At 35.9% G+C, this 72,089-nt stretch overlaps 1 protein-coding gene and 1 long non-coding RNA gene across 2 annotated transcripts; one reads left to right on the forward strand and one right to left on the reverse strand.

The window, feature by feature from the left end:
- The first annotated feature begins 1,166 nt into the window (after positions 1-1,166).
- On the forward strand, positions 1,167-38,465 carry LOC120075172 (uncharacterized). Its single transcript, XR_005481207.2, has 2 exons — positions 1,167-1,336; positions 38,217-38,465. It is a non-coding gene; the product is annotated as an uncharacterized LOC120075172 (long non-coding RNA).
- A 14,163-nt stretch (positions 38,466-52,628) lies between these two features.
- On the reverse strand, positions 52,629-54,118 carry LOC120075863 (uncharacterized). Its single transcript, XM_039029573.2, has 2 exons — positions 53,655-54,118; positions 52,629-53,319 (listed from the first exon to the last, which is right to left on the reverse strand). Exons 1-2 carry the CDS (start codon positions 53,931-53,933, stop codon positions 52,909-52,911), a joined length of 690 nt encoding a protein of 229 aa, XP_038885501.1. The 5' UTR covers positions 53,934-54,118; the 3' UTR covers positions 52,629-52,908.
- Between the last annotated feature and the right edge of the window lie 17,971 nt (positions 54,119-72,089).

The raw sequence follows: 72,089 nt of genomic DNA on the forward strand, positions 1-72,089 counted from the left end.
GAGACATGAGAGTGGGGGCATCCTATGCAATGAGTTTGCATATATACTGGACCACGAAAATAGTCACTTTTCTTTATAATGACCGTTTACTGTTAAAACTGACTATTTCATTTATTATATACCTAGGTTAACTCGATCTTAATCTTGAGCTAGCTATGAACTCCTGTTTGTTCGGAATTATCCTTTGATCTGCAAACGGTGAGAGTAGTCCAACACCATTGCTCAATAAGCTTAACATTTTGGAGATAAGACCGGATGAATAACTGGGGACATAGCTTACAAGATGGAATTCACTCCTACCCTATTTAGGGTTAGCAGATAGGTTGTTCTCTTAAGTACTGACTCCAGGTCTTGAACAATCGAGGCTCCACCTTCTTATGATAGAGAAAGGATTGCATTCATAGAGATTATGAATCATAATTGTTCATTAGAGGATTAGTAGAAACTTAAGGAACAAGATGTAGTCACAGGGGTAAAACGATATTTTTGACCTAGCTGTAATTACGAACAACCTGTGAAGGATCGACTTACTGATTATGGTTATTAAGTGGACATAATATATCTACAGTGAGGGGAGTTCAACTATGGGCTATAGTGGAGTGTCCCATTAGTTAACGAATAGGGGTTAGATTGGACTAATGAGTTTAGCCGATTAATCTCGAATCATTGGAGCCCATGATCTATAGGTCGCAAGGTCCCCATACTAGCTCGTAAATAGATAAGCTTTAGGGTAGCTTGAGAAATTAATTTCAAACGTTCAAATTAAAAAGAACAAGAGAATAAATATTTAAATATATAAAGATGATTATTGTGCAAAAATTAATTTAATATTTGATATTAAATTAATTATTTTTTAAAATTAGTTTATGAAATTAATTTAAGAAAATAAAATTTTGAATTAAAATCATTTTTTTAAAAAAAGGAAAATGAAAATTCGTTTACATATTGCACAAAAATGGAAAATGGGTTTTTTCCATTATCATTATATTTATGTTCACACAAAAAGCATTATCTTCTCTACTTTGATTCTCCAAGCATGAGCTGCAAGCCATGCACTTCATCTCTTTGCATGTTTATCAAATATATAAAAAGAAGATTGGAGTTGTTGGAGAAAGATAATACAGAATTTCAAGAGATTTTTCTGAAGAAGAAGTTGTCTTTTTCAGCCAGGCTGCTGTGAGTTTCTCTGGTTTATTCACATCTTCAAGTTGTTCTTGAGTCCTACAACTCTACCTAAAGCTCTAAGAGCATAGTAGGGAAGACTTTGAGGTGGTTCACGTTGATAACAAGTGAAGATAGGAGCTAAACATACGTTTTCTTAGAGAGTTCATCAAAGGTACGTTCAAAACACCCATTTTTTTTAAAAGAGCATGCTTTAGTTTTTGCTAAAATTAGTGAATTAGAAAGCCTATGGATCCTTGATACTTCCGCTACATGTTGTTTAACTCTTTCAATTGGTATCAGAGTATCTTTTAAGCTTTCAATTCGATCTAATTTCGGTAAGGTGGGTGTTTTTTCATGAGATATATGAAACTGATGCACTGTTATGGTTTTCTCTGTTTTGGCATTTTAATTCTCTTTAGTTTCTCAATTAAATTTGTATTTGGCTCTTGTTTGATGAGAATTTATGTGTTACAAGTGTATGTAATTTATTTAGAGTTATTAGAGTTGAAATAATATATAATTGAAGAAACAAGCGAAAGAGGTCGAGCTACTATTCGAGCTTTTTCAGCTTCTGCTTAAATCTGTTGCTGAGGTCCAGTTGCTAAACAATCGTTTAGCTCCAGACGTTACACAATGAGAAGAAAAGCTAGATGATTGTTTAGTAATATGTGCTGGTCCTTGTGATGTTGAATGCTAAACTATCGTGTACCTGGGGGAGCTAAGCGATGTGTTCATTCGTTATACGATAGCATTACGCGATCGTTTAGTTTTTGTTGTGGAAACTAGACGATATGTTGATTTTGCTAAACGATGGCGCTATATGATCGTTCAACAATGATGTGCACTAAACGTGATGAAGTGCTATGCGATAGCAATGAGCGTTCGTTTGGTCGTGGAGCTACGCGATTGCGTAGATAAATGCTATGCAACGCGATGATGTTCTATACGATGGAGCTATGCGATCGTTTAGCTGCGAGCGGATATTAAACGACGACTTGAATGCACTAGGCGATGGTGTTATGCGATCGCTTAGTACTATGCGATGGAGCTAAGCGATTGCACTACGATGGAACTAAACGATTGTCTAGTCCTATGCGATAGAGCTAAACGATCGTTCAGGTTTCAAGGAACACTATACGATCATGTACTTCCTCTCAACCCCAGGCGATGACACTAGATGATTACATCTAGGCATTACATGATCGGTTTTAGCAGCATATTGAGGTTGGACCGAAAGCAACCGATTCGATCGATTTTCTCAAGGTTCAATCCGGTTCAGCCTCAAATGGTTGTGATTGGTCCGGTTTAGGCTTTGTTGGTCCGGTTCAGACTCGTCTAGCCCGGTTTAAGTTGTTTTGGGTTCGATTTGGAGCAGTTCGAGCGGTTAAAAGATAGTTTTGAAGCTGTTTGTAATAGTTAGCTGTCTGTTTGCTTGTTTATGCCAAAACGAAAACCATAACAGTTAGTATTTAATTGTTTATGCATGAGATGTATGTGATAATTAAATAAATTCATGTATATGCATACAATATTGAAGGAAATCGGAAATGAGATTTCCATTAGCAGCAGAACAAGACTATTCCAAATTACAATCATGAATTAACATATGTTTACAGTCGACTTCAATACACACGGTTATACAATTACAATGCAGAAATTACAGCATGAACAACAAATAAACAGAGATCAAACTTTACGCACATATGAGGAAACGTCTCCACGCTCTGTTGCGCGACTCTGATCGAACAACAGTAACCATGAGCACTCGATCTACACGACCGCAACACAGCACGAACACCACACGAACACTTCATGCTTATCCTCAACGATCTCCTTGGTCACGAATTCCTCTGCAACATGAACGACCTCCACATCACCACGAACGGCCTGCAGAAAACCTCGACGGTGTCGAGTTGAGTCTGACACCACCAATAAGGTGACCTTAGTGTTCTTGGTGTGAGAATCCAGAGGGTGGGCTCTGTTCGGACTTGGTATGAGGCAGATGAACAGAGGAAACAACGATCGCATACACGACTGGGCAAGTGGGAGATGGCAGAGACTGATCGTATAGGTCGATGCCCAATCGTTTAGATAAAGCTATGCAATCATCTAGCAAAAGCTATGTGATCGTTTAGCTCTATCGTTTAGCTCGGTCTGTCGCCTATAGACTCTACACTATCGTTTACCTTGGGCCAGCGATCGTCTAGCAAAGCTATGCGATCATTTAGTAAATATTGCACGATTCTTTAGATCGCCACTGCACGATCGTTTAGCTCGCCCAGCCGTCCTTTAGTAAATCCGAATTTACTTGATGACGCGTGAGTTTCTTTTTCGCGAGAGAAAACTCAAAAACCTTTTCAAATGTTTGTAAAAACTTCTTTTCAAAATAGGAAACCACTTTCCTTTTAAACTCACGGTTACCATGATCCAATAACCACCCACTACTTTGGTTATTTAAAAGAAAAAGAATTAATTATCTAATAATTAGTATTTTTATAAACATAAATGATAACCAACTTATCATACTATATTTATAACCTATAGTTTTAATATTTTATCTCATCAAACATATAAACCATAGTTCTTTTTCTATTCCATGGTACTTAATGTAAATCTTATTTACATCAATCCTCCACTAGATGTATCTCATACATCATACCCATTATTATATATGATTAAAATACCTCTTGTCAATTTGAACATTTCAAATCAACACTAAGAACTGATCCTCAAATGATTCCAAGCTAGCAAGGGGACTTCATGGACCTGTAGCTCCGCAGCTCCAATGGTACGTGAATAACTGACTAAACTCTTTCGTCATGGGATCCACCATCCGTTAACTACCAGACACTCCAATAAAGACCAACAGTTAAACTCTCCTTACTACAGATAAATTATGTGTCCATCTTAACCAATCAGCAGTGCAATAACCCTTCACAGATCGCTTGTAAGTATAGCTGAGCCAGTAACCGTTATGCCCCTGTAGTTACATCTGTCTTCTTAAGTACCACTAATCCATCTAGTGAACATAAGTCATAGTCTTACTATGACGGAGTCTTCTCTTCCAAAGCAAAGTTGTGGCCACTATGTTCAAGCCCCGGAATCAGCCCTTAAGGGAGCAATCTCTCTACTTATCCCTGCTTCGGGAAAGGAGTGAATTTCATATTGTGGATGGAGTTCCCAGCTCCTAGATCAGACAAGTTCCCAAAAAGGTAGGCATGTTGAGTTGGCAATCTGGCCACTCTCACCTATACTAATCAAAGGAATGCCTCCAAAGGCAGGAGTTCCCAAAACACTCAGGATTGAGGTCGTGTCACCTATGGTTGTTTAGGTGAGATGCAAGTCTCTAGTATCAACAGCGTTATATACATAGTCTAGTCATCTCGTGGTTCAAGTCTTATATAAACTCTTTGTATAGGATACCCCCACTCCACGTCTCTACATGAGTGGTCAAGATCTACCATCTGTAGTAGTTTATAACACTTGCAAATCTCTACAAAGTAGGCCGTATCCGTAGTGTCACCAATATCAGGTATCCCACCTTAATCCTTATACTACCGACCGATTTAGGTTATCACTTAAGGCATGATCCACTTGTATATCACATATACATACTTAAGTTCACATAAGATAACCAAGGAGCTATGTTTATTGGATATGAGTAAATGCCAGAATTAAATAACACTTATTTTATTCATTGAACAATGTTTATCTTTACAAAATAACGAGACTCCGGGAGAATTAGGACACCAATCCCAACAATCTCCCATTTTTCCTAATGACTCGGGAGAATAATGTACAATACGATATAAAACTGTACAATATACAATAAACTAGGGCATACCCCAGTATCATCTCCCACTTGCCCTAGACAAGATGTCGTATGTCCCGCAGACCCAGACTATCCAGGTGACCCTCGAACACTTTAGTCGTGAGGGCCTTTGTAAAAGGATCAGCAACGTTGTATCCTATAAGGATCAGATCCTTAGCTCCATACACAAGTATGTAGACCCTCGTTCTTCGAAGACACTTGAGGATCGTCTTGACCCATTCATCTTTGTCAACATCCACCATTGCTTCCTTAAAAGACAACGGATCCTCGACCCCATCATTCATAATGATGTTATGGCCTTCAGTCAAACCCATACAGCGATTCGGTGGGTTCATAACCCTTCCACTATGTCGAGGCAGTCTCATCTCTGGAGTTGGTTGACTAGACATCCCGACCTCAAAAACTCTTATTGATCTGTCGGCCTGTTCAAAAACTCTTGTTGAACCCTCAACAGTCTCTGTCTCACTTGAGATCTCACGTAAAACGAGTTTACTTCGTGGCTTATGATCCCTCATGTGATCTTCTTCCAAGAAGATAGCATTAGTGGAAACAAACACTTTGTTCTCACTTGGATCATAAAAGTATCCTCTTTCATTTCCTTGGAGTAGCCCACAAAGAGGTAAACCTTCGAACGCGGTTCCAACTTCTTTAGGTTAGTCGCTAGCACATATGCCGGATAACCCCAAATCCTGAAGTGGAGTAAACTACCTTTATGGCCTCTCTATAACTCAAAAGGTGTTTTAGAAACACTTTTCGAGGGAACTTGTTCAAGATATAACATGCAGTCTGCACTGCATAACTCCAAAATAAGTTTGGAAGATGAGCATAACTCATCATAGACCGAACCATGTACAACAAGGTCCTGTTTCTCCTTTCTGATATGCCATTCTGCTGAGGTGTACCAGTGGCCAAGAGTTGGGACGCAATCCCATGTTCAATCATATAGTTCTGGAATTGGAGGTCCATATACTCTCCACCACGATTAGATTGTAGTGTTTTTATCGTCTTACCTAATAAGTTTTCAACTTCAGCCTTATACTCCTTGAACTTGTCAAGGGCTTCAGACTTACGTTGCATTAGGAAGAGATACCCAAACCTTGAATAATCATCTATGAAAGAGATGAAATATTTATACCCACCTTGAGCTCTAACATTCATCGGACCACAAAGGCTTAAATGTACAAGCTCTAAGGATCCCTTGACTCTGCATCTTGCCTTCAAGGCATGATTCACATACCGGCATGGAGTTTTCTTCTAAACTCTTTAGAAGTCCACTTTTCACCAACTTCTCAATTCTATTGAGATTGATGTGACCTAACCTTAGAATTCAAAGATGGGCATTTTCCTTTGGAGAAACTTTTGGTCTTTTAGCTGTTGTTGCCGTACTGAACATTTCAGTGTTAAACAAGGCTTTTATGACTAATGACCTTAGTACATATAAGTTATTTTCCATTGAACCATAACCAATCTCCATTCCATTCTTGAAAATAAACACTTTATTCTCAGAAAAGGAGACGGTATAGCCTTGTTCAATGAGACAAGAAACCGAGATTAAGTTCCTCTTAATATGAGGAACTATAAAAACATTATCTAGTAACAGATAATGTTTCCTGTCAACAAATAACTTTAGCCTGCCTACAGCAACAGTTGAAACAACCTCACCAGTACCGACTCGAAGAGTCATCTCTCTCTGTGGCAACGTTTTCCAGGAACTGAATCCTTGGCAAGAGGAACTGACATGATTGGTAGCACCTGAATCAAGGATCCAGGTAGAATCATCATTCTCTACCAGACATGTCTCCAAGACCAATAAATCATATTTACTATCTTATCTCCTCTTTTGGAGAGTGGTGGGATGGAGTTCGTTTGCCACGAAATTTTTTTCACACGATTCTTTCCACTATAAGTAATCGGTCATTTTTAAAAGATTTAAACGAAAATACTAACGAGTTGCTGAAAAGAAAAACACATTGACCTACGTTAGGTTTTAAGCAAATACCCGTTGTAAAACAAAACAACATCCAATAAGATTTTAGCAAAACTAACATGAACCTCGTGTGACATCTAGTTTCGCAATGACGCTTCAGAGGTTTAGGACAAAGCCACTTAAGGGAGGTCAGTTACCCCTCCTCTGAATTGAGAAGATCTCAACCAGTCATTAATACTAGAATAACTCTTGCTCCTATAATGACTAGCCATCATTGATTTGGCCAAGGGATTATCAACTTACTTAAAAATCTCCCGTAATTGTGACCCGCCATTTTAAGCCCTAGAGGTCTGTCCCAAAAGGCCAATCCGAAGGGAAAAAATCTTATTAGGGAAAAACCTAAAGTGACCCTATCCATTTTTGGAGTTCACCTTGATATTGACCAACTGCACAAAACCCATCCTAAGGGGGCCGCTTCCAAGGTGACACGAGGGCATACAGAATGATCTCACGGTGTGAACCAATGACAGAGACCATAGGACGTGTTGACATACACCCTTCACCCACTTACTATAAATACTCTCTCCGTCTACCTTGATATTGACTCATGCAAATACCATCATAAGAGGGATGCATCCTGGGCATCTCGAGGCCAAGCATGAATCTTATGGTGTGAACATACAGGGAGAAACGTGAATGGAATCATAGACATATCTGATACGCCTCCTCCTCCCACTGAGTATTTTATAACCTAGGGTTTAGCTTACTTAGAAAAAACATGGCTAAGGATTTTAACTAAGTGACTTTTAGGTTTTCTCAAAGAGTAACTTTTACCTTGGATAGTTGAACAACTTTTGATCATCATCCATTAAACTCTTTAACGGAGTCTTTCACCAAAACGTCGCATGTTTGTTGAAAATCTATCTAATTCACTTTTCAGGTAGGTTCCCAGGTTGGGGTGTTACATTTCTGTCAACTTAAGAATCCCACCCTAGCCAGAACCCGCCTTAGACAAAAGGTCCCTTATAGATAGGTTTATAATAAATTTAATCTTTTATTCCAACCAATTTAATCCTATTAAACCGATTTTAAAAGATTAATCTAGGTTACTAAACTCTTTAGAACCACTTGAACTTAGGTCTATCTCAATCCAATTTTAAAACCCTTTAAAAAAAATTTGAGTTCACCCTAAATCTGCATGCAACTTTGAATTATTGATTTTTAGGTCTAATTTCCTTTATAACATTTATAGACGGAAACCAACCACAATGCGAAGCTAACACATGCAAGGCATTCATAACGATTATAAACAACCTAAGTGTCATGCTCAATGCATTGTCCATTCATTGCTACTTCTTTTATATAACACTTATACAAAACAGCAACGAAACAAGCAAAACATGTTTCCATTCACCCTTAGACTATAACAATATAATAAAAGGATGATGCATGATAATGCTCAATGCATGCAAAATATAACTCTTATATTTCATGATGCATGCTCATGCTTTCAAGTAATTTCTTCATGCAAGATTATAATATTTAAAATACATGATGCATGAATAACTGCACAACCTAAGGTGGGTTTTTAACTATATGACAAACACTTTGGCATATAAGTACCGTACATCGCATGTATAAGCAATCAAAGTTAATGAACCGGGTAAAATTGCCTTAAAACACAAAAAATAAAGCTAACTATTACAAAGACAAGGAGTCTTCAGTTCAAACAGGCGAACCGCGTCTTGAACCGCTCAGCAAAGTATCGCTTCTCCAACCATCGTGTAAAAAGCACCCTGCGATCGTCTACACGATAAAACAAACACTTTGCTCTATTGCTTACCTGCACTCCCAGAGTTAAACGATCATTTAGCATTTACTATACGATCGTCTAGAAAAATCCAAACGATCGTTTAGTTATTACTACACGATCGTGTACCTTTACTGAGTGATGAAGCCTGAAGCACACGATCACTTAGCGCGCTCTGCACAGCGCCCACCTTCCGTGATCGTCTAAGCGACTACGATGCTGCGAAGCACCATCGCCTAAGCGATTGCTTAGCTAGCATCTCCGTATCGCATATGCGCGATTGCATAGGTAGTAACTAAGCTATAAAGCTTGCTAACTACACGATCGTCTAGCACGTACCTTCTACAAACGATGAGCATCGCATGCTCCTACTACAATCGCCTACCTCCAACGCCTACGCGATCATGCAACCAACACTACACGATTTGGTAAACGATTTACCCTATCGCTTAGCATTAGCTAAACAATCGATTAGAAAATACTACACGATCGTCTAGAATAAAATATCTAAAAGATCACTTAGTTAAATCTCAATGATCGTTTACCTGAGGCTACACGATCCGACCAACGCTTGGTCTTCTTCTTCGTTGAGAACTGCATTGCCATGCACCAAAGCTTCATCACGAACGACTCGACGAACTTAAACATTTCGAATTACAGACTCGATTGCAAAGTTAATTTTGCACAAAACACAGAGGCCCTTACAATTAACACTTTGTAATATCAAAAGTTTAACAAAAAGGCAATCAAACCCGTAAGGCTCATTAAAATCATCCACAAATGCATAACAGTTAACCACAAATGCAGAAACCCACCGCAACTGAAAAAACAATTAATTCAGATCTGTAATTTGGAATATCAGAGAACCTGGGTCTGATACCAATTGAAGGAAATTGGAAACGAGATTTCCATGAGTAGCGGAACAAGACTATTCCAAATTACAATCATGAATTAACATATGTTTACAATCAACTTCAAAACAAACGGTTATACAATTACAATCCAGAAATTACAGCATGAACAACAAATAAACAGAGATCAAACTTTATGCACATATGAGGAAATGTCTCCACGCTCCGTTGCGCGACTCTGATTGAACAACAGCAACCAGGAGTGCTCGATCTACACGATCACAACACAGCATGCACACCACACGAACACTTCGCGCTCGTCCTCAACGATCTCCTCGGTCACGAACTCCTCCGCAACATGAACGGCCTCCACAACACCATGAACGACCTCCAGAAAACCTCAACAGTGTCGAGTTGAGTCTGACACCACCAACAAGGCGACCTTGGTATTCTCGATGTGAGAATCCAGAGGGTGGGCTCTGTTTAGACTTGGTATGAGGCAAACGACAGGAGGAAACAACGATCGCGTACATGACTGGGCAAGTGGGAGATGGTGGAGACCTATCGTATAGGTCGATGCCCAATCGTTTAGATAAAGCTATGTGATCATCTAGCAAAAGCTATGCGATCGTTTAGCTCTATCGTTTAGCTTAGTCTGTCGCCTATAGACTCTACACGATTGTTTACCTTGGGCCAGCGATCGTCTAGCAAAGCTATGCGATCATTTAGTAAATACTGCACGATCCTTTAGATCGCCACTAAACGATCATTTAGCTCGCCCAGCCATACTTTAGTAAATCCGAATTTACTTGACGACGCGTGAGTTTCTTTTTCGCGAGAGAAAACTCAAAAACCTTTTCAAATGTTTGTAAAAACTTCTTTTCAAAATAGGAAACCACTTTCCTTTTAAACTCACGGTTACCATGATCCAATAACCGCCCACTACTTTGGTTATTTAAAAGAAAAAGAATTAATTATCTAATAATTAATATTTTTATAAACATAAATGATAACCTACTTATCATACTATATTTATAACATATAGTTTTAATATTTCATCTCATCAAACATATAAACCATAGTTCTTTTTCTATTCCATGGTACTTAATGTAAATCTGATTTACATCAATCCTCCAATAGATGTATCTCATACATCATATCGATTATATCATATATGATCAAAATACCTCTTGTCAATTTGAACATTTCAAATCAACACCAAGAACTGATCCTCAAATGAATCCAAGCTACCAAGGGGACCTCATGGACCTGTAGCTTCGAAGCTCCAACGGTACGTGAATAACTGACTAAACTCTTTAGTCACGCCGTTAACTGCCAGGCACTTCACTAAAGATCGACAACTGAACTCTCATTACTACAGATATATTATGTGTCCATCGTAACCAATCAACAGTTTGACAACCCTTCACAGATCACTCGTAAGTACAGCTGGGCCAATAACTGTTATGCCCCTGTAGTTACATTTGTCTCCTTAAGTACCACTGATCCATCTAGTGAACATAAGTCATAGTCCTACTATGACTCAGTTTTCTCTTCCAAAGAGAAGTTGTGGCCACTATGTTCAAGCCCCGGAATCAGCCCTCACGGAGCAATCTCTCTACTTATCCCTACTTCGGGAAAGGAGTGAATTCCATATTGTGGATTGAGTTCTCAACTCCCAGATCAGACAAGTCTCCAAAAAGGTAGGCATGTTGAGTTGGCAATTTGGCCAATCTCACCCATACTAATCAAAGGACCGCCCTTAAAGGCAAGAGTTCCCAAAACACCCAGGATTGAGGTCGTGTCACCTATGGTTGTTTAGGTGAGATGCAAGTCTCTAGTATGAACGACGTTATATACAGAATCTAGTCATCTCGTGGTCCAGATCTTATACAAACTCTTTGTATAGGACACCTCTACTCCACATCTCCACATGAATGGTCAGGATCTACCATCTATAGTTGTTTACAACACTTGCAAATCTCTACAAAGCAGGCCGTATCCATAGTATCACCAAGATCGAGTATCCCACCTTAATCTTTATACTACAGACCGATTTCGGTAATCACTTAAGGCATGATCCACTTATATATCACATATACATGCTTAAGTTCACATAAGATAACTAAGGAGCTTTGTTTATTGGATATGAGTAAATGTCAAAATTAAATAACACTTATTTTATTCATTGAACAATGTGTATCTTTACAAAACAACGAGACTTCGGGAGAATTAGGACACCAATCCCATCAAGTATGCCATGTAGATTTACAACCGCACTGTAGGAAGCATGTTACATGCATTGACAGTATGCTATAATTGTTATAATATATAGTATGCATGTTAGGGTTATGTTTAATATAATAGTTATATTAGATACCTTTGTTGAATGTTGTGGATGTTTAAGCATGTCTAAATTTTGTAAGTTGTTATAAAATTGGTTAGATGTTTAAAATCTATAACAAAGAATAGTTGCATGCTCACGTAGGTTAACAACCAAATTTTAATCGTTAAAATAGATTGTTGCCTTATAAAATACGGTTACAAACTCATATCGGTCCATAAACCTGTCTAAGGCTGGGGGTACTTAAGTTGACAGTTTACGGAACACCTCCTACCTGGGGATTATGACCGAACAATTGAGAGTTGTTAACTAATTTTATTAGTTTGCATGAGCGATGTGAGGCAATAAAAGTGTTTATCACCTAGACATTGTAGGTTAAATCCAATTATAAGAGTTATATTTGGAAAAACTACTTAGACTTAGGTTGTATGAAATTAGCCATCATGCCTAAGTAAATTACCCAAACATTTAGAACACTTTAGTGGGAGATTAACAATATATAGTTATTAGCTCTCACGTTCTCAAGAGTTCACACCGTGAGATCCATGCTCTGCTTCTTGTCGATTTTACCTCGACTACTCCATACGGAAAGTGTTTGCATGGGTCAATAACAAGGTGAATGAGGGAAGTGGTTCATAGTAAGTGGTGAAGGAAATGTGTCAACATTGTCCTACGGTCTCCTCCATTAGTTTGAACCTAGCTCTGATACTAATTGAATGATCTCATACCAAGAGTTCCATGAGCCAGCTTAGATTGCTCCGATTTCACAGTGACCGAAACATAAACAATATACATTCCATACAAACAGTTATGTATATTAAACTCATAATCGGCATACTCAGAATACAAACATTAACAAGGAAAAAGGCTCATACCAAATGAAGACTGTCTTCGTATGTGTGAACCCAAAGTAGTTGAAAACCTCCCACCGATCTACCAACATCCAGCGAGTCTGTCGACTGTAATAGCACGATCTGAACGTACACGAACAATGCCGCGGGGACGAAACCACCACAAGATAAACCCAGGTATCCTCGACGTCAAAAACCCAAAGAGTGGGCTCTAGTGAGTTTGGTAGAGGACAGAAGAGAAGACGTCCTGTAGACAATAAGCAAGTGGGAGATGAACTCTACTATCATATAGCGGAAATGCTTATCATATAGTAGAGCTACACGATCGTTTAGCAAAAATTGAACGATCGTTTAAGAAAGATGTAGATGATCATTTAGAGAACGCGTGAACTAGACGATCGTTTAGACTACCGAGCTTCTATCGTATAGGCTCTCGCGATAGTCTTTCACGGATTCTTTTTAGGCGCAGGCGATACGAATGCACGACTAAATAATTAATCAAATGAAAATGATTTTTAAAGCTTTAGCCTACCGGTTACCATAACCTTCGTAGCCCCAACTTCCCACGTCCGAACGTGGATTAATCGGTTAATTATCAAATAAATAATCAATTAATTTAATTAATAAATATAATCATATTATATTTATATCCTATAGTTTGATAACATATATCTACTATAGTATTTTCTCCTCTACTTGATATAAATCATATTTATATCTAATTTCCTTCAAAATAATGTATCTCATATATTTAGCCAATTATATCTTATATAATTAACCAGTCATATTATATCATATATAATTGAACCTTCTCTAGTCAATTTGAACATTTCAAATTAACCCAAACACTGGTTCTCGACTTTATCCAAGCTACCCAGGTGACCTAATAAACCTGTGGAGCTCCAACGATACGTGAATAGCTGTCTAAACTCTTTAGCCACGAGATTCACCATCCATTAATTGTCAGTGACTCCACTAAAGACCAATAGCTGAACTCTTCTTATCATAGATATATTTCTGTGTCCATCGGATATAACCAATCATGAGTACGATGACCCTTCATAGATGCTCGTAAGTATACTTGGGCCAATTTACCATTTTACCCCTGTAGTTACATCTCACTTCTTAAGTACCACTAATTCCTCTAATGAACAATACAATATAGTCCAACTATGTGTGAACACCTCTCGGGCCAAGAGAAGGTGTGTGGTGCCATATCGTTCAACCCCCAGAATCAGCCCATAAGATAGCCATCTATCTACTTACCCCTGCCTCGGGGAAGGAGTGAATTCATCTTGTGTAGCTGAGTTGCTAGCTCCCAAATTTGACAAATCCCGAAAATGATAGGTTTGAATCGACGACTTGTCCACTCGTACCCATAAAAATCAAAGAACCACCCTCAATGACAGGAGTTCCCAACTCACTCAGCATCTATGTTATATAACGAGATATTAACACTTCGTGGTCAGGTCTCATACAAACTCTTTGTATAGGACGCCCCCGCTCGCATGTCCCCAACACGAATGATTAGGATCAAACCATCTGTGGCAAGTCACAACACTTGTGACTATTCCACAAAGCGGGCCGCATCCGTAACATTACCAGGATAAGGTTTCCTTCCTATATCCATATACTACAGACGATTTTGGTTATCACTCAAGACATGATCCACTTGTATGTCACCACATACATGCTTGAGTCACATACAGATAACCAGGGATTTTATGTTTATTGGTTTGTGGTAAAGAAAATTAAAACAAATAACCGAGCAAGAAAACAAGATGTGAAGTAAATATCATATATAAACAATCACTGGTGTTCGAATATATTATTTACAAACTACAGAACACGAGATTTTAGAGCATTAACCCCAACAATCCCCATGGCGTTCGTGTTTGTGCGATTGTTCGTGCTACTATTGTTGACGCTGCAACTGGGCATTGGTAGATCACATGGAGGGTTCTGCTGCATTGAGTTCCGAAGTTTAAAGACTGTCTTCAACTGGTATGGCAACTAATTCCCTTGTTATTTTGTTGTTCATAGCATCTCATTAATTAAGATTTGTTTGCATAACTATACGTATGAATGTATATTGTTGTATTTCGGTCATTGTGAGATCGAAATGATCCGAACGTGCTCATGGAACTTTTCGGTAGGAGATCCTTCAAACCCTACATAGGTTATTCGTCATAACGACTAGGTCAAAAGGTTGTTTTACCCCCGAAATTACCTCTTATTTCTTAAGTCCCATTGATCCTCTAATGAACAATTAGTTTGTGATTCGATCATCAAACCGAGTCCCTCTTGGACCAATAAAAGGGTGGGGCCCTTTGTTCAAGACCCAGAGTCAGTACTTAAGGGAACAACCTCTCTACTATACCTAAAACGGGTAGGAGTGAATTCCATCTTGCACCCTATGTACCCGGTCTTACCCCTAAAATAGGAGGCTTATTGAGTCGGCGCTGTTGAGTAAACTCTCACCTATGCAAATCTAAAGATAATCTCAAATAAACAGAAGTTCATAGTTAGCTCAGAATTAAGGTCAAATTACTTAGGTCATCGTTGTGAAATAGTCAATCTTAAACGGTAAACAACATTGTAAAGTAAGAATGACTTATCTCGTGGTTTGATGTTGTGCAAACTCATCGCACAGGACACCCCCACTCGTCATGTCATCATATGTATGAATTAGGATCACTTTGTCTGTAGTACTTTACAACTTCTTGTAATAACTATAGAGCGGGCTGCATCTGATAGTGTTATCAGAATAAGGCACTCTACCTTATTCATGTACTATAGACCATTTTGACTATTTACTCGAATCTGATTCACTTTTATGTCTCAACATAAAGTTCAAGTACTCATATAATAGTCATGAATCTTTTAGTTTATTAGATTTATTTCTAAAACGAAATAAGCAATTCATTTATTCAATAACAACTTGTTGAATTTTCAGAATAAGTTTATTGTTTACAAACCATGAGTTTTAGGACATAAAACCCAAAAAACTTGCACTTGGACTAAAACTTCCATAAGTTCTTCTCCCACTTGCCCAAGGTTATATACCTTTAGCCAAGAGAATCGTTGTAAACACGTTATTATACAATGGACTTCATATTAAAATATATAGGGAATGCATCTTATTTTCACAACTCTTGATTCTCAATACTGTCACTAAGACTTGATGACTTGAGTTTCCACTAAACCCAAATAATGGTTAGGTTGTCATACATTCCTCCCACTACATCGAGGTACTCTCGTCTCTTTGAGTAAGATGTATATGACCTGTCCAAACAACTTTTGTTTATAATGTCAATTTTAATCAATAACTCTTATTGATATACACTTGCTTTTATGGAAATTAAATTATACATGGTGATCTCGTATATTTTGTTTCAAAAAATTTGGTATTTGTCAACATAAACACTTGATTTTCAATTTCTTGGAAAAATATACTACTTTTGGATTGCCTACAAATAGGCATACTATTTGAATAGTATTCCAATACTTTAGGTCTTGACACTAACATATGTGTCGATCTATTCTCTAGATTATGTAAACATCTTTTACATCTCATAGAAAAATTTTATGAGTCCTCCACATCTCATATGGAGTTTTAGAAAATACCTTTAAAAATGAACGATGTTTAAAACAATTAAGGAAACTAGGTGTAGAGAGTTTTCACTGAATTTCTTGTTCTATCAAAATAGCTCTAGAAATCTCAAACCCTCTATTTTCTTTACTTTGATCCAATCGAAGTATTCCAAATTTATTTTACCTAACAAGTTTTATACACCTTGAACTCTTCAAGTGTTTTAAACTTATCATTTTGGTTAAATAACTATTTGCCTTTATTGATTTCTAGCCATTTTAAATATCTAAATGGCTTTTAACTTGGTTGGTTCTAACAAAAGTTGCTATAGAGTAGAACAAATATAACTTTTGCTAATGAACATTTCATTTATAACAAAGGTTTATACGCAATATGTTTCTTACAAAAGATAAAAGATCTTTCATTATAGTAATAAAAGTAAACAATTTTATCTTCTAACAACAACTGCATCTCCCACTAGTTGTTTTGAGAAATACTCCCCTGTTCAAAACTTAGAGTTTACAAAGAGCTAGTTTCCTTGTATTGCTTTCTTTGCTCTTTTCTCCCCAAGGTATTGTTGGCAGTTTCTATTCCAGTGCCCTTCTTCACTGTAGTGGAAACATTTTCCTTTATCTACGACATTTGCCTTGCCCTTTCTGCCAGTAGGTTTCTTCTTCCCTTTCCCCTTATTCTTCTTTACCAGAATACTCTTATTCCTTGAAGAATAGGCAATATCAGGCTTCTTAGAGGTTGATCTTCTTTTGTCAGTAGTAGTAACATTACTTCTGATTCCAATCCTTTAGCACTCATCATGGTCTGGTAAGCTTGTAGCTCATTAAGAAGCATAATCAAGTTATACTCTATTTTATTCATCAACACATTCATACAGATTTGCAAGAAACTCTTCGGAAGAGATTCAAGAATAAAACCAACTTGACTTTTCTCATCAATGGCAATACCGTTTACTTCTTCTACATTGAAATGGACCATCATGTCTAGGATATGTTCTCTAACAGAGGCTCCTTCTTTCATACGACAATTGTAAACGTATTTGATAGCATCATGCCTCAAGGAGAATAACGGTTGTCCAAACATCCCACATAGAAATTGCATAATCTCCCTGGTAGTACTCATGCTCTCATGTTTCTTGATCAATACATCAAATATGTTGGCAAGAATATAGACACAGGCTTTCTCGTTAGCCCTTATCCATCTATCGTATGCATCCCGAACTAGGAATGGGAGGACACTCCTCTGTTAAAACAAACCGTAGGTCATCTATCACCAGTATTGTATTTGGGTTTGATTTCCATGTAGCATAATTATCTCTAGTAATTTTATCAGAAGCTAATAGTTGTACTAAATTACTCGTCATTATGAAAATATAATCAAATTTCATTGCTTTTAAACCTAATCATGTTTTGGAAAAGTAATATTGTACCAAAAATTTCATTATTTCTGCAACGATACTATAGTGAGTCAGAATAGGTGCTACCAAGGGATAGTCAAATACTCCTTCACTAAAGGAAGACATTCTTGACTAAATACTATCTTCATAATATAACTCATATTCCAATAGTCATTTAGTTACCATTTTTTGTCAGAACTTACTAGCACTTTAGTAATTCCGTAAGTGTAACCCTCCATTTCCAACAATACTACCAAAGTGGAAAGTCAAAGTTGGAAAACAACCTAAGAAATCCTATCAATTTCTGAAGTTTGGGTTATTCTGAATCCCATGTTACAACCCTCCAAAGAGATAGCCATCGCTAAACGACTAGCAAGGCAAACTTAAAGACAACAAGCAGGCGCAACGTTGGAATCTCACAATCCAAACAAACGAAAGAGACCATAGGACACATTGACACATATCTTTCACCCACTTACTATGAACTACTTCCCTCATTCACCTTGATATTGACCCATACAAACAGTTTCCGAATGGAGGTCACTCCTGAGGTGACATGAAGTGTCATATGAATCTCACGGTGTGAACTTTCCAGGGACGTGAGAGTAGAAATCAATATATCATATATTTGATTTTACATTGAACAACTTCCCCTCATTCACCTTGATATTGATTCACGCAAACACTTTTTGAATGGAGGTCACTCTAGGGTGACACCTAGTGTTACGTGAACCTCACAATCTGAACATCTTGGGACGTGGGAATTAAAATAAAAACATTACATTTGATTTTACAATGAACAACCTCCCCTATTCACCAAAATCTTGATTCATGTACTCACTTTCCGAATGGATGTCACTCCCAGGGTGATACAAAGCAAAACATGAATCTTGATTATGAATTCTTAAGGACACGAGAGCTAAAAATGACATATCGTATATGTTATTAATCTCTCATTGAAGCATTCTTAAATTCCCACTGAAGTGTTCTAATAACATATCATATATGCTATTAAACTCTCATTGAACTGCCCTAACATTTATTTGGGTATATCTTTACTTAGGTTTGTTCTGGCTAATTAAAAAACTAAGTCTAGGTTCTTATCCAAGTAAACGTTTATATTTGGGTTTAATCTATGATGTTTAGGTGATAAACCAGTTTTAAAACCTCATACCGCTCATGTATTGCTCATAAAACTGGTTAACAACACTTAATTATTTAGCCATAATCCCCAGGTAGAAGGAGGTGTTCCGTAGACCGTCAACTTAAGAACCCCTAGCCTTAGACAGGATTATATACCAGTTGAGTTTGTAACTATATTTTACAAGATGTAGGCCTATTTTAACTATTAAAATAGGTGATCAATCTATGTGAGCATGCAACTTATATTTGTTATGGATTTTAAATGTCTAACCCAATCTTATAACAACTTACAAAATTTTAGACATGCTAAGCATCCATAACAAACATAAAAGGCATTCAACATTTAATATAATTTTTGTATTAAAAAATTTGAAACCCTATACATGCATACTATATATTAAAACACTTTATAACATACTTTCAATGCATGTAACATGCTTCCTATGAAGAGATTTTAAATCTACATGGCATACTTTATGCACATAGAAGATTTATTTAATTATAACATACATCACATGCATAAATAATTAAAAAAAACTGATATGGTTTTAGTTTTGGCATTTCCAAGCAAGCAAATGCCTAATTATTACAAAATTTAAAAAAAAATCGGCTCCAAAACACTTATGGATTGCTCGAATCGCCTTGAACCGGGACTGAACCTCTCGAACCGAACCTCCAATGCTCAAAACTGTGTTGAACCGGGAAAAAATCATTGAATACCATCAAGCATCGAGTATGCCATTGATCATCAAGTATGCCCTCGAGTACCATCGTGCATCGAGTATTTCATTAAATGCTATCAAGTATGCCATCGAGTACCATCGAGTATCACATCATGCATCAATTATTTCAAAAAATACCATTGAGTATGAGCATCGAGTACCATCAAGTATGGTCATCATGCATCAAGTATTTCACCAAATACCATTGAGTTGCTCATCGAATATGGCATCGTGCATCGAGTTTTGGAGCATTGAGCATCGAGTATTGGACAGTGGTTGAAAATCCAGTTTCTGCTGCTCGACCTTCTTCACATCTTTCTTCAATTACAACCTATTTTCAACTCCAATCGAGTTACAGACACTTAAACACACATTAAGGCTCACCAAACAAGAACCAATTACAAGAATTACAATATAATTGAAGAGAAAACAATACCAAAACTCAGAAAAACCATACCAGTTCGTCATTTTCATTCAACTTATGAAAAAACCCACCAAGCCAAAGTTAAACCGAATTGAATGCCTAAATTATGCTTTCATACCAATTGTTGGATCTAGAAACCAAGCAACAGAAGCAAAACAGGATCATAAGCATTTTAATTCATTTATTTTGGCTTCAAACTCAACATGCTCATAAACTAAAAACAGGGTTTCAACTTTAACCTTTGAAGTACCTTTGAATCACGAACTCCACCTGCAATCCTCCCTTCCTTTGGATGTGAACCACCACAAGGTCTTTTCTACTATTCTCTTGGAGCCTTAGATTGAGTTGTGGGACTCAAAACAAGCTTGAATTATGGAATAAAGGAGAAGAGGTCACTGGTTTGCTTTGGTTGAAGACCTTCTTCAACCTCTGAAAATTCTCAGCAATTTTTAGTGATTTGCATGTCGTTTCCACTCAGACCTTCTAAGCTTTATTGCATGAAGATCATGAAAACTGAATCACTACATGAATCATAGCTAATGGTTGACTAATTAAGTTGAAGAAAAGTGGAATTATGTGTGAGCTACTACAATTTGAAAGTGGAAAAGTCCCACTTTTTTCATTTCTAATTTTCTTCTTTTATCTTGATTTCTAAAATAAAAAATTCATTTCAATTAAAAATTTGAAATTTTATTAATTTTACAAAATTAGTTCAATAATTAATTTTCAAATGAAATTATTAAATTAGTTTAACAATTTTATTAATTTTATCAATTTAATATTAAATATTAAATTGATTTATCACCAATTCTATTACCATGAATCCTTATTCATGAATTTAATATTTGAATCATATTTAAATATTAATTGATTCTCAAATTTTGTTTCATTCCAAAACTAAACGTGTATATAATTACTAATTCTCTTAACCCTAATTTGAACGTTTCAAATTAACTTATCACACTACTCTTAGGCTAATCCGTTTGTGAGCTAGTAGGAAGACTTAGAGGACCTACAAATTATGGGCTTCAATGATCCGAGATTAATCAGCTAAACTCTTTACACCAAATTAACCCTCATTCGTTAACTACTGGGTCACTCCACTAAAGCCCATAGTTTCACTCCCTTCACTGTAGATATATTGTGTCCACTCGATATAACCATGATTAGTAAGTTAAGCCTTCACAGGTTGTTCATAATAACGGTTGGGTCAAAAGGCTTTTTACCCCCGAGATTACCTCTTGTTCCTTAAGTCCCATTGATCCTCTAATTAACAACTGGATTTGGATCTGTTCATCAAATTGAGTCCCTCTCAAGACCTAGAGTCAACACTTAAGGGAACAACCTCTTTACTATCCCTAAAAGCAAGTAGGAACGAATTCCATCTTGCACCCTATGTCCCCAGTTATCTACTCGATCTTACCCTGAAATGGGAGGCTTATTGAGCCGACACTGTTGAGTCAACCTCACCTATGCAAATCTAAGGATAATCCCGAATAAATAGTTGTTCATAGTTAGCTCAGGATTAAGGTCAAGTTACCTAGGTCATTGTTGTGAAATAGTCAATCTTAAACAGTGAACAATGTTATAAAGTAAGAGTGACTTATTTCATACTCCGATCTTGTACAAACTCATTGCACAGGACGCCCCCACTCCTCATGTTATCACATGTACAAATTAGGATCACTTTTTCTGTAGTACTTTACAACTCCTTGTAACAACTACAGAATGGGTCGCATCCAATAGTGTTACCAGAATATGGCATCCAACCTTATTCATATACTATAAACCATTTTGACTATTTACTCGATGTCTCCACATAAAGTTGAAGTACTCATATCATAGTCATGGATCTTTTAGTTTATTGGATTTATTTCTAAAATGAAATAAGCAATTCATATATTCAATAACAACTTATTGAATTATCATAATAAGTTTATTGTTTACAAACCACAAGTTTTAGGACATAAAACCTAACATATAAATTGCTAGTTTCCAACGGTTAGTTTCCAACAACTATAGACAACTAGTTTTCAATGGTCATAAATGGTTAGTTTTTCAACTTTTGAGTTTGATCTGGGCCTTGGCCTAAAGTCATTTCCAACAATCCCCCCCACAAATGACTAGTATAACAAATTAACAAGAGAAAAAACTTAAAACCCTTGAAAACTTAAAGTTTTTTAGCAAAGATAGGAGAACAAACTCAAGCATTTATATATTACAATTTGAATTGATACATAGTGAAGTAGGACAATAATTTTATTAGAGAAAGTGAATTACCTCTTGAACTTTCAATAACTACTGTTGAGACCCCCACAACGCGTTTTACTCCTTAAATTTTCAACGATTCTGTGATAAAAGCGTGTTATTTAAGGCCATGGACATAGAATTCGGGTTAATGTGAAAAATCTAGAAAAAGACCCTTAATCTTTTCCACAGAAAGTGGCGACACCTTCACAATCATGTTAATTGCTTCATCAAGTCTATTACAATAGACCACTCAAAGACTGAGTTATGAAGACTTCACGTCTAGTCCATATCAAGACCAATTTCATTAAGTCTTTCAAAGACAAACCACTAAAAAACTGAGCTATGATGATTTTACAATTATCCATCAAGTTCATACCAGGACTACCCAAAGGAAAGGCTATGAAAATTTTAAAGGCTTTAGTTCTATCCATCAAGTCTGTACGAGGACCTTCTACATGAAGGACTATAGACGATCAAGTCTATCGCAATAGACCACCCAGATAAAGGACTATGGACCATCAAGTCTATTGCAATAGACCACCCAGATGAAGGGTTACGGACCAGTATAATGATTTGAGTCCTATACTTGTCGAAAATTCTAGAATTACTCTTTTTGTTAGGCCTTTAGTGAAAGGATCTGCAAAATTCCTCTCAAATCTTACTATGAAATAATCCTCCTTTCAGTAATTATTTCACAGCTCCATGCTTGAGGCGTATATGCCTTATCTTGCCATCATATACACTATTCTTGGAAATTCCTATGGCAGCCTATGAATCACAATACAAAGAGATTGGTACTAATGTCTCCCCCTAATGGTACATCTCCCAGTAGACATCTAAGCCATTCATACAGATGTCCCTCATAATGATGCATCTCCCATTAGACTTCTAAACCACTCAACCTCTTGTCATGCTAATTCTAGAGTAATAACTTCATACTCCATGGTGAACCTTGCTATACAAGTCTATTTGGCATACTTCTATGAAATAACTCCTCTACCCAATAAGAACATATTTACTAGTAAAGCTTACTTCGTCATTTTAAGATACCCAATTTGCATACATTACCTTTGTAGTATGGTAGGAAAATATTGAAATGCAAACAATAATCTATTGTACCATTAAGTTACCTTAATAAACAACGAAGAGCAATAAAATGATATTTAACCATAGGTCTATTATAGTTCATAAAAATATAACACTTCCTATAATCTTTGCATATCCAAATCGAGAAACACTATCTTCCTTATTTTTCTTAAGATTCATACTAGCATCATAAAATGTTCCTATAGGAGCATCATCATAACATTCAAATCTCATTTTTTTAATGTGTAATTGATATAAAGAAAATCCATTTTCAGTTTTCCTTATCTTAACACCTCACATCATCCTCACTTAAATATTTCATTTCAAATTGTTAGGACATAAATAACTTAGTATTATTACTTACATCTATGTTTGTATCAAAGATCAGTATACCATCAACATAAATCACACAATTAACTCAAATCAACTTGAGTAAGCGCACGTATCAAAGGATATTAACAAATATTCACATAATCAACTCAAACAACTTGAGTAAATACTTCTTTACATCCATACGATGTATTATACTAATGTTGTTAAGGGTTTATAATAGTTATTTCAAATATTGTAGTCATATAAGAATATGGATCAAAATATTTGAAGATTCATTTAAATTTAACTAGTTTGTTTCCTTTCAAAAATTGAAGATCCATGTGTAATTCATAATGTCTCTTCAAATGTTGCTAAATTATATAACAACCATAAATCATCAATCTTCATTTTCTCTTTCAAGATCCTAGACATACTCATTAAAGATTTCAATCAATTGAAATTATATATATGTACACCTATGTACTCATGATCATATCTATCCAATGTGGGACTTTGGTCGTATTCCCAACAATCCTCCCCTTGAAAAAAGGACCAATCGAGCCTCCTCTGAAATAGTCTTCCATCCATCTAACTTTTATCTATATTAACTTCTTTTCACCAGAGCATATTGTCTATCTGATATAGTTCAATTATGGATTACACCACAAATTCTTTCGAGGTTCCACTATATCTTTGTTCAACACTTAAGAATTATATCAACATGACTAAACTAGGGACACGACTCTAACACCACTTATTAAGGATAACAACTCTCCAAACATCTTCATAATAGTATGATATTGTATCTACTTTGGACATAAGTCCTCGTGGCTTTGCTTTTGGATTTGACCCCAAAAAGTCTCATACGTACAAAGATAGTTGTTATCATTTATATACGCATGAAAAATCCTTATAAAATATCAACATATTTTACAGCTTAGACAATATCTCAAATTACTATCAATTTTTACAAGCTTCCACATAAAATTGATGGAATTTACATATTTTCATACTATAAGAAAGCTTGGTGATAGTCCAAATAATGTTATAGAGCCAAACTCAATTTAAAAGTAATAATAATACTTTTAAAATTCATGAAATTTAATGGCCAAATATAACAATTTAATCATGCATAAACTTTTGTCAAATATAATACACATGGAATGTTATTTCCATTCATGGTAACATGTTAATTAGACTTGCTCAAGTAGCTGTAGCATCCCATTTAGGATATGAAAAGCAATACAATAACAACAATAAGATTATTTACTTATTACACTTGTCATGAGATGATTTGCTAATTACGAAATATTCAAATATATATTGGATATCATGCTCAAATATAGCAATTAAATGAAATTCTCAAATTCTCATACCTTATATAAAAATTTGAAATATATATCATTGAGATTAAGAATATATTCGATGATTTTGGATTTTAATCAAGATTTTAATCAAATCATGAAAATCTCACTACCATCATCATCCAAATTGACAATAATTTGAAATTTAAAAATTGGATGCGATCCGAAAGTCTTCACCATAAAGGTATCATACTTAATGATTAACAACTATTAGACCCACACAATAGATTTTCTGTAGTGTTGCAATACCTACATTTCCCAAAAAGAGAAGCATGTCTAGCACAAAAGTTAATCAGTCCACTAATTTACTCAACATAAAGTGAAAATTTAATATGTTGCGTTCTCTCCAAAATTCTAAAATCATGTCTTCAGTTCGATGACGGACGACTTAGTCAACACACCATTTCAAAAATAAGTATAGAATGAAATTCATTTATAAGGATTAACAAAATTATGATCACATTCTAGTTCTGAAAGATTCATTCTAAAACATTAAGATTCGAAAAATAACCAAAGCACACCCATTAATCATGTTCAAGCTAAACTAAAGACAATAATGAAATATAGAGATTAGGAGTGGAAAAGCCTTCAATTAGTCGATGACATAAATGTATTCACAAAATAGAAAATACCATATGAAAAAAAAAATTGGTGGAACAAACCATCGATCAAGTTATTTTTAACATATATGAATCAAATCAAGAAGATATCACTATCATCAACATCTAAATTCACAGTAACGATCAACCACAAGACCCAATATCATCCTACAAAAACCACATATTCCAAAACTCTATCACAAACACATAAAACAATCAACATAATTCAATTTACTAATTTACTAATTACAAATGAAAATACAATATGTTGAATTATCTCACGAAATTTCTCAAATCATTTTCAAAATTATTTGGGTAATTATTTTCTTAAATTATTCCCCAAATATTTACTTTCCCTCTTTTACTTAATTTTTTTTTCAATTTGAAATGTTCTAATTTCAAATATCCCTGCAATCTAAAAACTAGAAATCAAAATATAAAATCTCTCAAAATTTCTTTCCAACATAATTTACTTCCATTTGGTGACTCGTGATTATACCTTTTGATGAATTAGGTTGTATCCCCTACTAGATCATCATTTTGATGGAACGAACAAATACGCAGTGGAAGGAAAAACATATCTAAAGTACTCTAATTAGTATAATTTCAAAGAATAAGCATGCAATCAAAACAAGTATAAAGGGATGGAAAAAATACAACTTTTGTAGACTTGAATCTTTTCCAAAATAGCTCCAATCCCCTCACGGACTGTTCATAAACCACCAACGAAATTCTCCAGCCTTAGAACGGGATGGTGGGATTCAGTGAGTGATTAATTGGAGAGAAAAAAGTTAAGTAATTGAGAGAAAATAATTATGAGATAATCAAGTAATCTCATAAATTTCAACTTTGGCCAAAAATTCTAAATAACATAAATCTCTTCCTTTTAAAGGTCATTTCATGCAAAACATGCAACTTTGAGTTTGATGAGAATTTGATACTAAAAAATCCATTAACTCAAAGTGGGATTAGTGGGGCAAGTGTCTTTAATTGAAGACAACATTTTGCAATGCAAATGTTGGCATTTTTCACTCGCAATTGTTCGATCTTTCCACTAACTTGGTCAAAGGTTAAAGTTGGATTCTCAAAGTTTAAAGTAAAAAATTTGACTTTTTGACTTTTAAAGTAAAAAATCAACAATTTGACTTTCATTGCATTTTTTACCTAGTCAACAATTTTGACTTTTAATGTAATTTTGACCAATTCCACTTAATTTCAAAATTAATTCTAATAATTAATTTTAAAATTAAATTAATATTAAATAATTAATTTATTTTAATATTAAATCCAACATTAATCCCAATTATTATGGATCCTTATTTATAATCTTGATATTTAAATCTTATTTAAATATCTCTTATTTTCTTTCTCTTTACGTTTAATTCACAATTAAACATTAGGTTAAATATATCGTATATATTTAATGCTTTGCTCCAAAAAATTGAATTTGAACTCTTCAAATTCCTTTATCACACTGTTCTATGGTTTAGTCTGATATGAGCTAGTAAGGGAACCTCATTGACCTACCGATCATAGGATCTAACAATTCGAGATTAACTGACTAAACTCTTTAACCTAATTAGCCGTCATTCGTTAACTACCAGGCCACTCCACTAAAGCTCAGTAGTTGCACTCCCCTCACTGTAGATATATTATGTCCACTTGATATAACAATGCTTAGTAAGTCAACCGTTCACAGGTTGTTCATAATAACGGCTGGGTCAAAAGTTGTTTTACCTCGAGATTACATCTTTCTCTTTAAATCCTACTGATCCTCTAATGAACAATTGGTTTGTGATCCAATCACTAAATCGAGTCCCTCTTGGGCCAATGAGAGGGTGGGGCCCCGTGTTTAAGACCCAGAGTCAACATTTAAGGGAACAACCTCTCTACTATCCCTAAAAGCGGGTAGGAGTGAATTTCGTCTTGCCCCCTATGTCCCCAACTATCTACCCAATCTTACCCTTGAAATAGGAGGCTTATTGAGCCGGCGCTGTTGAGCCAACCCTCGCCCATGCAAATCTAAGGATAATCCCGAATAAATAGAAGTTCATAGGTAGCTCAGGATTAAGGTTAAGTTACCTAGGTTATCGCTTTGAAATAGTCAGTCTTAAACAGTAAACAGTGTTAAAATGTAAGAGTGGCTTATTTCTTAGTCTAATCTTATGTAAACTCATTGCATGAGATACCTCCGCTCTTCATGTCGATACATGAACGAATCAGGATCACTTCATTTTTAGCACTTTACAACAAATTGTAACAACTACAGAGTGGGCTGCATCTGATAGTGTTACCAGAGTAAGGTACCCAGCCTTATTCATATACTATAGACCGTTTTTGCTATTTACTGAACTTGATCCACTCTTATGTATCTACATAAAAATCAAGTATTCATATAATAGCCATGAATATTTAGTTTATTAGATTTATTCTTCTTTCTAAAATAAAATGAGCAATTCGTACATTCAATAACAACTTTATTGAATAAAACTTTAATAACATCTTTATTGATAACAAAATAAGTTTATTGTTTACAAACCACAAGTTTTAGGACATAAAACCAAATAAACTCCCACTTGGACTAGAACTCCAGTGGTAACACATGTATTCACAAAATGTTGAGTTGTTTGAGTTTTAGAGAGAAATTCAATAAACTAAGGCATCACATACACATGGTTTGTCTTCACTAGGCATCATATATCCATGGATTTTTCTCCCACTTACCCTAGATTATAGAACTTGTAGACCTAGGCTCACTAGGTGACCCTCAAACACTTTAGCCGTGAGGACCTTTGTAAACTCATCAGCATATAACAGATTTTTAACTTCAAATATAGAAATGCATCTTATATCCTCAACTTCTTGAGGTGATTCTCGATGCCATCATAAAAAATAAATGACATGAGTTTCTGGTAAACCCATGTTATGGTCTGACTGTCACACAACCCTCCCACTACATGGAACTCTCAACTCCTGAAAAAGATGCAACTTACTAGTTCTAACAACTCTTGCTATAGAACCAGCTAAATCAACAACACTTGTTGATTTTCTGTAACTTCTATGGAAACCTTATCGCAATACTAGCTTATCACAGGTTGGATGATCTTTCATGTGATCTTCTTCAAGCAAAACAGCATTTGTAGATACAAATACTTTATTTTCTTTGAAGAAGTATTCAACTTTTGGGTAGCCTACAAATAGGCATACTTTTGAACGAACTTCCATTTACTTAGGGTTTTGCACCAACACATGTGTCGATCATCCCAAATTCTGAAATAATGTAAACAACTTTTACGTGTCATTAACAACTTTTACTACCTCTCCGTAACTCATACAAAATTTCAGACTTATTGGAAACTACGTTCAAACAATATATAGCAGTCTTTACTGTGTATCCCTAAAACTAATTAGATAACTGAGCATAACTCACTTATCAACTGAACCATGTCTAACAGGGTTCTGTTACTTCTTCTCGATACACCCTGCTGAGGTGCCAGATGTAGAGAGTTGTGACTGGATTCCATGTTCTTTCAAATAGTCCTGGAATCTAAGGTCTATATACTTTCCACCTCGATATGATCGAAGTGTCTTAAGTGTTGTACCTAATAAGTTCTTGACTTTAGTCTTATATACCTTGAACATTTCTAGTGATTTAGACTTATGATGAGTTTAGGTAAACATAATCATACTTTGAATAATCATCTGATGAAATATTCATACCCTCCTCATGCTTTGAAATCCATCGAATCATAGAGGTCTAAATGCACAAGTTCTAAGGGTTCTTTGGCTCTAAGATCAATTGTCTTCTATCTAGTTTAAAATACCACTTTTAACCGATCTCTTGATCTCATTGAGATTAATGTGGTCGAGACTTAAGTGCCAAAGATATGTACTTGAAGAAACCTTTTGTCTTTTATTTTGCGTTTCAGTTGTTTTAAATATCTCGATATTTAAAAAGGCCTATGCTTTGGTTGGTTTGAAAACATAAGTTGTTTTTCTAGTAGAACAAATAAAAATACTTCTTTTGCTAATGAACAATTCATTTATGTCAAAAGATACTTTTAAGTATTCTAACAAGAGATGATATAAGATTTATTTTCATTTCAAAAACAAAAAGTTTATTATCTACTATAATGAATCTATCTCCATATAACAACTTCAGAAACTCCCACTGATTTTGCTGAGATAACCTCTCATGTTCAAAACCCTGAGAGTTATGCTTTCCGTAAGCATTCTTTAGAAATCAATTTCCTTGTTTTGCTTTTTTGTCTTTCTTCTCCTCAAGGTACTTTGGGCATTTTTTTTTCCATTGTCGATCCCCGTTGCAGCGGAAACATTTTTCTTTATCTACAACTTTAGCATTGCATTTGTGGCCAGTGTTAATCTTTCCTTTCCCCTTAGCCTTTTTCATCAAAACACTATTTTTCTTAGAAGAAGAAGGGCCATACTTTGTCCTAGACGAAAATCCTCTATAGACCTTATTTATGGTGGCAACATTTACCTCTGCTTTCTATCCCTTAGATTTCAAGAGGGACTGATAAGTCTGAAGCTCATTGAGAAGAGTAGTTAAGTTATATTCTATCTTGTTCATCTTCGCATTTGTGCGAAACTGTAGGAAGCTCTTCAAAAGAGACTCTAGAATAAAACTGACCTGACTTTTCTCATCTATGACAGCTCCGTTTACTTCTGTCACATTAAAATGGACCATCATGTCCAGGACGTGTTCTCTAACAGAGGCCCCTACTTTCATACGGCAGTTATAAATAAAGGAACACTTATTCAAGGTTACCTACGAGCGGAATCGGATCTTTCCAATTCATTGTGACAAAATTTCCACATATACATTCAAACATACAGATATGCATTCACACCGCTAAATTACTGGCATGCTTAAAGGAACAATAAACAAGAGACCGAGAGATAACACCAGCTGAAGACTTTTCTTCACAGCAAATCTCGCTTTCATTGGAACGACAAGCAATCGTTCAACAACTCCCAATCATCTACCTCGAACAGTCTCCACACGAACAGAAGGAAATGGGGACAAGACCACCATTCAAAGCCCTCAATATTCTCGGAGTGAGAATCCAAATGGTGGGCTTTGTTCAGATTTGGTAGAGGGGAGGAGGAAGGGAGATTATATACAACAATCAAGCAAGTGAGAGAAAGGTTCGTCTATCGTATAGACAAAAAGCTTGATCATTTTGGTGAAGTATACGATCATGTAGGAAAAGGTAAGTGATCATCTAAACAATCGGGTAGGAAAAGCTAAGCAATTGTCTATATGATTTTTTGGTAAATATCGGGCGTTAAACGACCGCTTAGAAAAAAAGGTAAGTGATCGTTTAGTAAATAGCGTGCACGGGTGTAAGTTTTAAGTGATCGCTCAGCACTATGGTATAGGTAAGTGATCGTTCAACACTATCATATAGCCTTTGATTTTTACTAAGTGATGACACACTTCAACACTATGTTGTGCATCTAATGCTTAATACACCGTGAGCTATTGAAGCGTCTCAAAGTGATTCTTCCTCTTACTCATCCGTTATGAAAACATAAGAGACGCCGACCAATTATCCCATAACCGTCCAATTAATAGAGAATAAATATAATCACATTATATTCATAACCTATGGATTAATATTATATATTAACCATAGTATTTTTCCTCCATTAGATATAAATCATATTTATATCCAATTTCAAACAAATTAATGTATCTCATACATAAAATTAATTATATCATATATAATTAACTAGTTCAATTATATCATATATAATCAACTCCCTCTTGTCAATTTGAACATTTCAAACTGACCAAAAATTGATTCTCAACTTTTATCCAAGCTACCAAGGGGACCTTATGGACCTACGGCTCGAAGCTCTAACGATACGTGAATAACTGACTAAACTCTTTAGCCACGATATCCACCATCCATTAACTGCCAGGCATTCCACTAAAAATCGACAACTAAACACTTCTTACCATAGATATATTTCTATGTCCATTGGATATAACCAATTATTAGTACGATGACCCTTCACAGATGCTCGTAAGTACAGTTGGGCCAATTTACCGTTTTTCCCTTGTAGTTACATCTTACTCATTAAATACCACTGATCCCTCTAATGAAAAGTACAACATAGTCCTACTATGTGTGAACACCTCTCGGTCTATGAGAAGGTGTGTGGCGCCACATCGTTCAAGCTCCGAGATCAGCCCTTAAGGGAACAATCTATCTACTTACCCTTACTTCAGAAAAGAAGTGAACTTTATCTTGTGAGCTGAGTTCCCAACTCCCAAATCAGAACAATCCCCAAAGTGGTAGTTTTAAATCGGTGCACTGGCCACTCGCACCTATGCAAATCAAAGGATCACCCTCAATGGCAGGAGTTCCCAACTCACTCAGGATTGAGGTCATGTTACCTATGGTCATCCTAGTGAAGTGAAGTCTCTGTCATGAACGGAGATATATGACGAAACGTTAATACTTCGAGGTCAGGTCTTATACAAACTCTTTGTATAGGATGCCCCTGCTCGCATGTCCCCTACACGAATGATCAGGATAAGACCATTTGTGATAAGTCACAACACATGTAAGTATTCCACAAAGCGGGTCGCGTCCGTAGTGTTACCAGGATAAGGTTTCCCTCCTATATCCATATAATACAAACCATTTTTTTGTTGTCACTTGAGACATGATCCACTTATATGTCACTACATACATGCTTAAGTTACATAAAGACAACCAGGGATATTAAGTGTATTGTTTTGTGGTAAAATAAAAAAACATCTAAATGTGCATAGTCAAGAAGTGAAGTAAATATCATATATATTATACATCACAAGTATTTGTACAAAATTGTTTACAAACTATAGGACATGAGACTTCAGGGCAAAAACCCAAACAATCTGCCATTTGTCCTAAAGCGAAGTGGGGTGTACAAAACAAGTACAAAACAATAAACTAGGGCATAACAACCCAATACAATAAAATCTCCCACTTGCCCTAGTCCAGCCACGGGCAGTCCCGTAGACCCATGCTCTGAAGGTGACCCTCAAACTCTGTAGCCATGAGATCCTTCGTAAATGGATCAGCAACATTTTTCTCCGAGGTGATCTTTGTGACGATCTCGTCCTCTCGATTCACTATCTCACGGATAAGATGATACTTCCGCTCTATGTGTTTACCGCGACTGTGACTCCTGGGCTCCTTGGAGTTTGCCACGGCACCACTATTGTCACAATAGAGGGTGATGGGCCTAGACATATCTAGAACAAATTCCAGCTTTGTCAAGAACTTCCGGAGCTAGATGGCCTCTTTAGCAACTTGATAAACAGCTACATACTCGGCCTCCATCGTGGAGTCGACAATGCACCCCTACTTAATGCTATGCCACACTACAGCTCCTCGTTAAGAGTAAAATCTAACCTTGAAGTGGACTTTCGAGAGTCCTTACCAGTCTAAAAATCAGAATCCATGTATCCAATAAGGATCAAATCCCTAGACCTATACACGAGTATGTAGTCCCTCATTCTCCAAAGATACTTGAGAATGTTCTTAACTACGGTCCAGTGATCCTGGCATGGGTTAGACTGATACCTACTGACTATTCCCACAGCATAGAAGATGTCTGGCCTAGTGTAGAGCATCACATACATCAAACTGCTAACGACAGATGCATATGGGACCCGTCTCATCTCCTAAACCTCTTGAGGCGTCTTAAGACACATGTCCTTAAACAAAGTGACTCCATGCCTGAATGGTAATACGCCCCTTTTGGAGTCCTGCATCGAGTACTTGAGCAAGATCTTGTCGATATACAATGCTTGAGACAACGCTAGCACTTTGTTCTGACGATCCCGAAAGATCTGTATACCCATAAAAAATGAGCCTTTCCCAAATATTTCATTTGGAATTGGGTCGTTAGCTAGTTCTTACATGCGGTCAATAGACCTACATCATTCCTAATGAGTAGTATATCATCTACATACAACACTAAGAAAGCTACTAAATTGTTGACTATCTTCTTGTTCCAAGATCGAGACGCCTGCTTTGATCGCATACGATTTGATCGCAGTATCAAACCGAATGTTCCAAGATCGAGACGCCTGCTTCAGCTAATAAATGGACCGATTTAGTTTTCAAATTTTTTGCTCTTGATCTGGGGCAATGAATCCTTCGGGTTGCACCATGTAAATGGTCTCCACAAGATTTCCATTCACAAAAGTTGTCTTGACATCCATTTGCCAGATCTCATAGTTATAATAAGTGGCAATGGACAGGAGGATACAAATCAACTTTAACATAGCAACAGGTGAGAAAGTCTCCTCATAGTCATCTCTCTCCACCTGGGTATAACCCTTTGCCACAAGTCGAGCCTTGAAGGTTTGTACCTTCCCATCAATACCTCGTTTGCACTTGTAGATCCATTTACAACCTATAGGTCTTACCTCATCAGGTTGATCTACAAGATCCCATACTAAGTTGAAGTACATCAACTCCATCTCGAGATTCATGGCTTTGACCCATTCATCCTGGTCAACATCCTCCATTGCCTTTTGATAAGACAATGGATCCTCAACGTCGCCATCTGCCACCATAGATAGGATTTTCGTAAAACTCAGATAGTAATCAGGCGGGTTCGTAACCTTCTCATTGCATCGAGCCTTCGAGGGGATAGCTATGGTTAACGACTAGCTAATGCCGCCCTGAAGATGATAAATAGGTGCAACATAGGAATCTCATAGTTCAAACTAATGGAAGATACCACATGACACGTTGACACAAATCCTTCACCCACTTAATATGAATTACTTTCCCTATTCACTTTGCTATTGACCCATGCAAACACTTTCCGAATGGAGGTCACTCCCAAGGTGACACGAAATGTTACATGGATCTCACGGTGCGAACTCTTACGGACGTGATTTTGGGGATGATGCCCTAAACTTTCGTTGGGTCTTGTAGTTTGTAAACATTGTATTGAACAAACGCTTATGATGTAATAATATTTGATATTTTCTTCACTATTGTCTATGAAACATGAGATGTTTAATTGCTTTACCATAAACCAATAAACTAAGATCTCTTGTTTTCATTGTAACTTAAGTATGTATGTAGTGACATACAGGTGGATCACGTCTTAAGTGATAACCAAAATGGTCTGTAGTATATGGATATAGGAGGGAAACCCTATCCTAGTGACACTACGGATGCGGCCCGCTTTGTAGATTGTTATAAGTGTTTGTGACATGCTATAGATGGTCTGATCCTGATTATTCATGTGAAGACATGCGAGTGGGGGCGTCCTATACAAAGAAGTTTGTATAAGACCGGACCACGAAGTGTTATAGTCTCGTTATATAATGCCATTCATGACAGAGATTTCACTTCACTACGATTACCATAGGCAACATGACCTCAATGCTGAGTGAGTTGAGAACTCCTACCTTTGAGGGCGGTCCTTTGATTTGCATGGGTACGAGTGGCCAGATTGCCGACTCAAACCTACCACTTTGGGGATTCATCTGATTTGGGAGCTGAGAACTCAGCTACACAAAATGGAATTCACTTCTTTCCCGAAGCAGAGGTAAGTAGATAGATTGCTCCCTTAAGGACTGATTCCGGGGCTTGAACAAAGTGGCATAACACACCTTCTCATGGCCCGAGACGTGTTCACACATAGTAGGACTATGTTGTATTGTTCATTAGAGGGATCAATGGTACTTAAGAAGTTAGATGTATCTACAAGGGAAAAACGGTAAATTGGTCCAACTGTACTTACGAGCATATGTGAAGGGTTATTGTACTATTGAGTGGTTATATCCGATGGACACAGAAATATATCTATGGTGAGAAGAGTGCAGATATCAGTCTTTAGTGGAGTGCCTGGCAGTTAACGGATGGTGGATCTTATGGCTAAAGAGTTTAGTCAACTATTCACGTACCGTTGGAGCTTCAAGCCACAGGTCCATATGGTCCCCTTGGTAGCTCAATGGATTGAAGTTAAGAATCAGTTTCTGGGTCAGTTTGAAGTGTTCAGATTGATAAGAAGGAGGTCGATTATATATGATATGCTTAAACTGGTCAATTATATATGATATAGTTGATACGATGTATTAGATACATTAATGGGAGGAAAAGGATATAAATATGATTTATATCAAGTAAAGGAGAAAAGGACTATGATTTAAATATTGCATATGATGTGATATTAAAACTATAGGTTATAAATATAATATGATATGTTAGTTATTATATTTATTTATAATTAAACAATTATGAGATAATTGTTGGTGGTTTTCTCCTTAACCGTGCATGAAAGTGGGAGGTTGTATTCAATTTTCATAACTAAAGGATAAAATGAAAATATTTTTCATTTTGCAAGGATCAGATAATCGCTTCAAAAAGTTGTACACTGCCCATCGTTTAGCTAACCAGAGCCTACATAATAGCTCAAGTTTTCCTAAATGATCGTGTACACGCGCAGTCGACCTAAACGATCATATAGCTTTTACTAAACGATCGCACACGAGAGCAAGATTCCCTAAACGATCATCTAAATTGTAACACCCTGCACATTTTTTTTAGTTATAATGTAATTCCAGTAACTTTATTATTTGGAATTTCAGTAATTATTATTAGTTGAAGGGCATTTTTGGAATTTTGGACTTCAAGTGTAACTGTGGGAATTTAGTTGTTGGTGTGAAATTATTTAATTTGAAATTCAATTTGAAAATTAATGGCAGGAATTAATTTTATTTTGAAACGGAAAGGAATTAAATGTAATGGAATTTAATAGGATAAAACGGAAAGGAATTAAATGTAATTATAAAAAGTCAAACCCCACCTCCCATCTGTTTGTTTTCTCCTTCCAATGAACAACGGCAATGCCTACGATCTCCAACCAATGTCCTCTGACGCCGCAACATACAATTTCAATGGCCACAACGCTTGCGACTTCTAGCAACTTTAATTGTTCCATTGGGCAAGGAAGAGGTTGAGCTTCTAATTTCTAAAGTTTGCGATTAGAGGTAAGTAATCTTACTACTGAAACTGCCCACGGGCCAAGCATTAGATGTATGCTAGCATGATAAATGAATGATATGGCAGAATGACAGCATGATGGACTGATAGTATAGTATGACCAATGTATGTTCTGGTATGAGATTTGAAAGATTTATTTGTGCACATAGACACTTGAATGCTAGCATGATATGGTATGTGATTCCATATGGTTGTTTTGATCTGTTGATGTTGAAGATTGTAAGACTAGTTACAAGGATAATTTTGACTGTTCTGAGATTTAATGGACTGTTTAGAAAAGATATATGAGCATGTGATAATATGACTGAAGCATGTTAATGTATGAGCATGATTTAGAATTTTATGAAATATATTAAAAGGACGATTGGGCATGACCTTAAATTATAAGTTAAGCGACACTACTACGAAAATGTCTTAAAGTTAGATGAAAGTTAGAGCATTTTGTGGATGTGCTTATTGATGTGATTTATTATGAAAGTTTGTAAACTATATGATGTATTATGAAATTTCAAATGTTTGATTGTTTACATGAGTTAGTGCATGAAAGTGATGTACTAGAGTAGATTCATTAATACTAGATTAATTACGTATGTTAAGGTTAATTAACATGATCAAGACCTTGATCAGGAGATTTTAGAGAATTCATGATTATGTGAACGTTATATGTAATATGAAGTTAGATGCAATATCTTTTTCTTTCCAGACTATGTGACTTCATGAAAGTGATGTATGTCCAAGGGCGCTAGTACATGAAAGAGATGTACTAGGGCTGGTGTATATGAAAGTGATACATACCTAGAGGGTACTAGGGTGTACGAAAGAGGTACATACTCAGTGGGTTATGTGTATACAAAAGAGGTGTATACATAACCATGTGTATGAAAGAGGTACACATCCTACATTTATAGAGAGGATCTGGGGTGTGCGAAAGAGGTACATACTCAGTGAGTTATGTGTATATAAAAGAGGTGTATACGTAACCATGTGTACGAAAGAGGTACGCATCCCTACATTTATAGAGAGGATCTAGAGTGTACGAAAGAGGTACATACTCAGTGGGTTATATGTATACGAAAGAGGTGTATACATATCCATGTGTACGAAAGAGGTACACATTCAATGGGTTATATGTATACTAAAGAGATGTATACGTAACCATGTGTACGAAAGAGGTACACATTAAGTGGGATTGTGTGTACACGAAAGAGGTGTATGCATAACCATGCGTATGTAAGAGATTGTATTTCTTTCGAGATTCACCAGAGGTTGTGAGTCCTACGGGACTTACTAGAGATAGTGGGCATACTTAATTATAGTAGGATAGAAATAAGTTTTTCATGTATGTATGTGTTCCATGAGGACTAGAGCAGTTTATATGTTCCAATCGAGGTAGGCATCTAGAGGACATAGATGCCTAGCCTGACCCCAGTAGTGGGATTACTTACTGAGTATTTTATAATCACCCTTTCTCATGTTTATGTTTCAGGTAAGAGTAGGGACATGCCGGCGAATGAAAAGCAAAATTTGTGAACGAGCCACTGGGACCAGTTTTATGCTTTCGCTCATGAGATTTAAAGTTCTTTTCATGTTCTTCTTAACTTTTAGTTTTGATGCTTAAAACTTACTTTTAAGAATTTTTTTTCAGACTTATTATTGTCCTTTATGATTTATGGGTACCCTACTATTGTTTTAGTATTTGAATTTAATGAAAGTCTTTTGAACTTACCTTATTTAATTAGCATTTATTTCGCCATAGCCAAGTGTTGTTTTGAGTTCCATGCATGCATGTATTTAGCAATGGCCTAACTTAAGTCCTAGGGGGTCGGGTCGTTACAGTTGGGCATGTAACGACCCGAGTTCAAGAGGGGTACATGAATGAACCGATATCACATCCGAATGAGAGGTATCTTGAGGACATGAAAGTATGGTTAAGAAACGCTTAAAAGAATTAAAAAGTTACTACCTATACCAACAAGGTGCACCTTCTTTTTCGGTGGCTCAATCGTAAGAACTTCAAAGTTAAGCGTGCTTAGCTTGGAGAAATCCTATGTTAGGTGATCTCCTGTCAATTTTCCTAGGATGCATGTGAGTGAGTCACTGAGTAGTGGTGTCTTACTTCCTAATGATGTGTATTTATTATTAAAAGCATGCTGTAATTTTCTTCCACTCATAGGTACTCTTTGATAAGAGTTCCTTCAATTTGTATCAGAGCCAGGTTCTGATATTCCAAATCCATTGTTGTATAGAAAAGCATTTACATTCTTGGTGGGTGAATCATGTCTACATTCTATTTAAGTTTTAAATAGTTTTGTGGATGTGGATTAATGGAGTTTTCTGGGATGATTGCCTTTTGTTATTTAATTCTTTTACATTAAAATTTAATTTTAAGGGCTTCTATGTTTTTTTGGCATAATAACTTGCTATCGAGTCTATAATTCAAAGAGTTTGAGTCACTGTGAGTCGTTCGTGATGAGGCTTCAAGGCAAGGTGTTCCACTGTACTTCAAGAAAGAAGACGACCAAGCATTGGTCAAGTCGTGTAAATGATAGGGTAAGCGATCGTTGAGTATGAGATACTCGGCAGCAAGGTGGACGCGCACATACTAAACGACCGTGTAGCTCAGCAAGCTTCATCGCTTAGTTAAAGACTACACGATCATAGAGTAAATTGTCACTTAAGCGCTTGCTCTATGATCGTCTAGACGATCGTGCTTCACAGCAACGTCGTTGTCTACACGATCATTTAGACTTGCATGTTTGAATTTGGTGCAGTAAACGATCGAATGCCTCATGCTTCATCTCATTGTAAATAGTACTCGATTGTAGCTAAACGATCGTGGATACTTGGCATGTTTACGAAACGATCAGGGAGGCCTTGCCCGAGCAGTCCAAGACCTGGTTCGACTGTGAACCAGTTTGCTCGATGGAGTTAATGTAATAGATAGAATTTTATTTCCAATTTTGAGGCTAAATCATCCCGGTCCATTAGTCTTTGGTGAATGTACATAGGATGTATGTTTGATTCTATGTCATATGGTATGCCATATAGTTGAAATCCCACCTTAGGTTATGCATTGGTCATGCATCATCTCTATATTATAAGAGTTATGATTAAAGTTTGCATGATCTAAATTACATAAAAGCATGCTCATGCATCATATAATATAAGAGTTATATTTATGCATGCATTAAGCATAGACATGCATCATCTTTATATTATAGGTGTTATAGTATAAGAGTGTATGGAAGATGTTTGCTTAGTTCATTACAAGTATATAAGAGTTATATATAGTAATGAATGAACATTACATGAAGCATGACACATAGGTTAAATTTATAAGTGTTATAAATACTTAGTTGTGCATGGCAATGTGTATGGGTTTTGGTTGTTTCTTTTATAAGAGTTATAAGAGAAATTAGAACTAAAGTCAATAAGAAAGACATGCATGTGAACTTAGGCTTGAATCATGATTTTAAAAGAGTTTTAAAACTTGGTGGAGATAGACCTAAGATCACGGTTCTAATAAGATTAGCAACCTGAGGTTTAATCTTTTAATAAGTTTAATAGGATTAAATTGACTAATAAAAGATTAAAAGTGTAGCAAATCTATCTATAAGGGATCTTTTTGAAGGAACTCTTAAACAAGAGTATCCATGAGCGGATGCGGATCTTTCCAATTTCATCGTGACAAAATTACCAGACATACATTCTAACAAACAGATATGCATTGTAACATTAATTACAGGCATGCTTTAACAATTACAATACAAAAGATTAAGTAAACGTACCAGTTGAAGACAATCTTCACTCGAACTCAGTCCAACGGAAGCGAACTTCTCTACGTTTCTTATCGCTCAGCAAACAGTCGCCTAACAGCACCACGGTCGTTTACACGATCGGCAGCGCATGAACCAACAGCAACCGGGGACGACACCACCACTCGAAGCCCTCGGTATTCTTGGAGTGAGAATCCAAAGGGTAGACTTTGATGGAATTGGTGGAGGGAGGAGGAAAAATGATCGTGTACTACGAACAAACAAGTGGGAGATAATAGATGACTATCGTATAGTCGGGTGCTTGTTGTTTAGGAAAAGGTACACGATCGTGTAGGTTTTACTAAGCGATCGTCTAGCAAATGTTAAGCGATCATTTAGGTCTGCTCAGCGCGCTAAGCGATTGTTTAGAAAAGGTAAGTGATCATTTAAAAATCGTGTACGATCGTTTAGTCCGCGGGTGTGCAATCTTTTAGGACAATCGGCACTATCGCATAGGTTCTCAAAGTTAAGTGATCGTATGGATTCACACTGTGAGCGATTTTTCTTGCATATCTAACAAAATGAAAAAAAAAAATCATTTTATTCTTCAGTTACAAGAATCGAATTCGATTTTCCCACGTTTGTACGATTTCGAAGAAATTCTCGGCCAGTTATCTCATAATTGCCTTATTAATTAATTAATGAATATAATCATAATATATTCTTAACCTATAGTTTGATATCATATATCTACTATAGTAATTTCTCCTCTACTTGATATAAATTATATTTATATCCAATTTCCTAAAAATAATGTATCTTATATATTTAGTTAATTATATCATATATAATTAACCAGTTCAATTATATCATATATAATCGAACTCCTTCTTGTCAAGTTGAATATTTAACTGACTCAAAAACTGAATCTCAACTTTATCCAAACTACCAAGGGGACTTTATGGACCAATGGCTCGAAGCTCCAACGGTAAGTGAATAGCTGACTAAACTCTTTAGCCACGAGATCCACCATTCATTAATTACTAGGCATTCCACTAAAGACCAACAACTGAACTCTTCTTACCACAAATATATTTTTGTGTCCATCGGATATAACCACTAATGAGTACGATGACCCTTCACAGATACTCATAAGTACAGTTAGACCAATTTACCGTTTTGCACCTATAGTTACATCTCACTTCTTAAGTACCACTGATTCCTCTAATGAGCAATACAACATAGTTCAACTATGTGTGAACACCTCTAGGGCCAAGAGAAGGTGTGTGGCGCCACATTGTCCAAGCCCTAGAATCAGTCCTTAAAGGAGTTATCTATCTACTTATCCCTACTTTGGGGAAGGAGTGAATTCCATCTTGTGTTGAAATATTCATACCCACCTTAAGCTCTAACATTCATCGGACCATAAAGGTCTGAATGTACAAGCTTCAAGGCTTCCTTGGCTATGTAACCTTTTATAGTAAAAGGTTTTTTGGTCATTTTACCTTCGAGGTGTGATTCACAAACCGACAAGAAGTTTTCTTATAAACTCTTTAGAAGTCTACTTTTCACCAACTTCTCAATCCTATTGAGGTTGATGTGACCTAACCTCAGATGCCAAAGATGAGCATTTTCCTTAGAAGAAACCTTTGGTCTTTTAGCCGTTGTTGTCGTACTGAACATTTCAGTGTTAAACAAGGCTTTTATGACTAACGGCCTTAGTACATATAAGTTATTTTCCATTGAACCATAACTAATCTCCATTCCATTCTTGAAAATAAATACTTTATTCTTTTAAAATGAGACGATATAGCCTTGTTCAATGAGACAAGAAACCGAGATTAAGGTTCTCTTAATATGAGGAACTACAAAAACATTTCTAGTAATAGATAACATTTCTTGTCAACAAATAACTTCAACCTGCCTACAGCAACAGCTGAAACAACTCACCAGTACTGACTCGAAGAGTCATCTCCCCTTGTGGCAACGTTTGCCAGGAACTAAATCCTTGGTAAAAGGAACTGACATTATTGGTAGCACCTAAATCTAGGATCCAGGCAGAATCATCATTCTCTTCCAAACACGTCTCCAAGACCAATAAATCATATTTACTATCTTGTCTTTTCTTTTGGAGAGTAGTGGGATCAAGGTCGTTTGCCACGAAATTCGTTTCACACGATTCTTTCCATTGTAAGTAATCAGTCATTTTAAAAGCTTTAGACAAAAATACTAACGAGTTCCTGAAAAGAAAAATACATTGAACTACGTTAGGTTTTAAGCAAATACTCGTCGTAAACTAAAACAACATCCAATAAGGTTTTAGCAAAACTAATATGAACCCCGTGTGACATCTACTTTCGCAATGATGTTTTGAAGGTTTAGGACAAAAGCCGCCGAAGGGAGGCCAGTTATCCCTCCTCTGAATTGAGAAGTTCTCAACCAGTCATTAATACCATAACAACTCTTGTTCTTATAATGACTAGCCATCATTGATTTGGCTAAGAGATCATTAACTTGCTTAACAATCTCCCGTAAGTGTGACCCGTCATTTTAAGACCTAGAGGTACATCCCAAAAGCCCAACCCGGAGGGAAAAAATCAGATTGGGGCAAAACCTAAATTGACCCTATCCATTTCTAAAGTTCACCTTGATCCTGACCAACTACACAAAACCCATCCGAAGGGGGACGCTCAAAGGCGACACGAGGGAGTACAGAATCATCTCACGGTGTGAACCAATGAAAGAGACCATAGGACGTGTTAACACACACCCTTCACCCACTTACTATAAACACTCTCTGCATTTACCTAGATATTGACTCATGCAAACACCATCCGAAAGGGGATGCTTCTAGGGCACCACGAGGCCAAGCATGAATCTTACGGTGTGAACATACAGGGAGAAACATGAGTGGAATCATAAACATATTAGTACGCCTCTTCCGCCCACTTAGTATTTCATAACCTAGGGTTTAGCTTACTTAGAAAAAACACGGCTAAGAATTTTAACTAAGTGGCTTTTAGGTTAGCCCAAGAGTAACTTTTACCTTGCATAGTTGAACAACTTTTGATCATCATCCATTAAACTCTTTAACGGAGTCTTTGACCAAAACGTCGCATGCTTTTGAAAATCTATCTAATTCATCTTTCCAGGTAGGTTCCCAAGTAGGGGGTGTTACGTTTCCATCAACATAAGAACCCTAGCCTAGCCAGAACCCACCTTAGACAAAAGGTCCCTTATAGATAGGTTTACTACAAATTTAATATTTTCTTTCAACCAATTTAATCCTATTAAACCGATTTTAAAAGATTAATCTAGGTTACTAAACTCTTCAGAACCACTTGAACTTAGGTCTATCTCAATCCAATTTTAAAATCCTTTTAAAAACTTGAGTTCACACTTAGTTCGCATGCAACTCTGAATTATTGATTTTAGATCTAATTTCCTTTATAATACTTATAAACGGAACCAATCACAATGCGAAGCTAACACATGCAAGGCATTCATAACGATTATAAACAGCCTAAGTGTCATGCTCAATGCACTGTCCATTCATTGTTACTTCTTTTATATAACACTTATACAAAACAACAATGAAACAAGCAAAACATGTTTCCATTCACCCTTAGACTATAACACTTATAATAAAAGGATGATGAATGATAATGCTCACTGCATGCAAAATATAACTCTTATATTTCATGATGCATGTGCATGCTTTCAAGTAATTTCTTCATGCTTGATTATAACATTTTATAATACATGATGCATGAATAATTGCACAACCTAAGGTGTGTTTTGAACTATATGTCAAACACTTTGGCATATAAACACCATACATCACATGTATAATAAAATTAATGTTGATGAACCGGGTAAAATTGCCTTAAAATCACAAAAGGAAAGCTAACTATTTCAAAGACAAGGAGTCTTCGGTTCAAACAGGCAAACTGGGTCTTAAAAAACTCAGGAAAAGCATCGCATCTCCAACCATCGTGTACTAAGCACCCCGCGATCGTCTACATGATAAAACAAATGCTTTGCTCTATCGTTTACCAACACTCCTAGAGTTAAACGATCGTTTAGCAAATACTGCACAATCGTTTAGAAAAATCTAAACGATCGTTTAGCTATTACTACACGATCGCATACCTTTTACAAAGTGATGAAGCCTGAAGTACATGATCGCTTAGCACGCTCTACACGACGGTCGCCTTCCGAGATCGTCTAAACGACTATGATGCCGTGAAGCACCATCGCCTAAAAGATTACTTAGCTAACGCCTCCGACATACGCGCGATCGTGTAGGTAGTAACTAATCGATGAAGCTTGCTAACTACACGCTTGTCTAGCGCGTGCCTTTTACTAAACAATGAGCATCACATGCTCTCGCTACGATCGTCTACCTCCAGCGCCTATGCGATCGCGCAACCAACTCTACGCGATAGAGTAAACGATTTACCCCATCGCTTAGCATTAGCTAAACGATCGTTTAATAAATACTACACGATCGTTTAGAAAAAATCTAAACGATCGCTTAGTTAAATCCCAACGATCATTTACCTAAGGCTACATGATACGACCAAAGCTTGGTCTTCTTCTTCATTGAGAACCGCATCTCCATGCTTCGAAGCTTCATCACGAATGACTCGACTAACTTAAACTCTTTGACTTACAGACTCGATTGCAAATTTAATTATGCCCAAAAAACACAGGGGCCCTTACAATTAACACTTTGTAATTACTGAAAACTTTAACAAAAGGCAATTAAACCCGAAACATTCATCAACTCATCCACAAATACAAAAAACAATTAACCACAAATGCAGAAACCCACCGCGACTGTCAAATGAAGTTCAAATTTAGAGTTGTAATTTGGAATATCAAAACAACCTGGCTCTAGTACTAATTAAAGGAAATCGATCTCGAGATTTCCATGAGCAGCGGAAAAAAGAATTACAATCATGAATGAACATTACAATTATAGTCGTATATAAAACAAACAGTTATGCAATTTTTACAGAAATTACAGCATGGAAGCTCAAATGAACAAGGATAAACGCTACGAATGTTTGTCGACTCGTCTCCACACTTTTTGCTCATGAACGATTGAACAACAGTAACCTCGAATGCTCGAACGACACGGTCGCAACACTGCACAAACACTTCGCACTCATCCTCAATGATCATCTCGGTCACGAACTCCCCAGCAACACGAACGGCCTCTACAGAACCTCGACGGTGTCAAGTTGAGTATGACAACACCAAGAAGGTTATCTTGGTATTCTCAGTGTGAGAATCTAAAGGGTGGGCTCTGTGTGGACTTGCAATAAGACAGACAAAGGAGGAATCAACAATCGTGTACACGATTGGGCAAGTGGGAGAAGACAGAAACCTATCGCCTAGGTTGATGCCCAATCGTTTAGCTAAAGCTAAGTGATCGTCTAACAAAAGCTAAGCGATCGTTTAGCTCAGTGTCTGTCTCCTACAAAACAACTACACGATCAATTACTTCACTCAAGCTGTCGCTTAGTAAATCTATATTTACTTGACAAGCTTCCGTGAGTTTCTTTTTTCCGAGAGAAATCTCAAAACAATTTTTCAACCTTTTGTAAAAACTTACTAAAATTAGAAAAAATAATTTTCCTTTTATCTCACGTTACCATGAACCACCAATAACCTCCCACTCAATTGGCTATTAAAGAAAAAGATTTAATTATCCAATAATTAATATGATTATAAATATAAATGATAACCAACTTATCATACTATATTTATAACCTATAGTTTTAATATTTCATCTCATGAAACATATAAACCAGAGTTCTTTTTCTATTCCATGGTCCTTCATGTAAATCTCATTTACATTAATCCTCCACTAAATGTATCTCATACATCATACCAATTATATCATATATAATCAAAATACCTCTTGTCAATTTGAACATTCAAATCAACACCAAGAACTAATCCTTAACTAAATCCATTGAGCTACTAAGGGGACCTTATGGACTTGTAGCTTGAAGCTCCAACGGTACGTGAATAATTGACTAAATTCTTTAGTCACGGGATCTACCATCGGTTAACTGCCAGGCACTCCTCTTTATCATAGATATATTATGTGTCCATCTTAACCAATCAGTAGTGCGACAACCCTTCACAGATCGCTCGTAAGTACAACTGGGCCAATAACCGTTATGCCCCTGTAGTTACATCTAACTCCTTAAGTACCACTAATCCTTCGAATGAACATAAGTTATAGTCCTACTATGATTGAGTCCTCTCTTCCAAAGAAAAGCTGTGGCCACTACGTTCAAGCCCCAGAATCAGCCCGTAAGGGAGCAATCTTTCTACTTATCCCTACTTTGGGAAATGAGTGAATTTCATCTTGTGGATTGAGTTCCCAGCTCCCAGATTAGACAAGTTCCCAAAAAGATAGGCATGTTGAGTTGGAAATTTGGTCACTCTTACCCATACTAATCAAAGAACCGCCCTCAAAGGCAGGATTTCCCAAAACACTCAGGATTGAGGTCGTGTCACCTATGGTCGTTTAGGTGAGATGTAAGTCTCTAGTATCAATGGTGTTATATACAGAGTCTAGTCATCTCGTGGTCCATGTCTTATACAAACTCTTTGTATTGGACACCTCCACTCGCACGTCTCCACATGAATGGTCAGGATCTACCATCGTAGTAGTTTACAACACTCGTAAACCTCTACAAAGCGGGTCGTATCTGTAGTGTCACCAGGATCAGGTATCCCACTTTAATCCTTATACTACAGATCTATTTAGGTTATCACTTAAGGCATGATCTACTTGTATATCACATATACATGCTTAACTTCACATAAGATAACCGAGGAGCTTTTTTTATTAGATATGAGTAAATGTCAAAATTAAATAACATTTATTTTATTCATCAAACAATGTGTATCATTTACAAAAAACGAGACTCCAGGAGAATTAGGACACCAATCCCAACAATGTAGATAGTGAAGCAACCAACCATGTCACAATAGATCCCAACAATATAGCAAATCCCTCTGAGTACACAGGTAATGAACATATTATAGTAGGGAATGGACAACATTTAGACATATCCTCAATAGGCAATGCATGTTTAAGTTCCTCTAGTTGCAATCTGAATCTGAAAAACATCTTTTGTGTACCAAATATTGCAAATATTCTGGTTAGTATATCAAAACTGGTTTAAGATAATGATGTTTCTGTTGAGTTCTATAATGATTGTTCTGTTGTTAAGGACAAATGTTTGGGACAAGTATAGGTGAAAGGAACTCTTAAAGATGGATTATATCAGTTGAATAAAGCAGAGGTGATCCCAGTTGATGCAAATATCAAAGAGGCAAGCTGCTTTCTCAACCAAATGAACAAAAATAACAATTCTACAGCATTTGTTCTGTCCAAAAGTGGAGCAAACTTAGTAGAACCAAAAGAGTTGTGGCATATGAGACTAGGTCATCCTTCTCTTCGAGTTTTGGAGACTATATTGAAAACTTGTAATCTTCCTACTAAGTTGAATGAAGAGATTAAGTTTTGTGAATCTTGCTATCTTGGTAAAGCCCATTCCCTACCCTTCCCCAATTCTTTGTCTCGTGCACAACAAAAATTTGATTTAATACACTCAGATGTATGGGGTCCAGCCTCTACAAACTCCACTTAAGGATATAGATATTACATATAATTTATTGATGATTATAGTAGATATCTCTGGATCTAACCTCTTAAACAAAGTCAGATACACTACAGGCCTTCAAACATTTCCTACAAGTTGTTCAAACACAATTTAAAACAAACATTAAAGCACTGCAGTCAAATAATGGTGGTGAATATGTCAAATTGCCTCTTGGTTTCTTGTCCCTATACATCTCAACAAAATGGAAGAACTGAAAGAAAACATAGACACGTCGTAGAGATGGGGCTAACCTTACTAGCACAAGTATCAATGCCTCTTTAGTTCTAGTGGGATGCCTTTCTTAATGATTGTCATCTGATAAATGGTCTTCCCTTGCCAGTACTAAAGTACCAATCACCTATACAACTGATGTACGGTAAACTACTAGATGTTACAAAACTAAGAGTGTTTGGTTGCGCTTGTTTTCCATGTCTTCGAGCATACCAGCCAAACAAGTTTCAGTTCCACTCTGATAAATGTGTTTACTTGGGTCCAAGCATGGTTCACAAGGGACATTGATGTCTGAACAAAGATGGTAAAGTGTTCATCTCCATAAATGTTATCTTTAATGATTCTAATTTTCCTTTCTTCTATGGTTTTCAGGTGCTCGGTCCATCAACGCATAAAACTATAGTGAACAGTGGCCCTCAAGTTCTCTGTCCCAACATAACTCCACTATTGTACAATGCTCCCATTCAACCACCACAATCTGCCTCAAATCCATATAACAGTGCCTCACCATCAAATACCCCTATACCAAATATCAATCCAACCTCTTCCCTCCCTCATATACCTGTTGAACCTATATCCTTTCCCCAAATATCAGATGCATTGCCCAACCCTTGTCCAGATCATACAGCCACCCCCCTTCCACTCAGTCACCTAGCAGCATCACTCCAAATGCCTTACATACAACCCCTGTTCCTAACACCTCTCATCCATTATAGCCTACTCATCCAATGATTACAAAAGGCAAAGCTGGCATTTTCAAACCAAAAGCTTGGCTAAGCATTGCTCAACGTGACTGGTCTTTAACTAAACCAACATGAGTGTCTGATGCACTTGCTACACCTCAGTGGAGGCAAGCTATGGATACTGAATTTCAAGCATTCATCAACAAAAAGACTTAGAAGTTGGTTCCTCCCTTGTAATTTTTGAATTTGTTGGGCAACAAATGGATCTTCAGACTCAAGAAAAATCTTGATGGGTTAATACAAAGATACAAAGCACACCTAATAGCCAAAGGGTTTCATCAACATCCTGGAATTAATTTCTTTGAAACGTTTAACCCGGTGGTCAAAGCATCAACAATCAAGGTTGTTTTAAGCATTGCTATCTCCAAAGGATGAGCCCTCCGTCAGCTTGATCTTAACAATGCTTTCCTAAGTAGAAAATTAACAGAAGATGTCTATATGCAGCAACCACCCAAGTATGTCACCTCTGAGTTCCCTAATCATGTATGTAAACTGAACAAGGCTATATATGGACTGAAACAAGCCCCTCGGGCTTGGCTTGTCTATGTTGATGATGTAATAATCACAGGTAACAATAACCACTTGATCTCTCGGTTAGTGGCCACTTTGGATAACATGTTTGATCTCAAAGACCTAGGCAAATTGAATTACTTCCTAGGTATCCAAGTTCAATATCGGGAGCATGGGTTTATATTGAATCAGTCAAAGTGTGGATGATCTATTACAAAGGATTAGTTTTTCATATCTGAAACCTGCAGCCTCACCTAGCTACTTAGGCAAACACTTGTCTATTACTGATGGAGTTCCTCTCACTGATCCTTCTTATATAGAAGTACAATCGGAGCACTCTAGTACCTAACCAACACTCGTCCGAACATCACATATATGGTGAATCATCTCAGCCAATTTCTCAAAGCTCGCATAGATGCTCACTGGCAAGCAACAAAGAGAGTTCTTCAATACATCAGTGGCACCAAGAACTATGGCCCACTGTTTCAACAAAGCCCTTCACTTGAAGTATCAACTTATTCAGATGCAGATTGGGTAGCAAACATTGATGATAGAAAGTCAGTAGTTGCATAATGTGTATTTGTTGGTGGAAATCTTGTCTCCTGGTTCTATAAAAAAAACAAACAGAAGTAGCTCGATCAAGTACTGAGTCAGAGTATCGAGCCTTTGTACACATGGCTTCAGAAATTGTTTGGCTTCAACAACTACTAAGCGAAATCCAACAGTCCCATTCAGCTAGACTAATAATCTAGTGTGACAATGTAAGTGCAGGGGCCTTAGCCAACAACCCTGTCTTCCATGCTTAACTAAACATATTGAAATCAATGTTTACTTTGTTAGAGACCTAGTCCTTAAATGGAAACTTGAAATCCGATATGTTCCTTCATCAGATCAGTTAGCTGACTGCCTCACAAAACCATTGACATACTCTGAATACTTCAACTTACGGTCCAAACTTGGGATAGCTGAAATCCTCACAAGTTTGAGGGGGGATGTTAGAGAATATGCCACATCAGCGACCAAGGAGGAGTCAAGAAAACACATCAGCTGAAAAATGCCATGTCACTGAGGTGAGTCATGAAGGATTATTCCTTTAGTGCTCTAGATTTCTGTTAGGATTGGGTAATAACAAACAAATATTCTTTCTTCATGTATTGGACCATGTGTCCCAATTTCATTAGTCATTTGGTATATAGTTTTTTAATTCTTTGAATCCCTAAAATAAGGAACAATGTATAAATTGAGTATGCTGCCCCTTTCCAATGTAAGAAAAGAATATAAAGAGGCAAAGTTGAAAAGCTCTCTGTCTATCGTTTAGTAATTTGGTTTTATCGTGTACAACGATTAGCTAAACGATTGAATACACTGTTCATCATTTAGCGCTGAACGTCCCTCGTGTGCTATGAAAAGGTAAATGATAGTCTCTATCGTGTAGCTCCCGAATCCTGTCGTATACAACGAAAAGGTAAATGATAACTCGTTTTACTATCGTGAGTTCCGAGGCTCCATCATGTAGTACGACGAGGTAAATGATAAGGTTTATCTTCACATCATTTAACTACCCGACTCTATCGTGCACAACGAAGAGGTAAATGATACCGTTTTCCATCCGCTTTATTTTTCTAACTTTTAACATGAGGACAAACTTCTTTATTTTAAATTAAAAAAATTATGAATTTAGGATTTCATATTTTATGGAAGAAAAGAATCATGAATGAATTTTTTTTTTTTAACAATTTATATGTAATCCATAATATCTTTTATGAAAACAAAGTTTAAATTATATGTATCTACGACATTAAGTACTCTTAAAACAAAAACTATCACTCTTTAATTACTTCAAATTAAAACTATATGATTTTACATATATATATATGACGACACATAGTCTTTTTATGTATGAGAATGACTATAACGACAAATATGTGATAGCATCGAAATAAAAATTGTTGCATTATATTAAATGTTAAATATAGTGAATTAATATATTTTTATTAGTCTTAAATAAATAAAAATTAGTTATACACATGCCTAACCGACAACGTATGTCCTTTCCTCCATCTATATATGCATAAAAATAAAATCTCTCATGTCATCGAATACATATAGTTTAACTCATAACTTTGAGCCAACATAAATTAATTAACCATACCATTTTAATAAAATGCAATGATAGAGAGTTTATATGCATAAATGGGCAACGTTGTGAGCAAATAAAAAAGTCAATTGATAAATAACAATTGAAAAAAAAAAACTTAGATGTATAAAAATGGTTGAAAACAGAAACTCAATTGATTTAAAAAAACAGAAGAAGAAGAGAATGAAACTAGGTTGATAAAAAAAATACTAAAAAAATAAAAGAAATTACCAATATCATTATTAGACTAAGATCGTATGCTAATAAAGAGTTCAATTGAAGACTTTAGTTTCAAAGCTTTATTTTTACAATTGAAAGTATGAATATGTCAGTCACCACTCTACTTTAAAGGTAGTTGTACAATTTTTTCTAAATTTTATTTAATAAAAGAATATTTTCATGTGTCCACCTATTTCTTATCGATCATAGTTTGTCACATTAGCAAATCTTCTTTTATATGTATACGTTAGTTTTTTTTAAACTAACTAGTTCGAAATGGAATGAATTAAAGAAAAAAATGGTAGTGCAAAGACTGGTAGATATGATCAAGAGTGGTTAAGGATTATTGTAGACATTTCTTCAAAATCTCCAAGCTTCTACATAAAGCTATTCATGAACCTTGTTACTTAGGTATTAGACTAGATGGAAGAGAGATAATAATTCAACATTTCTTTTTTAAGATATTGATTTTAAGCCACAAGTAGGAATTTCGTCCAATAACATGTGGCCCCATTAAAACCACCCTAACATTTTGAAAGTTGTTCTAGCACTTTTATTTTCTAATTAATAATATATATTATATGGATGGAAAAAGGGAAAATCAAAAGATAAACAAAAGGAAAAAAAAACTCGATTATAATACTATTTTAAAAACTTTTTCAACTTTATGAAACACACAAGAACTAAATACAAAATGAACACTATATAATGAAAAGACAACGAAAAAGAAACACATCCCTTCCCCACCTTAAAGCAAATCCCATATATATATATATGCACATCAAAAAAGCACATATATAATTCTTACATAAAAACACATAATTAAAAGAGCATTAAGAAATCCACGCCATAATGATGATGATTATGATCTAAACCATTATCAGTATCTTCAATGAGAAGCTGCCTCCTCCTTATGCTTCTCTTCCTCCTTAGCGTGATAACCTGGGAGTTTCTCCTTGATCTTCTCTAAAAATCCCTTCTTTTCTTTTCCTTGATCTTCTTCATGATGATGAGGAGCTGCCTCCGGGGCTGCTTCCGGAACCGGAGCTTCCTCCGGCTTCTTGCTGTGGCCTGGAAGCTTCTCCTTGATCTTGTCTAGGAGGCCTTTCTTTTCCTCAGGGTGTGCTGCGTCGTCCACCTTCTCAACTGGGATGGCTACTGCTTCGTGTTCGTGTTCGTGTTCCTTAGCTTCTTCCTTCTTTTCCTCTTCTCCTCCTCCTAGTTTCTCCTTCAACTTCTCCTTCAATCCCTTCTTCTTCTTCTTCTTCTTCCCATCTTCTCCTTCCTCCTCATCGCTCGACTGTACAATCATATTCGATAATATCCAATCAATTTTAAGGAAAAGTCAATCAACACTCATCTCATGTGCACATCAAACTTTAGATAATTTTGATTGCTCAAATTGTCTAAGTAAATTTAAGAAACAAACACTACATCATTCAACCAAAGACCGTCATGTGTCCATTTTTTTATAAGAATATCTTTATTCTATTTTTATTATGTAGATTAGGTGCAGTCTAATAGAATAATTCAAAGTGATCCAAGATCGGGCTATTTCAAATGAACTTTTGAATACTAAAGTATTTAAAAGAATAAAACGTCATTTGAAAACAAACTCCAAAGATTGAAACTTACAGAGCTAGAGCTGCTATCGGATCGGGTGAGCTTCTCCAAGAGACTAGGCTTCTTCTCTTCTTCTTCTTCAACCTTGTGGATCGGTGGTGGAGGTTCAGAAACTTCAACTTTCTCGAACTGTTCAGTAACGACGACAACCTCCTCATGAGGAGCTGCAACATGGGGCTTCTGCTCTTCGTCCTTCTTCTTCCCCAAGAAATCAAACAGCCCGCGATCCTTAGCCTCGACGCCACTCTCTTGAACTCCCTCCTCGATCTTCTTGTTCTCGTACTCCGCCATGGCTATGCTATAAAGTTCTCAAGATCACAAAAACAGAGAGATATTTGGTAGTGATGAGTGAGTGAGAATGAATAATAAGCTTTGTGTGTTTGTGTCAAATAAGTTTGGTTGCTTAGTGGGTTTCCAAGTGTACCATTTTATAGCTATAACACAACGCGCCACACGGGTCCAACGCGCCAGATCCTGATCGTAACGCCAAATATTATTATTTTATTAGTATTATTATTATTATTTCTGGCAGGGCAACCGACGTGGTGGATTCAATGAAAAGAAAAGCATTTATTTATTTATTTATTTTAACCAAAAAAAAAAGATGAAAATAAATCATTTCTTCTATTTGCCTTTTTCGTCAAATCTAAACCCCATACGCGGATTACCACGCTTAATGCACGCGCCGACACGTGGTGGGTTTAGTCCACGTGGATGGTCTATGAAGCGAGTGGGGGAGATTTGAGTATTCGCGGATTTGAAGTGGTAGTCAAAAGAAGAAAGTAAGAGAGAGATGGACAGGGTGTACGAAGGTTCTGGATGGACCAATAAGAAAGTGCAACGTGGAGAAAGATGAGGATGTGGGGCCGGTGATGTCGGCCTTGATTGGATAAAAACGTTGAGGGTCGGCAAAGGAGTGGGGCCCAGTGAAGCTGGGGTTAGTATCGGTATTTGGTTTTGGTTTTGGAAATGTGAGAGTCGGTGGGGGAATATTATTCAATACATTCCAAGTTGTACGTTACGTAAGATTTTCACGTTCTAAGAGGCCATAGGAGACCAATGGTCGGTTTTAGATTTTTAATTCAAATTTTAACTCTCCAGAATTTTCCATTTTTCTTTTAATTCTAAAAATACGTATATTTTTAGTTTTTAAATCTACCATTTGAATTCAATTTATTTTCAAAATGTTACCATCTTTCTTTAGTTAGTCATAATATGAAAAATTAGACCCATTTAAATACATTCTCAAAAAAACAAGTTAATAATTATTGAAAATCCCACATTGAAAAAATCAAAAGATGATATACTCTTTATCAATTAATTTTGAGATTAAACTCTATATTATCAAATATGGTATCAATCTGTAAATTATATAATTTTAAAAATTTTATGGATAAAATCATATTCAAAATTTAAATATTAAAAGTGTAATAGTTCAAAATTTTCATTTACTTTTTTTTTTTTTTAATTAAAATCTAGAAATTTTGAGTTTTTGAGGTAAGATTCTGGCTACAAAGCCGACGTTTTAAATCTCTTGACATTTTTACCGAGATTATATGCTTCAACTTTTTGACACGGGAGAGTAGACATAAAAGTTGAATTTAGTGCTTGGCTTTTTTGTATTGATTTTTCAAAGCGGAATACTTAGTTTAAATTTTTTGTTTTGAAATATTTTATATTATATGTATATTGAATTAGTGGGAAAATGTTTGTAAGAAAACATGTTGGATAAATGTAAAAAGGACAATATTCGATATATTTTTTTTTTAAGTCTAAGGTAAAATTGACTCAGTTGCTAATTTCAAAGCTAAAAATTGTTTCTTGTATGTCTATATTTATATATTTTTTAATTAATTTGAGATATTTTGTTATAGACTAATATAATGACTCTAAGAACTTGATTAATACCATTTAAAATAGATGGGTGAATTGCAATATAAATATATTTGAGTTGAATTGATAAATAATTATAACTCAATTGTCATAAGATATATAACTTCAATCTAAATGATTTGAACTCAAATCTTTCATCTACATATTCATTGAACTCAAACATAAATGCACGTGTGTTTGAGTTGAATTTGTTAAAGAATCAAAAAGTTTTATTGCATTTAAATTATTTCATGAATTCTATTGAAATTAATTTCTATTTTTAGTTCTGTTTATAAAAAATAAATAAATAAATAAATCTTTTAGTGTTGCTTTGAATTATTATTCGTGGAATAACATAAATATGTATATATATGTTAAATTCTATTTTGTTGGGTCATTGTTTAAGAACTATTTATCCTTAACTTACTTTTTATAAAAAGACCTTAAAATATAAATATTCACAATATTAGCCATAGCCATGAAATCAATAATATATTAATAATATAGTTTTTTAGTTCAACATAAACTAACAAAAGGGTAAAGTAAAAACTCAAAACATTTAAAAATACATTACTAGTATTTTAATCTTAATAACTAACCTGAGTCGATTGTTTGGTAACTACAACTTAAATTTGATTTTTCCTTTTTTTTTTTTAAGAAAACCAATAACAAAAGAGTTCCTTAATCCAATCGAACATTTGTTATTTCAGCCTCACCTCGTATTGTTCTCCCATCTGCACTGCACGTGCCCCCACAAGAACATCATATTGATATTCTATTTTGGTAGTGGTCAATTTCAAAAGTTTCGTGACCAAATTTGTCACCAATTTATATCCATTTCTTTTTCATCGAAAATCAATAATTTATTTATTGCAAATGAACTTATTTGGATAATTTTGAGTTGTTCTTAATATTTTAAACCAAGCTATATCGTATTATGTATACAAATAGTGACATTTTTCTGAATAAATATAGAATTTTAAAAACTATGAAACACGATCTTCTTTTTCTTTAAAAACATTAATTCATATGGAGTTGGCGAATTTGAATATACAACTATTATATACTTAAATTCAATGGATAAAATATCGGCAAATTTAATGTGAAAACATTAGATATTTTGTTCGATAGTTGTTTCTCAAGTCGAAAATATTCTACTTTAAATTTCAAACTAATCATGAAAAATCCTTTTAGTCTTTATATTTGTAAAGATCTATCATTTATTAGTTTATCAGATGGACAAATATCTACATTACTTAGTATTTGAAGCTTCATTTTATAGGAGTTAACTACTGCGAGATAACTATATTACCTACAAAGTTATATAACTATGTTATCTACAATGTTATAGCATTCCACGCAATAATTATACGAAATAATTAAGAGATAAATGAACACAAGAGATTGGTAACCTAATTTGGTGTAAACTACCTACATCTGGGGATAGTGTGCCCAAGAAAGATAACTTCACTAATATCAACGACAAGCAATTACAACGTAGTAGTTATCTATAATCACTAATACAAAACCGAGTTTTAATGTCGATTTTCGACCAACATAGAATACCATCTTTAATGTCGATTTTCAACCGACATTGAACATCATCTTTAATGTCGGTTTTTCACCTACTTTTTGTCAATAATTGTTTGATACTAAATGTCTGTCATCGCTCTGTTATTGAAAAAATAATTATATAATATATATATTTATATATATATATATATATATATATATATATATATAAATATATATATATATATATATATTTCTTTGCTTATGTACATACAAATCAATAATATTTCTCTCTCCCTTTTTTTTTTTTATGCACAAGAAAATCATAAGATACCTGGCCAACCAAAACCAATATCAAACAATCTAATTGGTATATCATATGCTACACCAGTGATTACAATTTCTTTCTTCTATAATTTAAACCCAATTCTCATTAATATATATATATATATATATATAAAAGCTTGATCAATATTTCACTCAATTAATATCTATTAAGTTTTGAAGTTAAACTATTCTGGAACAAGGATAATGACGAGAGAGCTATAAAAGAAATAGATTCTAACTAGTGGCTGCTACAATGCAAAAGGTTCATAGATGTTAAGCACTATACATTACTAAGTTGAAAAGCTAATTAAGCTGAAGGGACAACTTTCACATATTAGCTCATTTAGCTCAGTTTAGTAACATCTAACAAAGAAGAATGGAGCTTCGATGAAGGGATGGTTTTGAATTTGATGCTTCTTTTTGTCTAGATGAATAAAATAACAATTTGATTATGCAACCTCATCGATGCTCACCGGATGAAGATAATGTTATTCTAGCTATTGTTCTTTGGAAGAAATAAAAGCAATTGATGTATACTATTAACAACACGATTTCACACTTTCATCCTTCAAAACATCCTTCAAAACATATAGCTAAAATTACAAATGTTAATGAGATTTCACACTTTCATCCAAACAAAACTCGAATTACAAGAGCAAAATCAACATCTAAAATGTAGATTGTGATCAGGAGAAAATTTTAGTTAGAGAGAAGTCTTATGCCACGTTTTCTCCCTTTTGATGAGAGGCTTTCTAATGAATAATTTGAAGAGTGAAAAAGCAAACTCTTAAAAAGGTTCATCAATTGGTACTAATAAATAATAACCAAAGAGAGCGATAGAAATGCTAGATCATGTTAAAATGTATAAAGTGAGCTATCTCCCCTGTTTCCTCGCAAGTTCACATCCTCTAAAAATTAAGAAGCTATCTTATCCCCATATTAAGTTATAAAAAAACCCATAAGCATAATAATAACAAAAATACATTCACTTGCTATTTTCAAAAGTTAAACAATCAACAAATAAAGATTTGACATGGTAGTGTCATTAGCAAGAAGGAAAAATAAATACACAAAAAAAAAAAAAAATAATGGAAAAAAGCAGCTAATGGTAGAGCATGAAAAAACATTGCAGCAAACCTAAACTGAGATTATACATGGTTGATAGTAAATCTAAAAGAAACACAAGAACTACATATAAACAAATATACTTTGCATTAACAAGCTGCAATAAAAAACAAAGTCTCAACTTAAGTATTCTGAAAGTGGTATTTTCAAACAATTAGAAAACTGGTATTAATATTCTAAAACTGAAGATAAATTATGAGAAAATAAACCAACAATCAACATACCTTGATAATTTCTATTCTATCCACTATTTAACTCATTTCAATATGATTACTATATTACTTAGTTGCTCACCAAGTTGAAGCTACGCAAAAGATATTGGTAAAATTGATGTTGAACTACACTAGCATAAGGAAATAGAAACCACCAATACTTTTATAAAGCAAATATAGCAAGTGAAGTTTCACTAGTGTGTTTACACTATTTCCTATCACTAATATATATTATTGCATTTGAAGAAAGAAAGCACATACCTTTTATTAAATCCTATTGCTTTAAAAAATGCCCCCTTCTTACAAATTTGCTATTAATTAGCACATCATAGAATGAAATGTCAACAGTAAATTTAGAAGAAACTTTTCAATTGGACCACTTTCAATTACAGGAACATCAGTGTGAACCAGGTCAAGAACATGTTTTCCCTGATACAATCTGTAGTTGAAGGATAGAGCAAGAGGAAGAGGTCCAGACACGTTTGAGCCTAGGAGAAGATTAGGCTTTTGAGAAAGTAGAATCCCATAAATAAGTCTAGGGAACTTTGGTGGCTTGATAAATGTTATAGTTCTAATATTAGGGATTTTTATTATTGTAAATATTTTTGTTATAGTTTCCTTTTATGGCCTTTTCTGTGTTTTCCTTCTTTGGTCACTCTTGTACACTTATATATATTCATATCTTTAGTGGATAGAATAAAATATTCTGATTCTCTCAAACCTAAGAATTTTACATGGCATCAGAGCATGTTAAAATACATGGGCCATAAAAGATTTAGGCATGTTGAAATACTTCTTAGGAATTGAGATAATAAGAAGCAAGAAAGGAATACTATTATCATAGAGAAAATATGTACTTGACTTGTTGACTAAAATAGGGAAGCTAAGGGCTAAACCACATAGTACCCCAATGATGCCCAATTTATAGTTCACAAAAGATGGAGAATTGCTAAAAGATCCTAAAAGATATAAAAGGTTAGCGAAAAACTCAATTACCTTACAGTGACTCAACCCGACATAGCCTATTCGGTGAGTATTGTGAATCAGTATGTCATGCCCTATAGTTGGTTATTAGGTTGCATTAGAACATATTTTGTGCTATCTGAAGGCTGCTCTCAGATGTGGTTTATTATATAAGGATTGTGGTCATACTAATATTGAATGTTTCTTAGATGTCGATTGGGCGGGATATAGAGAAGACAAAAGATCAACTTTAGGATATTGTGTTTTTGTTGGTGGTATTTGATTTTTTGAAGAGTAATAAGCAAATGTGGTGTCACGTTCAACTGAGGAATCAGAATATAGAGCAATGGCACAATCTATGTGTGAATTGATTTGGATATATCTATTTCTTATTGAGTTGGGATTTGAAATCACCACACCGACAAATTTGTGGTGTGATAATCAAGTAGCACTGCATATCGAATCTAATCCAGCATTCCATGAAAGGACTAAACATATGAAAGTTGATTGCTATTTTGTACGTGAGAAAATTCAACAAGATTTCGTATCTATAGGATATGGGAAGACTAGAGAACAATTAGGAGATGTCTTTACAAAAGCATTAAATGGAAGACATACAAAATTTTTATGTAACAAGTCAAACATAATTAACATATATGCTCCAACTTGATGGAGAGTGTTATAGTTCTAATATTAGTGTTTTTCATTATTGTAAATATCTTTGTTATATTTTTCTTTTATGGCCTTTTCTATGCTTTCCTTCTTTGGTCACTCTTGTACACTTGCATATATTAATTCTTCAGTGACCAAAATAAATTATTTTGATTCTCTCAAACCTAAGAGTTTTACAAGAAGCAATATGACGTTTAATTTGATTAAGGATAAAGACACCGTAGTTGAATTTTCCTCAGTGCCAATCTGATACAGAAAACTTGCCAACATAGTAGAGAGCCCAGACTTGTGAGAAAATGGGTACCAGTACTCAATACCTATCTTATGAAGCAACACATATTTCACATTGAGATCAGACCAAGGTGATTGACCTTTCTTGTTTGACTCCCCCTATAAGTTCAAAAACAAGATTAGACATATGTTGGGTTTTATGTCCTAAAACTCATGGTCTGTAAACAATAAATTTATTCTGTTAATCAATATAGATGTTATTGAAGTTTGATTCAATAAAGTTGTTATTGAATATTTTAATTGCTCATTTCGTTTTAGAAATAACCTAAATCCAATAAACTAAGATCCATGACTATTACATGAGTACTTGAACTTTATGTGGAGACATAAGAGTGGATCAAGTTCGAGTAAATAGCCAAAATAGTCTATAGTATACGGATAAGGTTTGGTACCTTATTTTGGGGACAATATCAGATTCAGCCCACTTTGTAGATGTTACAATTGTTGTAAAGTGCTACAAACGAAGTGATCCTGATTCGTTCATGTGGGTACATGTGGGTAAGAGCATCCTATGTAAAGAGTTTGTATAAAATCGAACTAAGAAATAAGTCACTCTTACTTTATAATGTTGTTTACTATTTAAGACTAACTATTTCAAAGTGATGACTTAGTTAACTTAACCTTAATCCTAAGCTATATGAACTCATGTTTATTCTAGATTATCCTTAGATTTGCATGGGTAAGGGTTGACTCAACATTGCTGGCTCAATAAGCATCCCATTTCAGGGGTAAGACTGGATAGATAGTTGAGGACATAGGGTGCTAAAGGAAATCTAGCATGAGAATTTCCATGAGTAGCGGAATGATCGTTCCAAATTTCATTCGAAATTGAACATAAACAATTACAGTACAAGAACGGAGACTAACAGGTCATGCACAACATGAAATTACAGCATGCTAAACGATAGAATCAAGGGATAGAGTATGCGTACCTTTGAAGAACCATTCTTCAAACTCCCTCGATCAATACCAAGAATACTCAGGTAACCATTATGGTGGTGTCCTCACTCACTTCGTGAACCGAGTGTGACTCGACTTGTTCGTGGAGGCCGTTTGTTGGATTCGTGATCATTGTGTTCGTTGTCTTGATGTTGTGTACTGGTTATTGTGATCGAGAGTTGTTGTTCTTGGATGCATTTGAGTGATCGAGGGAGTTTGAAGAATGGTTCTTCAAAGGTACATAGGTACACATACTCTATCCCTTGATTCTATTATTTAGCATGCTGTAATTTCGTTTTGTGCATGATCTATTAGTTTCCATTCTTGTACTGTAGTTGTTTATGTTCAACTCAAATAGAATTTGGAACGATTCTTCATCGAGAAAGAAGACTAAGGGTTGATCGTATCGTGTAGCCTCAGGTAAACGAAAGTTGAGTTTTTACTAAGCGATCGTGTAGAAAAGTTCTGCCCAATCGTGTAGTATAGCTAAACGATCGGGTAAAGCGTTTGCATTGGTTGCTTGATCGCGTGGATGCTGGAGGTAAACGATCGCGTGCGGCATTTGATGCTCATCGTTTAATAAAAGGCGTGCGCACTAAACGGTTGTGTAGTTAGCATACTTCATCGCATCATCACTGACTACATGATCACGCGGTATACGATACCTCGCGCTTGCTTAGCGATCGTTTAGATGATTTTGCTTCATCGCATCGTTTTTGTTGAGATGATCGTTTAAGGATTTCATTGCACATGCACGTTGTACAATCGCGTGACCTCATGCTTCATCACATAGTCAAAGGTACACGATCATTGCTAAACAATCGTTTAGCTCAGGAAGCATTGGTAAACGATTGAGTAAAGTGTTTACTCTATCGTGTAAGCGATCACAAGGAATTTTGTACATGATCAAGGAGACGTGTTTCTTCGCTCAGATAGTTCAAGACCCGGTTCACCTGTTTGAACCGGAGACTCTTTGCTATTTGTAATAGTTAGCTTTGGTTTTGAGGATTTTGAGGCTAATTATCCCAATTCATCTTGGTTTATATGCCATAGTGTATGACATATAGATTTGAAACCCACTTTAAGTTATGCATTTGATTCATGCATTAGTTTCTAGCATGATAAAATTACAAGAAAGCATGTGCATGCATCATGAAACATAAGAGTTATATTTATGCATGTAGTAAGCATATTCATGCATCATCTTTATAGTAGAAGGGTGTATGGAAGCATATGTGCTTGGTTCGTTGGCTTGGTTATATAAATGTTATATAAAAGTAGCAATGAATTAACAGTGCATGGAGCATGACACTTAGGCTTGTTTATAAAAGTTATGAATGCCTTATATGTGTTTGCTTCGCATTATGGATGGTTTTGGTTGTTTATGTTATAAGTGCTATAATGGAAATTAAAACTTAAATTGATAAGAGAGAGTTGCATGCAGACTTAGGGTGAACTCATGTTTTAAAAGAGTTTTAAAATTGGATTGAGATAAACCTAAGTTCAAGGTTCTAATACGAATAGTAACCTAAGTTTAATCTTTTTAAATCGGTTTAATGGGATTAAATTGATTGGCATAAAAGATTAAAATTGTATTAAATCTATCTATAAGGGACCTTTTGTTTAAAGCGAGTTCTGTCTAGGCTGGGGTACATAAGCTGACGGAAACGAAACACTCCTACCTGGGAACCTACTTAGAAAGATTAATTAGATAGATTTTCTGCAAGCATGTGACAGTTGATCAAAGACTTCGTTAAAGAGTTTAATGAATGATGATCAAAAGTTGTTCAACTTTCCAAGGTAAAAGTTACTTTTGGGCAAACCTAAAAAGTCACTTAGTTAAAATATTTAGCCCTTTTTTTTCTAAGTAAACTAAACCCTAGGTTATAAAATACTCAGTGGGAGGAAGAGATATATATGATATATTAATGATTCCACTCATGTTTCTCCCTGAATGTTCACGCCGTCCGATTCATGCTTGGCCTCGTGGTGCCCTGGTAGCATCCCCTTTCGGATGGTGTTTGCATGAGTCAATATCAAGGTGGACGGAGATAGTATTTATAGTAAGTTGGTGAAGGGTATGTGTCAACACATCCTGCGGTCTCCTTCGTTAGTTCACACCGTGAGATCATTCTTGCACTCTCTCGTGGCGCCCTGGGAGCATCCCCCTTCAGATGGTTTTTGTGCAATTGGTCAATATCAAGGTGAACTCCAGAAATGGATAGGGTCACTTTAGTTTTTGCCCCAATCGGATTGGCTGCTTGGGGTGGAACTCTAGGGCCTAAAATGATGGGTCACACTTACGGAAAATTGTTAAGCAAGTTAATGATTTCTTGACTAAATCAATGATGGCTAGTCATTACAGGAGCAAGAGTTGTTCTGATATTAATGGCTGGTTGAGAATGTCTCAATTTAGAGGAGGGGTGAATTAACTACCATTCTGTGGCTTTTGTCCTAAACCTTTGAAGTGTCATTGCGAAACTAGATGTCATACGGGGTTCATTTCAGTTTTGCTATACATTATTGGATGTTGTATGTTTTTCAATGAGTATTTGCGTAAAATCTAATGTAGGTCAATGTGTTTGTTTTTTCAACAACATAAATGTTTTTCCGTTAAATGCCTCTAGTTTGATCGATTACATACATTGGAAAGAGTCCGTCAAAACATATTTCGTGGTAAATCTGATGCACCGTGAAATGTTTGTATTGCATATGAGGTGTGGATGAAGGCTAATTCATTGGCCTGACTTCACATTTAGGCTAGCATACTTGATGCTTTGGCCAAAAGGGTTGAAAACATGGTCACTGCACGTGAGATCATGGACTCATTGCAAAAATTACTTGAACGTCAGTTCTTACTTTTTGACCACAAAGGGATGGATGACAAAGAAACCATTAGTGTCAATTCCCAAGATAACGTCCGGGAAGAGAAAACAAGTGTTGCTAACTCTGTTAAAGTTCATCGACGAGAAGTGTTCTCTGAAATGGAACTTGAAGCTTATTTAGGTTCTAATACTGATCCCACTACTCTCCAAAAGAGGAGGAAGTCTAAAGACAGTAAATTTGATTTATTGGTCTTGGAGACGTGTTTAGTAAAGAATGATGATTCTGCCTGGATCCTAGATTCCAATGCTACTAATCACGTCAGTTCTTTCTATCAAGGATTTAGTTCCTGGAAAACGTTGCCACAAGAGAGTTGACTCTTCGAGTCGGTACTGGTGAGGTTGTTTCTTGCTGTAGGCAGGTCGAAGTTATTTTTGGACAAGAAACGTTATCTGTTACTGGATAATATTTTTGTAGTTTCTCATATCAAGAGGAACTTAGTCTCGATTTCTTGTCTCATTGAACAAGGCTATATCGTCTTCATTTCTGAGAGTAAAGTGTTTATTTTCAAGAATGGTATGGAAATTGGTTTTGGTTCAATGGAAAATAACTTGTATGCACTAAGGTCGTTAGTCATAAAAGCCTTGCTTAATACCGAAATGTTCAGTACGACGACAACTACTAAAAGACCAAATGTTTCTTCTAAGGAAAACACACATCTTTGGCCTCTGAGATTAGGTCTCATCAATCTCAATAGGATTGAGCAGTTGGTGAAATACGGACTTCTAAAGAGTTTAGAAGAAAACTCCTTGCCGGTGTGTGAATCATGCCTTGAAGGCAAGATGACCAAATGACCTTTTACTAGAAAAGGTTATAGAGCCAAGGAAGCCTTGGAGCTTATACATTCAGACCTTTGTGGTCCAATGAGTGTTAGAGCTCGAGGTGGGTATGAATATTTTATCTCTTTCATAGATGATTATTCAAGGTACAGGTATGTATACCTAATTTAACGTCAGTCTGAAGCCCTTGACATGTTCAAGGAGTATAAGACTGCAGTTGAAAACTTGTTAGGTAAGAAGATAAAAACACTATGATCTGATCTTGATAGAGAGTATATGGACCTCCAATTCTAGAACTATACGATAGTGTAGGGATTGGTGTCCGAATTCTTCCGAAGTCTCGTTGTTTGTAATATATACACATTGTTATGAATAAAATAAGAGTGATTTTATTTGGTATTTACTCATATCCAATAAACAAAGCTCCATGGTTATTGTATGTAAACTTAAGCATGTATATGAGATATACAAGTGGATCATGCCTTAATTGATAAACTAAATAGGTCTGTAGTATAAGGATTAAGGAGGGATAACTGATCCTTGTGACACTATGGATATGACCTGCTTTATAAAGGTTTGCAAGTGTTGTGAACTACTACAGATGGTAGATCCTGACAATTCATGTGGAGACATGCAAATGAGTGTGTTCTATACAAAGAGTTTGTATAAGACCGGACCATGAGATGATTCGTCTCTGTATATAATGCTGTTGATACTAGAGAGTTACATCTCACCTAAACGACCATAGGTGACATGACCTTAATTCTGAGTGTTTTGGGAACTCCTGCCTTTGAGAGCGGTCCTTTGATTAGTATAGGTGAGAGTGGCCAGATTGCCAACTCAACATGCCTACCATTTTGGGGACTTGTCTAATTTGGGAGCTGGGAACTTAGTTACACAAGATGGAATTCACTCCTTCCCCGAAACAGGGGTAAGTAGATAGATTGCTCCCTTAAGGGTTGATTCCGGGTCTTGAACATAGTGGCCACAACTTCTCTATGGAAGAGAGGACTTAGTCATAATAGAACTATGATTTATGTTCATTAGAGGGATCGGTGGTACTTAAGGAGTTAGATGTAACTACATGGGCATAACGGTTATTGGCCCAGCTGTATTTACGAGCGATCTGTCAAGTGTTATCGTAGTGTTGATTGGTTGATATGGACATATAATATATCTGTAGTAAGGAGAGTCCTGTCGGTCGTTAGTGGAGTGCCTGGCAGTTAACGGATGGTGGATCCCGTGACTAAAGAATTTAGTCTATTATTCACGTACCGTTGGAGCTTCGATCTACAAGTCCATAAGGTCCCCTTGGTAGCTCAATGGATTAAAGTTGAGAATCAGTTCTTGGTGTTGATTTGAAATGTTCAAATTGACAAGAGGTAATTCGATTATATATGATATGATTAGGGTGATGTATGAGATATATCAAGTGAAGGATTAATGTAAATGAGATTTACATTAAGAACCATGAAATAGAAAAAGAGCTATGGTTTATATGTTTCTTGAGATGAAATATTAAAACTATAGGTTATAAATATACTATGGTAAGTTGGTTATCATATATATTTATAATAATATTAATTATTGGATAATTATCTTTTTTTCTCTAATAACCAATTGAGTGGGAGGTTATTGGCGGTTTCATGGTAACCGTGAGATAAATAGAAAAATGTTTTCCTAAATTTAGTAGTTGATGATTGAGAGTTTCTATTCTCAGTAGTTCTCACGGTTGGCCTTCAAGTGAATGAGATTCACTAATCGATAGCTTAAGAGAGACCAAACGATCTTGGAGTGACACTACACGATAGTCACTCAACTTGCCGGTTAGCTATACGATCGTGGAGCTTTTGCTAAATGAACGTGGAGCTTCCTCTAAACGATTGGGCATCGACTATACAATAGACTTGTCATCTCCCACTTGCTCAATCGTTTATATGATTGTTCTTCCTCTAGTCTCATAGTCTAACCAAGTCCACACAGAGCCCACACTGTGGTGGTCTCGTACTCAACTCGATATAGTTGAGGTTTTTGGAGGTTGTTCACTGTGTTCGTGATCTTGAAGATCACTGTGTTCGTGGTCGCTGTGATCATGCAGTGTAGCGGTCGAAGTGTTCGAGCATTCGTGATTGTTGTATTACTGGTTGAACGAGCATTCGTGATCAAGGGAGATTGAAGATGAGTCTTCAAAGGTAGGTGTATTCTTTCTCTTGATCGTTTTAGAAAAGCATGCTGTAATTTTGTTGTAGGCATGACCGTTTAGTTTCCATTTCTTGCTTGTAATTGTTAATGTTCATATACGAATGAAATTTGGAACGATCATTCTGCTACTCATGGAAATCCTCATGTTTGATTTCCTTCAGATAGAACATGGAATTACATCCCAACTCTCAGCCCCAGGAACATCTCAGCAAAATGGTATATCAGAAAGAAGAAACAGAACCCTGTTGGACATGGTTTGGTCTATGATGAGTTATGCTTATCTTCCAGACTCGTTTTGGGCTTTTGCAGTGGAGACTGCATGTTACATTCTGAACAACGTTACCTCGAAAAGTGTTTCTAAAACACCTTTTGAGCTATGGAGAGGCTGTAAAGGTAGTTTACGCTACTTCAAGATTTGGGGATGTCCGACCCACGTGCTTATGGCTAACCCGAAGAAGTTGGAACCGCGTTCGAAAGTTTGCCTCTTTGTAGGCTACCCTAGGGAAACAATGGGTGGATACTTCTATGATTTGAGCTAGAACAAAGTGTTTGTGTCAACAAATGCTATCTTCTTGGAAGAAGACCACATCGAGTATCATAAACCACGAAGCAAGCTTTTTTTACATGAGACTTCTAATGTGACTACTGAGGGTTCAACAAGAGTTGTTGAACAGACCAATAGTTCAACAAGAGTTGTGGATATCGGTACATCTAGTTAACCATCTTAAGAGTTGAGACTGCCTCGACGTAGTGGGAGGGTTATGTACCCACCGGATCGCTACATGATTTTTACTGAAGCCCGAAACATCATTTCTGATGATGAGGTTGAGGATCCATTATCTTATAAGCAAGCAATGAAGGATGTTGACAAAGATGAGTGGATTAAACCCATGAACCAGGAAATGGAGTGTATGTACTTCAATAATGTCTTGAAACTTGTGGATAAGCTTGATGAGGTAAAACCTATAGGATGTAAGTAGATCTACAAACGAAAACGAGGTGTAGATGGAAAAGTGCAAACCTTTACGACTAGACTCATGGTAAAGGGTTATACCTAGGTCGAGGGAGTGAACTATGAGGAAACTTTCTCACCTGTTGTCATGTTGAAGTCTATCAAGATACTCTTGTCGATAGCCACATTGTATGATTATAAGATATGGCAAATGGACGTCAAGACTGCCTTTCTTAATGGTAATCTTGAGGAGACCATCTACATGGTTCAATCAGAGGGGTTCATTGTTCCAAATCTAATAGGTCCATTTATGTGTTGAAACAAGGGTCTAGATCGTGGAACATTAGATTTGACAATGCGGTCAAATCGTTTGGCTTTGATTAGAATGTTGATGAGCCTTGTGTTTACGAGAAAATCATCAACAGCTCAGTAGCTTTCCTGGTATTGTATGTGGATGATATCGTACTCATTGAGAGTGATGTAAGTTTTCTGACTGACATTAAGAAGTGGCTAGCCGCCCAATTCTAAATGAAAGATTTGGGAGAGGCACAGTATGTTCTAGGGATCCAGATCATTCGGGATCGTAAGAGCAAAAGGTTAGCCTTGTCTCAGACATTATACATTGATCAAATGTTGATCAGGTATAGGATGCAGGATTCCAATAGGGGTTTACTACCCTTCAGGCATGGAATTGTATTGTCTAATAATCAATGTCATAAGACACCTCAAAAGGTTGAGGAGATGAGACGAATTCCCCTATGCTTCAGCTGTTGAAAGCTTAATGTATGTAATGTTATGTACTAGACCTAACATTTGATATGCAGTAGGGATTGCATGTCGTTATCAGTCCAATCTAGGATTAGATCACTGGACGGCAGTCAAAACGATTCTCAAGTATCTTCGGAGAATGAGGGACTACATGCTCGTGTATGGAGATAAGGATTTGATCAGGGACTCTGACTTTTAAACAGATAGAAATTCTCGAAAATCGACACCAGGGTCAGTGTTCACTCTGAATGGAGGGGCTGTAGTGTGGCGAAGCATCAAGCAAGGATGCATCGCGGATTCCACTATGGAAGCCAAATACGTAGCCGCTTATGAAGCAGCTAAGGAGGCTGTTTGGCTGAGGAAATTCCTTACAGATTTGGAAGTTGTTCCAAATATGGATTTGCGGATCACTCTTTATTGTGATAACAACGGGGTTGTGGCAAATTCAAAGGAATCTCAGAGTCATGTAGAGGCAAGCATATAGAATGAAAATATCATTTGATCAGGGAGATTGTGCATCGCGATGATGTGATAATCACAAATATTTTATCGGAGCACAACGTTGTTGATCCGTTTACAAAGGCTCTCATGACTAAGTGTTTTAGGGTCATCTGGACAGCCTGGTCTACGGGACATGCGACATCTTATCTAGGACAAGTGGTAGATGATACTGAGGTATAGAGTATGCCCTAGTTTATTATATATTGTATTTATTTTTTCATGTATTGTACATTAGTCTCCCGAGTTATTTTATTTGTACACATCGTTATGAACTAAAATAAGAGTTATTTTATTTGCATTTACTTATATCCAATAAAAAAAAACTTGTGGCTATTGTATGTAAACTTAAGCATGTATATGAGATATACAAGTAGATCATGCCTTAAGTAATAACCTAAAAGGTTTGTAGTATAAGGATAAATGAGGGATATCTTATCCTAGTGACAGTATGGATATGACCTACTTTGTAGAGGTTTACAAGTGTTGTAAACTACTACAGATGGTCTGATCTTGACCATTCATGTGGAGACATGTAAGTGGGGGTGTCTTATACAAAGAGTTTGTATAAGACCGTACCACAAGATGATTCGTCTCTTTATATAACGTCGTTGATACTTGAGACTTACATCTCACCTATAACGACCATAGGTGACATGACCTTAATCCTAAGTGTTTTGTGAACTCTTGCCTTTGAGGGTGGTCCTTTGATTAGTATGGGTGAGAGTGGCCAGATTGCCAACTCAACAAGTCTACCTTTTTGGGGATTTTTCTGATTAGGGAGCTGGGAACTCAGTTACACAAGACGGAATTCACTCATTCCCCAAAGCAAGGGTAACTAGATAGATTGCTCCCTTAAAGGCTAATTTCGGGTCTTGAACATAGTGACCACATCCTCTCTTTGGAAGAGAGGACCCAGTCATAGTTGAACTATGACTTATTGTTCATTAGAGGAATCAGTGGTACTTAAGGAGTTAGATGTAACTACAAGGGCAAAACAGTAAATTGGCTCAACTGTACTTACGAGCGATCTGTGAAGGGTTATCGCACTGTTGATTGTTTGATATGGACACAGAAATATATCTGTAGTGCGGAGAGTGCAACTGTCCGTCTTTAATGGAGTGTCGACAGCTAACGGATGATGGATCCTATGACTAAAGAGTTTAGTCAGTTATTCACGTACCGTTGGAGCTTCAAGCTACAGGTCCATAAGGTCCCATTGGTAACTCAATGGATTCAAGGAGTTAGTTTGAAGTGTTCAAATTAACAGGAGGAAATTCAATTATATATGATATAATTGGTGTGATGCATGAGATACATCAAGTGGAGGATTAATGTTAATATGATTTACATTAAGTACCATAAAATAGAAAAAGAACTATGGTTTATATGTTTCATGAGATGAAATATTTAAACTATAGGTTATAAATATAATATGGTAAGTTGTTTATCATTTTTATTTATAATATATTAATTATGTGATAATTAATCTTTTTCTCTAATAACAAATTGAGTTGGAAGTTATTGGTGGGTTTATGGTAACTGTGAGATAAAAGGAAAAATGTTTGCCTAAATTTAGAGAGTTTCGACTTTCAAAAATAACTCACGGAGAAAGCTATCAAGTGAAAGTGTTTCACTTAGTGATAGCCATAGAGAGACTAAATGATCGTGGAGCTTTGACTACACGATAGTTCATTCAGCTGATCATAGCTAAATGATCACGTGGCTTTGTTTATATGATAGGTTTCCATTTACTACACGATTGACCATATCGTCTATATGATAAACAACTTCCTATCTCCCACTTGCTCGATCGTCTACACGATTGTTGTCTTCCAGTCTCTTCCTCAAACCAAGATCATACAGAGCCCACAACTCATGGATTCTCACACCGAGAATACCAAGGAAACAATTGTGGTGGTGTCCTTATTCATTTCGTGAACTCAGTGTGACTCGATTGCTTCGTGGAGGTCGTCCGTTGGGTTCGTGATCATTGTGTTCATTGTCTTGGTGTTGTGTACCAATCATTGTGTTTGAGAGTTGTTGTTCTTGGACGCATTAGAGTGCTCAAGGGAGTTTGAAGAATGGTTCTTCAAAGGTACACATATTTTATCCCTTGATTCTATCATTTAGCATGCTGTAATTTCGTTTTGTGCATGACTTGTTAGTTTCCGTTCTTGTACTGTAATTTTTTATGTTCAACTCGAATGGAATTTGGAACGATCCTTCCACTGCTCATGGAAATCATCATTCTTGATTTCCTTCACCACCCTCCTCAATGAGCTACAGACCTTTCAGTTCTTAATGAAAAGCAAAGGACAGAAGGGTGAAGCAAGTGTTGCTTCATCCTCTAAGAAGTTCCACAGAGGTTCGACATCTAGGACAAAGTCTGTACCTTCTTCCTCCAACAATAAAAAGTGAAAGAAGAAGAAATATGGAAAGAGGAAAGCTA

This window comes from Benincasa hispida, chromosome 4, assembly GCF_027475165.1.
Source record: "Benincasa hispida cultivar pf3 chromosome 4, pf3_genome.v1.1, whole genome shotgun sequence".
NCBI classification, from domain to species: domain Eukaryota; kingdom Viridiplantae; phylum Streptophyta; class Magnoliopsida; order Cucurbitales; family Cucurbitaceae; genus Benincasa; species Benincasa hispida.

Coding starts and splice junctions, on each gene's coding strand:
- LOC120075863 (XM_039029573.2), bottom strand. CDS start 53,933: ATGGCGGAGTACGAGAACAAGAAGATCGAGGAGGGAGTTCAAGAGAGT. Junction 53,320..53,654: donor CCGATAGCAGCTCTAGCTCT/GTAAGTTTCAAT, acceptor ATGATTGTACAG/TCGAGCGATGAGGAGGAAGG.